A 72,089-nucleotide genomic window follows, 5' to 3' on the forward strand; every position below is an offset into this window, starting at 1 on the left:
TTAGCCACTGGACAACCGGGAGGTCCCTACTATTGATATTTTAAATGAATTCAAAGAACAAAACAATTAGAAAATAAATATATGATAGACATTTTAAACGTTCAATGAAAAAGCTGGAAATCATCAGTGTATTTGTCTTCAATTGCTGCATGACAAATGACCACATCGAGCGTGCCTCACAACACGCACTTCCATCGAACAGCTCTCTGATTAGGAATTCAGGCGTGGTTTAGCAATGTTCTCTGCCTTAGAGTCACTCAAGGCTATGGCGCAGGTTTCAGATGGGACTGTGGTCTCATGTGAAGCCCAACCAGAGAAAGATCCAATTCGAAGCACAGTTGGGTTGTTGGCAGAATTCATTTTCTTGCTGCTATATTTTCCTGTGCCCCATCTTCCCTCCCTTTCTGCCTGGCTACCAGTTGCCTTCAGGTCCCAGAGGCCATCTGCAGATCTTAGATATTACTTGCTCTTTCTGGATCCATGGGCTTTTTCAATATGCCTGCTTGCTTCACCAAGTCAGGAGGATAACCTCTCCCTCCAGTTTACTCAGATTTTGTAGTCATGGGAGTGACTCCACTTTGCCAGATGAAGAAGTGAAAGTGAAAGTTGCTCAGTCATGTCCAACTCTTTGTGACCCCATGGACTATACAGTCCATGGAATTCTTCAGGCCAGGATACTGGAGTGGGTAGCCTTTCCCTTCTCCAGGGATCTTCCCAACCCAGGGATCGAACTCAGGTTTCCCGCATTGCAGGCAGATACTTTACCAGTTAAGCCACTAGGGAAGCCCAAGAATATTGGAGTGGGTAGCGTATCCCTTCTCCAGCAGATCTTTCTGACCCAGGAATAAAACCAGGGTCTCCTGCACTGCAGGCAGACTCTATACCAGCTGCGCTACCAAATATAACCTAACCAAAGGAGCGTGTACCATCAACTCAGAGAAAAGAGACTAAGATAAGAAAACTCAAGGACTGAATCTGGTGGTCTAATATTTGATTGATAGTAACTGATGCTAAAGCTGAAACTCCAATACTTTGGCCACCTCATGCAATGAGTTGACTCACTGGAAAAGACTCTGATGCTGGGAAAGGTTGGGGGCTGGAGGAGAAGGGGACAACAGAGAATGAGATGGCTGGATGGCATCACCAACTCGATGGACATGAGTTTGGGTAAGCTCCGGGAGTTGGTGATGGACAGGGAGGCCTGGCGTGCTGTGATTCATGGGGTCGCAGAGAGTTGGACACGCTGAGTGACTGAACTGAACTGAACTGAACCTCAAAAAAGGGAAGTAAAAAATTTGAGGTAAGAAATTTTTTAAAAAATAAATAAAAAATAAAATTTCCCCAAACTGAATGAAGAAGTTCTAGATTGAAATTACTTACTAAGTACTGAACACATTAATGGGAAAGAGACTTAAAGTACATCATTTTGAAATTTCGGGTGAAGAGAAGATCCTCAAAATGTCTAGAAAGAAAAAAATCATATCACATAAAAATCAAGATCAAGATTCAGATTTGTCAATAGCAGCCCCTAAATACGGGGAACAGTGAGAAGTAGCTTCAACATTCTTAATGTAAGTTATTTCCGTTATTGAATTCAAGTCACTAAGTTATTTTTTTTCCAAAGAGGGTTACAAAAAGTTTTTTTTTTTTTCTTCCTATAAGCAAGTTAAAGACACTAACCTCCTAAGTATACTTCCTTGGGGAGCTTCTGGAAATGTGTCCCACTGAAAGAAGGAAATGATTCAAGAAAAAGATTATTGTGCGATCTGGGAAAGAGGAACACCACCAGAGGACTCTGGGGGTGAAAGGGGCTCCGGGGGTGATGGTGAACACATGTCCTAGCTTGACGGCCGCGCCGCAGGCAGAGATGACAAGTCCAGATTGGAGTGGGAGGGCGGTGCGTTCTGGGACAAGTGTCTCCAAGGGAGAAACTGACAGATTGCTCAATGTTTTTATTATGTTGAAAGGAATTTTACAGCTTTGCCGGAGAATTTTAGAGAAGAATGATACAGAAAAGAATTACATAGATTAAAAAATTACATAGAAAAAGAACCTTCCCAACATCCTCCCCCAATCAAAATTCTGAGGGAAGGATTAATTCTAGGAAAAATAAAAGGCTGTACATACAAGGGAGTGTAATCATTGTATAAAATAAAGCCTCATCAGAACAACTTCCACATATTCATGATAAAATACTAATTGAGTAAAAAATGCTCTCTATTTTAAAAAGATGACAGGGACGAGAGGAAGCATATGTATGTGGGTGTTTGGTGGCTCAGTGGTAAAGAACCCGCCTGCCAGTGTAGGAGACTCAGGTTTGATCCCTTGGTCGGGAAGATCCCCTGGAGGAGGAAATGGCAACCCACTCCAGTATTCTTGCCTGGAAAATTCCATGGTCAGAGGAGCCTGGTGGGCTACAGTCCATGGGGCTGCAAAGAGTCGGACATAACTGAGCAACTGAGCACGCACGCACAAGTGTTCAGCTGTGTACAATTTGCTATTTCAGCCATTTTTGAGTGGACAATTCAGTGGCATTAAGTACATTCACACTATTATGCGAACATCACCGGTATCCATCTCCAGAACTTTTTCATCTTCCCAAACTGAAACTCTGTACATATTAAACAGCTCCCCATTCTGCTCTAATCTCTGCCATGACAAGTACAATTTTACTTTCTGCCCCAGTGAATCTAACTACTCTAGACACTTCACGTAAGTGGAATCACACAAAATTTGCCCTTTTGTGCCTGATTTATTGCACTGGGCATAATGTCAGTGTTTCATCCATGTTGTAGCATGTGTCAGAATTCTCTTCCTTTTTTAGGTCGAATAATATTCCACTGCGTGAACATACTGCATTTTGTTTATCTACTCATCCATTGTATGGATATTTGAGACATTTGGGTTGCTTCCAATTTTTGGTTATTGTGAATAATGTTACTGTGAACACAAACGTGTAAATATCTTTGAGTCCCTACTTTCATTTCCTTTGAATGTATACTCAGAAGTGGAACTACTGGATCACATGGTAATTATATTTTTAATTTTTTGAGGAATTATCACACTACTTTTCATGGTGGCTGTATCATTTCATACTCCCACGGACAGTGCAAAACAAGAGTCCTGATTGCTTCACATCTTTATATATAATTTTTTGTTTTCAATAGTAGCCATTCTAATGGGTATGAAGTAATACACTGTGGTTTTGATTTACATTTCCTGAAGATCATGGCATCTAGTCCCATCATTTCATGCAAACAGATGGGGAAACAATGAAAACAGTGACAGACTTTATTTTCTTGGGCTTCAAAATCACTGCAGATAGTGACTGCAGTCATGAAATTAAAAGACACTTAGTCCTTGGAAGAAAAGCTATGACCAACCTCGACAGCATATTAAAAAGCAGAGATATTACTTTGCCAACAAAGGTCCATCTAGTCAAAGCTATGGTTTTTCCAGTAGTCATGTATGGATATGAGAGAGCTGGACCATAAAGAAGGCTAAGCACCGAAGAATTGATTCTTTTGAACTGTGGCATTGGAGAAGACTTTTGAGAGTCTCTTGGACTGCAAGGAGATCCAATCAGTCCATCCTAAAGGAAATCAATTCTGAATATTCGTTAGAAGGATTGATGCTAAAGCTGAAGCTCCAATACTTTGGCCACCTGATACAAAGAGCCAACTCATTAGAAAAGACCCTGATGCTGGGAAAGATTGAAGGCAGGAGGAGAAGGGGACGACAGAGGATGAGATGGTTGGATGGCATCACTGACTCAATGGACATGAGTTTGAGCATGCTCCGGAGGATGGTGAAGCATTGGGAAGCCTAGCATGCTGAGGTTCATGGGGTCGCCAAGAGTCAGACATGACTGAGGGGCTGAACAACAACAAATGAACATTTTTTCTTACATGTGTTGGCAATTTGCAAATCATCTTTGGAGAAATGTACATTCAAGTCCTTTGCCTATTTTTAATCAGGCTATTTTGTTGCTATTATTGAGATGTAGGAGTTCCTATATATTCTGGATATTAACCCCTTATCAGATACATCACTTACAAATATTTTCTTCTATTTCCACAGGCTGCCTTGTTACTTTGTTGATTGTGTTCTCTGATGCACAGAGCTTTTAATTTTGGTGTAGTTCATTTGATCTATTTTTTCCTTTTGGTGTCATATTGAAAAAAAAGATGGTTGGCAAATCCAGTGTTGTGAAGACTCCCCACTGTGGTTTCTTCTAAGCATTCTCACATTTTAGGTCTTGCATTTAGGTCTTTAGATGCATTTTTTTTGTTTGTTTGTTTGTGCTGCAAGGTAAGAGTCCAGCTTCATTCTCTTGTACGTGGTATTTCACATTTGGGGCTTTCCTGGTGGCTTAGTGATAGAATTTGCCTGTCAGTGCAGGAGACACAGATTTGATCTTTGGGTCAGGAAGATCCCCTGCAGAAGGCAATGGCATTCCAGTGTTCTTGCCTGGGAAATCCCCTGGACAGAGGAGACTGGTGGGCTACAGTCTATGAGGTTGCAAATGAGTTGGACACAACTTATCAACTAAACAACAACAACAACTTCAATTTTTAAGTATGTATATGTTTTGGGAATTCCCTGGCAGTCCAGTGGTTAGGACCCCATACTTCCACTGCAGGGGGCATGGGTTCAATCCCTGGTCAGTGAACTAGGATCCTGCAAGTTGCGTGGCATGGCTTAAAAAAAAATTATCACTTCAGTAGGAATTAAAAAAATCCTAAATTTTAAAAAAATATAGTATATAGAAGTATATCATGATTTGAAACTCTAGGTTATTTATTGTGACACCTTCTTGTTGAATAGTCCTTACACTATTGTGGAACTGGTGGTAGTAAAGTTTTAAGCAACATATTTAATTATCATTTACTTTAAGGATTTTATTTATCATGAAAAAATTGAGAATCCAAAACTTTCCTGTTTTGGAAATGAGGTACTTAGGAAAAAAGGAAACTGTTCCCTAGACCTCACTTTCAAAAATATTTCTAGGTTTTGATTAGGCCCTTGACATTATGATTCACACTGAAAATAACAACAAATAAATAAAAATAGACTTTAAAACTCAAAACTATATGAAAAAGATTTTGTCAATTATTTTTACTGATTAATAGCATTGTTTTCTCCCTGTATAATAACAATTCTCAAATAAGAGGGTGGAATGAGGAATTGCTAAAGAGGAGGAGGAGGAAGAAACTGGAAGGGATTTAGATGCTTCAGGTACAGAAATCACTGTCCTCTATACTTCCAAGAGGAACTGTGTTCTTTTTCCTAAATGATTCCTCAGAAAAAATATACTAAATATTATTCAAAAATTGTTGGCAAGAGGAATTCTAACTTTTCTGAATGCAAATGCAAAAGAAAAAAAAAATCAATGAACTGTATATTTTAGGCCAAAGGAAAAGAAAATTGGTATTGTTTCCACTGTGTTGGTAGCGAACCCTGGCGATTTCAAACAAATTTTATTTTTTTTAAATGCAAAATTTTATCGCCAAGCTTTATGCCTAAAATCTACACAATTACACTCCAGGATTCTGACTAATGAGTACCACATGTTAGACTCAATAACTTCAGCTGCAGGGTGGAGAATGCTGTGTTAAAGCCATTCAGATAATAAATAGCTATCTGGGTCCATTTCACCTGGAGCAAGTCAACTGTATTGAATGTGAGTGAAACATTAATTCTTTATAAGAACATGCCCAATTGGCAGGCACTTTGACATGTAACACACATTAGTTCACCATTCCGCCCCCGTGGAATCATTTTATCCTTTTCTTGAGTCTGCTCTTACATGAACGGCTATCTGCAGCCTCCTGAATCTGTCTTTGGGGTATCACTTACATGTACTTACAAAACATACATTTTCAAACAGACACATGAATGAGAATGGCTCTAGTTTTTCGAAAGTGTTAGTTTGTCGTTATTTCTGTTTGCTCTGCAAACATTACATGGCTTTCTCCTTCCCTCTGGGACCGCCTCCACGTTCCCTTTCCCTCTCCTGAGTACTCGGATAACTCCCTCTTCCTTTCTAAAGCCTTATGAAAACAGAGGAAAGAGAATATTACATGTTAGTGTTGGACACAAAGGACACCTGGAGCTTGCTTCGGCTCCAGAATTAAAAAAAAAAAAAAATAAAGAAATGAAGAGAGAGAGGCAGATCTTTCTCAGAGAGGGCCGCCCTGCCGTGGAGGTTACTCTCCCGGGTCGGTGTCTTGCTTTCGAGAGGCGGCCTTGGGAAGCAGTAACAGGAAATGCAAACAGGAATAAGTCTGTCAGACCCACTCTCCTTTCTGTTTTACAGTAGACTTGTTTCTGTTTTCTCCCCCCTCCCCTCGGATGGAAGACAAATTTCCCCGTGGCTGCTATGAGTCCCTGAACCAGAAACAGGGAGAGGATGGGTGGGGTCAGTGGTGAAGAGCGCCAAGTGTCAAGTTCTGGCTGATACCCTTGCTTTTCTCTAAGTGCAGTGACGAGGGGCATTTCCAGACTTTCATAATGTAGTTACCTCTTTAATCCCATTTCTGTCATACTCCGGGCCATGTTTAGGTAATGTTAGTCGTTCAGTCGAGTCTGACTCTTTGCGACATTGTGATTGCAGCCTGCCAGGCTCCTCTGTCCATGGAATTCTCCAGGCAGGAGTACTGGAGTGGCTTGCTATTCCCTTCTCCAGGGGATCTTTCTGATCCAAGGATTGAACCCAGGTCTCCAGCATTGCAGGCATATTCTTTACCGTCTAAGCCACCAGGAAAGCCTGTACCACGTTTACTGCAAACTTAAAAAGTGAAGAGGAACTAAAAAGCCTCTTGATGCAAGTTAAAGAGGAGAGTGAAAAAGTTGGCTTAAAACTCAACATTCAGAAAACTAAGATCATGGCATCTGGCCCCATCACTTCATGGGAAATAGATGGGGAAACAGTGGAAACAGTGTCAGACTTCAGTTTTGGGGGCTCCAAAATCACTGCAGATGGGGATTGCAGCCATGAAATTAAAAGATGCTTACTCCTTGGAAGGAAAGTTATGACCAACCTAGACAGCATATTAAAAAGCAGAGACGTTACTTTGCCAACAAAGGTCCATCTAATCAAGGCTATGGTTTTTCCAGTGGTCATGTATGGATGTGAGAGTTGGACTATAAAGAAAGCTGAGTGCCAAAGAATTGATGCTTTTGAATTGTGGTGTTGGAGAAGACTCTTGAGAGTCCCTTGGACTGCAAGGAGATCCAACCAGTGCATCCTAAAGGAGATCAGTTCTGGGTGTTCATTGGAAGGACTGATGCTAAAGCTGAAACTCCAATACTTTGGCCACTTGCTGAGAAGAACTGACTCCTTGGAAAAGACCCTGATGCTGGGAAAGATTGAAGGCAGGAGGAGAAGGGGTGACAGAGGGTGAGATGGCTGGATGGTATCACCGACTTGTTGCATATGAGTTTGGGTGAACTCTGGGAGTTGGTGACAGACAGAAAGGCCTGGTGTGCTGAGATTCATGGGATCGCAAAGAGTTGGACACGACTGAGTGACTGAACTGAATTTTATTTTGTTCAAATTTTGAAATATGTATTATAAAAGCTATACATATTTTAAATGTTTATTAATTATTAATTAATGACATCATAATATGTACCAATGTACAATGTTATATAATTTATACATATATTTTAAATTTTGTTCAAATATATGTTCAAATTTTGAAATATGTATTATAAAAGCTATACATACTTTAAATGCTTATCATTAATTAATTATTAATTAATGACACCATAATATGTACCAATGTACAATGTTATATAAATATTTCAAAATTTGAACAAAATTAAATTACATACATAATTATCTTTTTTGAAGTTTTTTTTTTGATATGGATCATTTTTAAAGTCTTTATTGAATTTGTTACAATATTGCTTCTATTTCATATTTTTTTTTTGGCTGCAAGGCATGTGGAATCTTAGCTCCCTGACGAGGGATTGAGCTCACACCCCTTGTATTGGAAGGTGAAGTCTAACCACTGGTCTGCCAGGGAGTCCCAGATAACATACATAATTCCATGAAATGTGTATGAAGAACATTCTTTTCAGTTATAGATTCATTATATACATCAACACTAGTCAAAAACAATTCCAGAAGATGTTTAGATCACCTTTTTAGAACTGAGAAAACTGGATTAAAGAGGGAATGGGACTTGATACAATCTTTAAAAGTGCTTGGGAGGTGGGAATTCTCTGAAGCCCCTTAGGATGCTAGTGCATCCTTTTTCTCTACATCAGTAGTTGCTAAACAGGCCTTCAAGGAACTCGCAGAGCAGCTCTGCTGGAGCAGGTCAAGTGAGGGTTCAGCTCATCTCATCGCAGACCCTACCACCAAGGTTTACCTATTTTATTTGTTTATGCTTCTGTGTGACATTTTGAAGGATAATGCATTCCAAGTCCTCTCTCTTCTCCTGTTTTAAGACCTCTGTTAGACCCCATGCATAGCAATCATTTAGGTAGTTTCAACACGGAACAGATCTTTACCTCTTGAAGAATGAGTCTTTGACGTCTGTCTCATTTGTTAGTGACCCTGTAGTCATTTGAAATTTTGCTGAAGCACAAATTTGAACGTCGGTGCTGAGAGACTGCTTGGGAGATAGTCAATTAGCTAGTGAGAGAGCCTACTTTAAAATACAGATCTGCAACTCATCTTGGCTATGTTGTTTATGATAGCTGGGCAGATGGTACCATCTTAGTTTTAGGTCAGGGGTTAGCAAATTTTTTCTTTAAAGGGCCAGACAGTAAATATTTTAGGTTTGGCAGGCCACACAGGATCAGGGCTGAATCCTAATCCTTTCTCTCTCTCTGTTCTCTTTTTTACAACTCCAAAAACCATAGAAATTATTCCTAGCTGCAAAGAATCCTTAAAAAATAGTCCAAGGGGGCTGGATCTGGCCCATGGTTATGACTTGTTGACCCCCCATTTTTGGTGATACCATCCTTACATTTAAGACGAAGTATTGCAGTTCAGAGAGGGGAGTACTTAATCCAGATCCCACAGCCCACTGTCAGGCACATCTTGGGGTGTTCAGCTTCCAGTTCATTTGTTTTCCACTGTACTTTATGTTACAGTCTATTTCTTAAAAGATTCCTTTCACACTCCTCAGAAAAGTAGAAACACGCGTGTTTGTTTTGTTTTTGGTTTTCATTATCATTTTCCTTGAACGTCCGACTACATGAGAAGACACTGGGGTGCCTCCCTGAAACACCAGCCTCCAGCCCAAGCTTTGGAGTTTTGTGTTCACTCCTCTGGAAGCAGGGACAAGATGTGGAGGGGATCGAACCTGGCAGCTGGTTTGTTCTCTGTACGTGGGAGACTGTACTGCTCAGGGGTGCAAAGGCTGCCCGGTCTCCGCCTGCTTCCTAGGTCTGTACTACTTGAGTGTCACTGGGCAAGTTGCTGAACCTAAATACTCGTGATGTCTCCCCCTGTGGACCTCAGGACCACAGCAGCACATCCCTCACATATGACGCGGATCCGAAGGTTAATGCGTGTGAAGCAGTAGCAGCAAGTGTGTGCAGACGTTGGTGCCTCTCCTCACTTGTTGCTGCCACCTCTTCTTCCCGTCGCGTACGCGAGTAGGCCCTGGGCTGGCCTGCTGGCCTGTCTGCTGACTTCCAGCTACAGCTCTACCCCTTTATCATTGTTGTTGGGTCATTGTTTTTTGGACTTTCCAACCTCCATGTTCTGGGATTTTAAGACCAGACTGACATCCCCTATTCCCAGTCCCACTTCCTGCATTCCCAGAGGGAGTCAATGAGATTGAAGTATGTTAGTATTTAGGTTGTCAACAAAGGTCTGTGCAGTCAAGGCTATGGCTTTTCCCATGGTCATGTATGGATGTGAGAGTTGGACTATAAAGAAAGCTGAGTGCCGAAGAATTGATGCTTTTGAACTGTGGTGTTGGAGAAGACTCTTGAGAGTACCTTGGACTGCAAGGATATCCAACCAGTCCATCCTAAAGGAGATCAGTCCTGGGTGTTCATTGGAAGGACTGATGCTGAAGCTGCAACTCCAATACTTTGGCCACCTGATGTGAAGAGTTGACTCATTGGAAAAGACCCTGAAGCTGGGAAAGATTGAGGGCAGGAGGAGAAGGGGATGACTGAGGATGAGACAGTTGGATGGCATCACCGACTCAATGGACATGGGAGTTGGTGATGGACAGGGAGGCCTGGCGTGCTGTGGTTTGTGGAGTCACAAAGATTCGGACACGGCTGAGCAACTGAACTGAACTGAACTGAGTATTTAGGTTAACTAATTCATGAAGAAACCTAAGAATATGCAGTCAGACTCTGATTAAGATGAACACACACAGAATATGCATATACCACATAGAATAGCATAAGAGATACAGGATGTGGGAAGATTGTTCCAGAAACGAGGTGTGTGATGGGTTGACACTGGATGAAATTGGAAGACTGGCATAAGAGGCCATGTTAGCAATTTGGATCCCAGAGCAGGGTTCCCAGCCTGCCAAATCCTAAGCATCACCTGAGATATATTTTGTTTTCAAAATTTTTAAATTTCTTGACCATGCCCTGCAGCATTTTGGATCTTAGCTCCCTGACCAGGGATTGAACCCATGTTCATTGCACTGGAAGTTTGGAGTCTTAACCACTGGACTGCCAGGGAAGTCCCCTCTGGGTGTTTTGAACGTACAGCTCCCCAGGATGCAGCATAGACTCTGTAGAATTGGAGTCTGGAGGAGGAGAGCCTGGAATCTTTAGTTTGAATGAGTCTCTCTGGTGACTCTTAAGCTGAGAAGTATTGGAAATACTGTGGCAAAGCAAAAGGTAAAGTGTTCAGACAGATACAGGGATGGGAACCACTCCCGTTAACTTTGGGGAGTAACCGCTGCCACCTCAGTGGCCTTCAGGTGGAGCAGGTGCTTGGGGGCCCTCTGGGTGTCTGGAAGGTGCAGGACCCACCAAGAGGCATATTCGTTCTTCCATTCTCTGAGTGAACATACCTTTCTCTGTATATTTGTAGTACCCTGGTTTCAATCTCCACTGTATATTAGAACTATCTGAAAAACGTAAAACTTGCTAATTCCTGGACTCCTTTCCAGATTGATTTCCATTGGGAACCTAGTTTCTTTCAAATATGCCCAGGAGAGAGAAATCACTTTGTGCGTACCTCTCGTATTCTAGGTATTATTTTTATTTCAAAAATATGCTTATTAAGACATTTCTGTGCACTGTGTTGTAGTGCTTTTACAGCTCAGTTATCTTTTAAATCAACCCTGAATACTCATTGGAGGGACTGATGCTGAAGCTGAAACTCTAATACTCTCTAATACTTTGGCCACCTGATGCGAACAGCTGACTCACTGGAAAAGACCCTGATGCTGGGAAAGATTGAAGGCTGAAGAGGGTGGCAGAGGATCAGATGGTTGGATGGCATTATTGATTCAATGGATATGAGCTTCGGCAAACTCAAGAGATGATAAGGGACAGGGAGGCCTGGCGTGCTGCAGTCCATTGACTCGCAAAGAGTCAGACACAATTGAGCAACTGAAAAACAGTATCTTTTAAAGGTTCAAAACATAAACTTTTGGTTCACACCAGCTTGGAGGATGGGAAAGACCATGAGAAGGGCAGGTGTTTGGTTTTCCTTCCCTGTACTGTGATTATACAACAACAGGGCTTAAGGTATTGGCTTGGAACTGTTTTCCAAACAGAAGAGCGCTTTCCTCAGAATAACCAGGAGCCAGACATACAAACCTTGCTCACCTACATCCTCACAGTGGCCACTGAGGCATTGCAAGACAACCTCTGGGCCCTGTGGAGCCTTGAAAAGCACTTTGAAGAACAGCTGGACACAGGAAGCTATCAGTCCAACCAGAATCGTCTTCTGCAGTCACAGACAACAGGGAACAGCATTCCTTATGCATCTTGCCTTCCCTGGGCTCTGGCCATGCTTATGGGAGAGTCCTGCTGCTGCTGAATTACTGTTGGTCTCTGTTTTGTTTTCTACTTTGTGGCTCCAAGAAGTCCTGTGAGGCATTTGGGTTGATGAAGTGATGACTAAAGATGTCATAACAATTAAACTAGGAGGGCTTTTATGAAATCCAAACCTTGAAAAAGTAGCCCCCCCACCCTGCCCCGGAATGGTACTGTTATTTTAAGATGACAGAACCTTCAAAACATCAAAATGACTGGAAACTCTTTTTCCTTCTTTTCCTATTACTTTTTTAACTTGAATCTTATGTACTCAGATTGTCTTATTGATTTTTAAAATACTAGATGCTTTGCAGCAAACAATGTAATTCTTCTCAAAGGGTTAGGAGGCACCCAAAATCATGTCCCTTGGAAGGCTGGAAATATTAACACCAAATCTACTTTAACTGAAGAAACAGGAGCCACTAGTTAGTAAAGTCAGTGTCAAAGAGGTTAATACTGCCTCACCCAGCAGATTCTCACACGGCTGGCAGCTGTCACACTGATGGAAAACAGAAACAACATGTGCGTTTCAACTTGAATGTTTTGATCATAAAACTTACAGCTGAAGCAACTTTCTATTTACTGGCACTGATAGCATAGGTCTCCTTTGTCTTTTCCACCAAAATGGGCTCCACCGTGACGAGCCAATGGTTTTCTGTCAGGACTTCTCTTTTGCAGCTGCGTTTCAGCTGCCAGTGGTGGCCCCTTTAACACCCTGGATGTCTCACTTCGTTCCTTATGTTCTGATGTGATGAAGCAACTGCTTTGTTTATGCTGATCTGGGAGAAGCTAGGACATGTGTTGGTATTGTTACGAAGTTTACAACATTAGCCATCTGATCCAAATCAAAATATGAAAAATAGGAATTAACATGTTTCAGATGCTGAATTGGCCCATCAACTTTTCACAAACCCAAATGGAAAGTATATTCTAATTTCATGCTTAACTCCCCACCTCCCACATTCCATATTTTTAACATTTTTAAAATTCAAAAGCTATTTTGTGTCTTGCCAGTAAGTTTTTCTATTATTTCCAACGTGACAATTTACTTTGTTTTCTGCTGGGCAGGCCTGCTTTTACTTGGCATCCAGCAATAATATTGATAATAATATAATAAAATAATAACATATAAAATATCACATAATAATGAGAGACTGAACTGAACTGAATGTAATATTTATATAATGATAGCATTATCAACATATAATTTTATGTTATATAATATTATATATAATAAAAATATGTGTGTGCCAAGTCCTGTTTCAAACGCTTTACACCTGGAGTTCTTAGCCCTTATCAGAGTGATAATACTTTCAATTTGAAAATAATTTAATTTGTCCCTTAAACCTTATTTCCTTTAACTTCAACTCAGAGAATATACTGCATTAGGAAGCTATTTCCCCAGGGAAGGAAAAAAAGACACGACAGAAAACAAAGAATTAACATCTCAAAGGTCTCGGATGTAAGGCAGTTGAGACAGAGAGATGGGATTTCTATGTTCCAAAGACCTAACTTTTACATTTCAAGAGTGAGGTCCAGTAGGAGAAAGTAGTCCTCAGGTCATGATTAGACACAGCTGCTGAGCAGTGAGGCTTTATAGCCCCCAGAACTGAAAAGGTCGCTGGCAAGCCCCAGGCAGGGCAGAAGAGGAAGAGTGAGCCTGTCCCTCCACCCCTGGAGGCTGGGCAACGATGACCAGGAGAATGTGCCGGGCCTCCCTACCTCCCGACCACAGCCCACTAAATCCCAAAATGTGTGTGTGTGTCCACTGTACTAAGGAGTGGAAAGTGTTAGTCACTCAGTGGGTCCAACTCTTTGCAACCCTATGGACTGTAGCCCCTCAAGCTCCTCTGCCCATGGAATTTCATAGGCAAGAATACTGGAGCAGGTTGCCATTCCCTTCTCCAGAGGATCTTCTGACACAGGGATCAAACCCAGTTTTCCCACATTGCGGGGTGGACGGCATCTAGACGGCCAGTGTGGTCTGTGAGAAAGGCCGGGGACTTTGCCAGGAATGCTGCTGCAGTAGGGCACTGGGGAGGGGGTAGGTTATCTTGAAACTAAAGGCCGCCCAGTGGACCATTTGGCTTGGGGATCAAAGCCCCCGCTCAGAAAGCATGTTTAACTGAGAAAAGGGCTGGGGCTGATGAGCACCGGTCCTGAGGGGATGCAGAGAATTGACTTCTGCACAGTGAATCTGACCTGGTGCGTCAAACACACCCTCACTTCCGAGGCCGGCAAGGACCTAGGGACATCCCAGCATCTCCAGAAGGATGGGATTTTCTTTATGTTATCACAAGATGCCACCTTGGGGAGGGATAGGGAGGGGAGTGAGGGGAAACATTCAGAAAGACTGACTTATCTGAGAAGAACTATCACAAACAGAAAATAGGCTGCATAATGAGAAGTGACTGGGTATTCATTTTAAGCAAGTTTAAAGTTTTGCTTTACCCCTAAGGAGGGTGGGGGTTGGTGGCCTAGATAATAGGAAAATAAAGAAGCTATATTTTCTTTTTATATCTCAGTGTAGTGTGAATAAATTGTGCCCCACGTACAGCTCCATAATATGTCAAATGGGAAGAAGTGAGCTTATAAATTTGTTTCAAGAACAGATAAATATTGGTGTTGCTCAAAGTTGATGACTTAGAAAGTCAGGAAAGATCGGAAGTTCTTAAGACGCTGTGTTTTTGTACCTTCCAATTCACATTTCAGAGATTAGAACAGATATTGAGACATGGAATGTATTATGCAGCCCCTGCCTCTTGCTCCTTCTCATATCTCTCCAAGTGTTCTTCATCTTTGTCCTGTGCTCAGAGAGTGGTATGTCATTAAGCATGGGAAACAGGCTTTCCACTGCAGTGACCACATTGTGGGGCCTCAAAGGAAAAATTCCTTTTGAACACACATAATAAATGACTCTCTAAGGCAGGACATCAGGAAAGATCCCACATATGTAACAGCAGATGATAAATTCTGGTAATTTACATCCATAGGTCACTCTAAGGACATTTCTAATTTATGACTTTGAACTCAGAAAAATCTAACTCAATTCAGAATCTTAGGCAGAAGCACAGAAGTAGCACTCATGCCTGCCATCTGGTGGAAATAAGAAGTAAATACAGTCATACCTTTTGGACTGAGTGTAAGGAACCTTATCAATGTCTCTTAAGACTGTAGATACTGTATTCCTGATACCTCTTATTAAAATAAAATTCTTAAAGTCACAGAAAAACAATTCTTTGGATTCTAAGTTTTGAAGTGTAAGAAATGTCCTTATAGGTTTTATTTTTTTGCCGTTGAGTTTTTTTAAAATTAATTTACATTTAGTACTTGAAAACAGGAGGTGTGGGAGTTTGTAAAATAAGGATGATACCCTTATGTTGATATTTTCTTCTTTATAATTAAATTCTCTTTTTATTTGTAATTTGTGGAAGTCAACTGAAAGAAGCAGACATTTTCTTGAGGTTTAAAATAAGGTTTGTGTTTACAGAGCAATGAAATTCAGGGTCAGAGAGGGTGTCCATCGTTCTGATGTTCCTCTGATTGAGGGGATGCCCAGAATGCAGGACTTTCGTGGCACAGCTGGGGAAGTCTGGGGCGAACTGGGATGGTTGGTCACCCTGGTATGGTTTACCAAAGGTACACTGAAGAAGCTGTTTGGAAGTGATAGTTTCAAACTGAATAAGGTCAAATTGGTGGAGGATATTTGCAAATAGTTTTTACTCTTTCTTTTCACTTAATCTGCATTTATTCTCAGCAGACCTGTGCTTTTGTAAGTGTATAAGAGATCCACTTTCTGATACACTGGGAAGCTGGAGGCAAGCTTTCTATCTACTGACTCTGCATTCCTCTGTTTTCTGGAAGAGTTTGTATAGGAGTGGTATTATTTCTTCCTTAACCTTTTCACACAAATTAATCAGTGAAATAATCTAGGCCACTAAGGTTTGATATACACCAATGGGCTCTGGTAGTCTGTATCATTCGAAAAATCTGTCCATCTTATGTAAATTCTTACGTTCATTGGCATAAGTTGTAAATCAACTATACTTCAGCAGAAGAGAATATAATACAGTATTATTAACAACAATCACCATTAGATCCATAGAATTTATTTATCTTGTATCTAGAAATTTATATCTTTTCATCACCTACACTCATTTCTCCCAGCCCCTGCCTTCCCCTTAGCCCCATTCTTAGCTGTCTCTGGAAGCTACCAATTTGATATCTGTTTCTGTAACTTTGGTTTCTTTAGATTCCACATATAAGCAAGATTACACAGTATTTGTCTTTCTTTGCCTGATTTATTTCACTTAGCATAATACCCTCAAGGTCTGTCCAATGTTGTTGCAAATAGCAGGATTTTCTTCTTCTTCTATTTTGTTATGGCTGAATAACAGTATTCAGCCATAAATCGTGTGTATGGGTGTGTGTACATACCACGTTTTCTTTATCTATTTATCCATCAGCGGACCCTTAGGGATGTTTCCATAGCTTGGCTGTTGTAAATAATGCTGCGACCAACATAGGACTGCATCTATCTTTTCAAGATCTTGTTTCATTTCCTTTGGATATATACTCAGAAGTGGGACTTCTGGATCATATGGTAGTTCTATTTTTAATTTTTTGAGTAAATTTCATACTGATTTCCACAATGACTGTAACAATTTACAATTCCACCAACAGTGTACAAGGGTCTCCTTTTGTCTCTAACCTTGCCAGCAGTTGTTATCTCTTATCTTTTTGATAGTAGCCATTCTAACAGATACAAGGTGATATTTCACCATAGTTTTGATTTGCATTTTTCTGTTGATTAATGATATTGGGTTTCTTCATATACCTGTTGGCCATCTGTATTTCTTCTTTGGAAAAATGTGTTCATGATCTTTTGTCCATTTTAAGTTGGATTATTTTATTTTTGTTATTGAGTTGTATGAATTCCTTATACATATTTGGATATTAACCTCTTAATAGATATGTGGTTTGCAAATATTTTCTCCCATTTTGTAGGTTGCCTTTTCATCTTATTGATTATTTATTTTGCTGTGCAGAAGCCTTTTAGTTTGATATAGCTGTTACTGACTCGGGTTCTTGGCCTCCTTAATCAATAGAGATTGATCAGAGGCCAGACAAGAAATTCAGGCAAGGCTTTCTTGCGGCCCCAGCTGCAGCAGTCGGGAGTAAGAGCAAGTAACAGGTTCCCTTGCTTATTCACTCCCTGAGTGGGGCGAGCCTGATCCTTATGTGGGATGAGGGTAGGGGCTGTATCAAGGGGTGGCTTAAGTGTTTTGCCCACCCCTTAGGTGGTGTGGTGTGTGCAAGGGCCATGTGCAGGACCCTGCTTTTGCTCCTAACCCCTGGCCTTTGCTCCAGGCTCTTCACAACAGGCAATTGGTTTGTTTTTTTGTTTTGTTTGTTTCTTTTGTCCTGAATTTTCCCCAGCTGCACAGGCACATAGCTGTTTTTAGTTCCATGTAGTTTCTTTGTATTCCGTTGCTGGAAAAGAGATGCGTCTAGGTATAAGCACTGCAGCACTGCAGTAAAGGGTCCCAGGTCCCAAATGCCAGCCTGTCTCACAGCCACTTGTTTGTTTTCGCTTCTGTTGCTTCTGCTTTAGACGTCATATACAAACAATCAGTGCTAAGACCAATATCAAGGCGTTTTTCACCAAGTTTTCTAAGAGTTCTGTGGTTTCAGCACTTATATTTAAGTCTTTAATCCATGTGGAATTAATTTTTATGAGAGGTGTGGAGGGATTGTATTTACCCCATTGAGTATTTTTGGCTCTCTTATCAAACATCACTAGACTAGTTTCAGGTCTTATGTTTAAATCTTTAATACATTTTAAGTTAATTTTTGTGAGAGGTGTAAGATCGGGGTCCAATTTCATTCTTTTGCATGTGGTTATCCAGCTTTCCCAGCACCATTTATTGAAGGGACTATACTTTTCCCATTGAGTATTCTTGGCTTTCTTGTCAAATATTAGTTAACTGTATATGTGGATTTTATTTCTGGGCTCTTTATTCTTTTCAATTAGTCTATGCTGCTGCTGCTGCTGCTAAGTCACTTCAGTCGTGTCCGACTCTGTGTGACCCCATAGACGGCAGCCCACCAGGCTCCCCCGTCCCTGGGATTCTCCAGGCAAGAACACTGGAGTGGGCCGCCATTTCCTTCTCCAATGTGTGAAAGTGAAAAGTGAAAGTGAAGTCGCTCAGTTGTGTCTGACCCTTAGCGACCCCACCGACTGCAGCTTACCAGGCTCCTCCATCCATGGGATTTTCTAGGCAAGAGTACTGGAGTGGCTTGCCATATTCTTCTTAAATGCTAATACCATACTGTTTTGACTACTGTAGCTTTGTAGTATAGTTTGAAATCAGGACAGGTGATGCCTTTAGCTTTTTTCACTTCCAGGATTGCTTTGGTTCAGTTCAGTTCAGTTCAGTCGCTCAGTCGTGTTCAGCATCTTTTATGGTTCCATATATATTTTAATAATATTAATTCCTCCAATCCTTGGACATGGGATATCTTTCTATTTGTGTCTTTTTCTGTTTTTTCATCAAATTCTTATAGTTTCCAGTGTGTAGATTTTCACCTCTTTGGTTAAGTTTATTTCTAAATATTTTACTGTTTTTGATGCTATTGTAAATGGAATCATTTCCTTTATTTCCTTTTCATATAGTTCATTGCTAGTGTATAGAAATGCTACTGATTTTCGTATGTTAATTTTGTATCCTGAAACTTTACTGAATTTGTTCATTACATATAACAGCTTCTTTTGTTGGTGGAGTTGGGGCAGGAGGAGAAGGGGATGACAGAGAATGAGATGGCTGGATGGCATCACCGACTCTGTGGACATGAGTCTGAGTGAACTCTGGGAGTTGGTGATGGACAGGGAGGCCTGGCGTGCTGTGATTCATGGGGTCGCAAAGAGTCGGACACAACTGAGCAAATGAACTGAACTGAACTGATGTATAAAATTGTGTCATCTGCAAAGAGAGACAGTTTCACTTCTTCCATTCCAATTCTGTTGTATTTTATTTCTTTTTCTTACCCTAGGACGTGCAGTTCCGTATTGAATTGGAAAGGTGAGAGTAGACACCCCTGTCTTGTTCCTGATCTTAAAGGAAAAGCTTTCAATCTTTCATCATTGAGTGTGATGGTAGCTGTGGGCTTATTATACATAGCCTTTATTATGTTGAGATATGCTTCTACTATAGTCAATTTGTTAAGTTTTTTTTTTTTTTTTTGTCACGAATGGATGTTGTATTTTGTTAAATGCTTTTTCTGCATCTACTGAGATGGTTATATAATACTTATCTTTTATTCTATTAATGTAGTGTATCATATTTATTGATTTGCATATATTGAACCATCCTTGCAGCCCAATAGTAAATATTACTTTCTCACTTAATGTATGGCTGAATTTGACTTGCCAACATTTTGCTGATAATTTTTGCATCTTTTTTATATTTATCAAGGATATTGGTCTGTGATTTCCCTGAAGTCTTCTTTTCCTCATCTGGCTTTGGTGTTACCGTGATACTGGTCTTGTGAAATAAGTTTGTGAGTATTACCTCTTTTTCAATTTCTCAGAAGAGTTTGAGAAGAACTGGCATTAATTCTTTAAATGTTGGGTGGACTTCACCAGTGAAACCGCCTGGTCCTGGGCTTTTTTGTTCTTGTTGATAGATTTCTGATTATTGATTCAATTTCCTTACTTGTTATCATCTCTATATATGTTTTTTTTTTTTCTTATAATTCAGTTGGTAGGCTGTATGTTTCTAGAAATTCACCTGTTGCTTCTAGGCTTTCCAATTTGTTGATGTCTAGATGTTTATCAGTTCAGTCGCTCAGCTGTGTCTGACTGCAACCCCAAGGACTGCAGCACACCAGGCTTCCCAGTTCATCACCAACTCCTGGAGCCGACTCAAACTTATGTCCATTGAGTCTGTGATGCCATATAACCATCTCATCCTCTGTCATCCCCTCCTCCTCCCACCTAGGATCTTTCCCAGCATCAGGGTCTTTTCAAGTGAGTCAGTTCTTCCCATCAGGTGGCCAAAGTATTGGAGTTTCAGCTTCAACATCAGTCCCTCCAATGAACACCCAGGACTGATCTCCTTTAGGATGGACTGGTTGGATCTCCTTGCAGTCCAAGGGACTCTCAAGAGTCTTCTCCAGCACCACAGTTCAAAAGCATCAATTCTTCAGTGTTCAGCTTTCTTTATAGTCCAACTCTCACATCCATACATGATCACTGGAAAAACCATAACCACAGCTTTGACTAGACAGACCTTTGTCAGCAAAGTAATGTCTCTGCTTTTTAACGTGCTGTCTAGGTTGGTCATAGCTTTTATTCCAAGGAGCAAGCATCTTTTAATTTCATGGCTGCAGTCACCATCTGCAGTGATTTTGGAGCCCCCCAAAATAAAGTCTCTCACTGTTTCCCATCTATTTGCCATGAAGTGATGGGACCAGATGCCATGATCTTAGTTTTCTGAATGTTGAGCTTTAAGCCAGCTTTTCACTCTCCTCTGTCACTTTCATCAAGAGGCTCTTTAGTTCTTCTTCACTTTCTGACACAAGGGTGGTGTCTTCTGCATATCTGAGGTTATTGATATTTCTCCCGGCAATCTTGATTCCAGCTTGTGCTTCATCCAGTCCAGCATTTCTCATGATGTACTCTGCATATAAGTTAAATAAGCAGGGTGACAATATACAGACTTTCCTTTCCCGATTGGAATCAGTCTGTTGTTTTATGTCCAGTTCTAACTGTTGCTTCTTGACCTGTACACAGATTTATCAGGAGGCAGGTCAGGTGGTCTCCCACCTCTTGAAGAATCTTCCACAGTTTGTTGTGATCCACACAGTCAAAGGCTTTGGCATAGTCAATAAAGCAGAAGTAGATATTTTTCAGAAACTCTCTTGCTTTTCCGATGATCCAACAGATGTTGGCAATTTGATCTCTGGTTCCTCTGCCTTTTCTAAATCCAGCTTAAACATCTGGAATTTCATGGTTCACACACTGTTGAAGCCTGGCTTGGAGAACTTTGAGCATCACTTTCCTAGAGTGTGAGATGAGTGCAATTGTGTGGTAGTTTGAGCATTCTTTGGCATTGCCTTTTTGGGGACTGGAATGAAAACTGACGTTTTCCAGCCCTGTGGCCACTGCTGAGTTTTCCAAATTTGCTGGCATATTGAGTGTAGCACTTTCACAGCATCACCTTTTAGGATTTGAAATAGCTCAACTGGAACTCCATCACCTCCACAAGCTTTGTTTGTAGTGATGCTTCCTAAGGCCCACTTGACTTCACATTCCAGGATGTCTGACTCTATGTGACTGATCACACCATTGTGATTATCTGGGTCATGAAGATCTTTTTTGTATAGTTTTTCTGTGTATTCTTGCCACCTCTTCTTAATATCTTCTGCTTCTTTTAGGTCCATACCATTTCTGTCATTTAGATGTTTATAGTCATCTCTTATCGGAGAAGGCAATGGCACCCCACTCCAGTACTCTTGCCTGGGAAATCCCATGGACAGAGGAGCCTGGTATGTTGCAGTCCATGGGGTTGCTAAGAGTCAGACACGACTGAAGTGACTTAGCAGCAGCAGCAGCAGTCATCTCTTATAACTATTACGTATAATTGTTGTATTTCTGAGGTATCCATTGCAATGTCCCCTCTTTCACTTCTGATGTTATGTATTTGAGTTTTCTAACTCTTTTCTTAGTCTAGCTAAAATTTTGTCAATTTTGTTATCTTTTTAAGAAAACATCTCTTAGTTGCACTGATTTTTTTCCCTATCTTTTCTGGCCTCTACTTCATTTATTTCTGCTCTAATCTTTATTATTCTGCTAACTCTGGTTTTGATTTGTTCTTCTTTGTCTAGTTCCTTGAGATTTACAGTCTTTAATTAGAATATTTCTTTTTTTTCGCCTGTAGGCATTTACTGTTACAAAATTCCCACTTAGAACTGCTTTTGCAGCATCCTATGAGTTTTGCTGTGTTGTTTCTATCTTTGTTGTTCAAAATTTTTTAAAGTTTCCTTTCTAAAGTTAATTATTATTAGAGTATAGTTGCTTTACAATGCTGTGATAGTTTCTGCTGTACAACAACGTGAATCAGCTATATGTATACATATAGACCCTCTTTTTTGGATTTCTTTCCCATTTAGGTCACCACAGAGCACTGTGCAGAATTCCCTGTGCTAAACAGTATGTTCCCATTAGTTATCTGTTTTATATATAATAGTCAATAGAAGTCAATCCCAAACTCCCACCTCCTTTTCCACCCGCTTTTCCCTCTTGGTATCCATACATTTGTTCTTTATGTCTGTGTCTCTATATCTGCTTTGCAAATAAGTTCATTTGTATCCTTTTTCTAGATTTCACATATAAGCAACATTGTATGGTATTTGTTCTCTTTCTGACTTATCTGACTCTGTGTGAGAGTCTCTAGGTCTATCCACATCTCTGCAAATGGCACAATTTCATTTCTATTTATGGCTGAGTAATATTCCACTGTATATATGATTAATCTCCAAAATATACAAACAGCTCACGCAGTTCAGTATCACAAAAGGAACAACCCAGAGCAGAGGCCAGTGAGAGGTATCAGACTGGTGGTATGCAAGCGTAAGGTTTCAGTGGTAAAAACTGCTGGGCTTGTTTGCAGAGCAAATCACTGGGGGAAACAATGACTTCTTCTGTATGGCTGCTGTTGGTATACCCTACTTTCCTTCCTTCTAACTGTATTCACATCTCAAGATTGCTGGTCTGGGTGGGTTGAAACTGAAGCAGGTGGTGCAGTGCCCTTGAAGTCTGGGGAAGCTCATCAGTCAGTCATCCTGCTTATCTTGCCCACTGACATTAACTCTTTCTGGCAGGGGAACTCCCTCTTGGTGGGTGCAGAGCAATACCAGCTTGGGGAATGGCACAATGCAGGCAACTTGGAGCTGTCTTCTTTCCTTTAGGTGTGGCTATTCTCAGTTTTTGTTTTGTTGTTGTTTTCTGTTTTGTTCTGCTGTGTTGTTGAAGTTTCTTAAGTGGACTGTAGAGGTCTCCCAGAGCTGTTTTTCATTCATGGGTAGTTGTCTAACTGTTGATCTTTGTCGGGGGATGGAGGCTGGGGTCTCTTTGCTCCCATTTTGGTGACATCATCCCCTGCTGGCGCTTTCCCCCAGTTTTCTCAGTGCCATCATTTCCCTGGTGAACTGAAATAGTGCCTTTATTCTATAACGAATTCTTGGTGAGGTAGGACCTCTTTATGGCATTTCTTTTCTGTTCAGTTGCTGTGTCCTCTTGGTTATGGCTTCAATATCTCACTTTTAATTATTATTATATTATTATTTTCTATATAATATTTATGTTTAAGGATCTTTAGGGCTAGTCTTCCCCTTTTCTTCTTTTTCAGAATTATCTTGTCTAATATTTCACATCTGGATTTAGAATCAGCTTGTTTCCAGTTCAGTTCAGTTCAGTCGCTCAGTCGTGTCCGACTCTTTGCGACCCCATGAATCGCAGCATGCCAGGCCTCCCTGTCCATCACCAAATCTTGGAGTTCACTCAAACTCATGTCCATCGAGTCGGTGATGCCATCCAGCCATCTCATTCTATGTCATCCCGTCTCCTCCCACCCCCAATACTTCCCAGCATCAGACTCTTTTCCAGTGAGTCAACTCGTCGCATGAGGTGGCCAAAGTATTGGAGTTTCAGCTTTAGCATCAGTCCTTCCAATGAACACCCAGGACTGATCTCCTTTAGAATGGACTGGTTGGATCTCCTTGCAGTCCAAGGGACTCTCAAGAGTCTTCTCCAACACCACAGTTCAAAAGCATCAATTCTTCAGCGATCAGCTTTCTTCACAGTCCAACTCTCACATCCATACATGACCACGGGAAATACCATAGCCTTGACTAGACGGACCTTGGTTGGCAAAGAAATGTCTCTGCTTTTTAATATGCTATCTAGGTTGGTCATAACTTTCCTTCCAAGGAGTAAGTGTCTTTTAATTTCATGGTTGCAATCAGCATCTGCAGTGATATTGGAGCCCCCAAAAATAAAGTCTGACAAGGTTTCCACTGTTTCCCCGTCTATTTCCCATGAAGTGATGGGACCAGATGCCATAATTTTCTTTTTCTGAATGTTGAGCTTCAAGCCAAACTTTTCACTCTCTTTCACTTTCATCAAGAGGCTTTTGAGTTCCTCTTCACTTTCTGCCATAAGAGTGGTGTCATCTGCATACCTGAGGTTATTGATATTTCTCCCGGCAATCTTGATTCCAGCTTTTGCTTCTTCCAGGCCAGCGTTCCTCATGATACACTCTGCATATAAGTTAAATAAGCAGTGTGACAATATACAACCTTGACACACTCCTTTTCCTATTTGGAACCAGTCCATGTACAGTTCTGACTGTTGTTTCCTGACCTGCATACAGGTTTCTCAAGAGGCAGGTCAGGTGGTCTGGTATTCCCGTCTCTTTCAGAATGTTCCACAGTTTATTGTGATCCACACAGTCAAAGGCTTTGGCATAGTCAATGAAGCAGAAATAGATGTTTTTCTGGAACTCTCTTGCTTTCTCCATGATCCAGCGGATGTTGGCAATTTGATCTCTGGTGCCTCTGCCTTTCCTAAAACCTGCTTGAACATCTGGAAGTTCATGGTTCACATATTGCTGAAGCCTGCCTTGGAGAATTTTGAGCATGACTTTACTAGCGTGTGAGATGAGTGCAATTGTGCGGTAGTTTGAGCATTCTTTGGCATTGCCTTTCTTTGGGATTGGAATGAAAACTGACCTTTTCCAGTCCTGTGGCCACTGCTGAGTTTTCCAAATTTGCTGGCATATTGAGTGCAGCACTTTCACAGCATCATCTTTCAGGATTTGAAATAGCTCAATTGGAATTCCATCACCTCCACTAGCTTTGTTCATAGTGATGCTCTCTAAGGCCCACTTGACTTCACATTCCAAGATGTCTGGCTCCAGGTGAGTTATCACACCATTGTGATTATCTTCGTCGTGAAGATCTTTTTTGTACAGTTCTTCTGTGTATTCTTGCCACCTCTTCTTACTATCTTCTGCTTCTGTTAGGTCCATGCGATTTCTGTCCTTTATCGAGCCCATCTTTGCATGAAATGTTCCCTTGATATCTCTAATTTTCTTGAAGAGATCTCTAGTCTTTGCTATTCTGTTGTTTTCCTCTATTTCTTTGCATTGATTGCTGAGGAAGGCTTTCTTATCTCTCCTTGCTATTCTTTGGAACTCTGCATTCAGATGCTTATATCTTTCCTTTTCTCCTTTGCTTTTGGCTTCTCTTCTTTTCACAGCTATTTGTAAGGCCTCCTCAGACAGCCATTTTGCTTTTTTGCATTTCTTTTCCATGGGCATGGTCTTGGTCCCTGTATCCTGTACAATGTCACGAACCTCCGTCCAGAGTTCACCGGGCACTCTATCTATCAGATCTAGACCCTTAAATCTATTTCTGACTTCCACTGTATAATCATAAGGGATTTGATTTAGGTCATATCTGAATGGTCTAGTGGTTTTCCCTACTTTCTTCAATTTAAGTCTGAATTTGGCCATAAGGAGTTCATGATCTGAGCCACAGTCAGCGCCTGGTCTTGTTTTTGCTAACTGTATAGAGCTTCTCCATCTTTGGCTGCAAAGAATATAATCAATCTGATTTTGGTGTTGACCATCTGGTGATGTCCATGTGTAGAGTCTTCTCTTGTGTTGTTGGAAGAGGGTGTTTGCTATGACCAGTGCTTTCTCTTGACAAAACTCTATTAGCCTTTGCCCTGCTTCATTCCATGCTCCAAGGCCAAATTTTCCTGTTACTCCAGGTGTTTCTTGACTTCCTACTTTTGCATTCCAGTCCCCTATAATGAAAAGGATATCTTTTCTGGGTGTTAGTTCTAAAAGGTCTTGTAGGTCTTCATAGAACCATTCAACTTCGGCTTCTTCAGCATTACTGGTAGGGGCATAGACTTGGATTACTGTAATATTGAATGGTCTGCCTTGGAAACGAACAGAAATCATTCTGTCGTTTTTAAGACTGCATCCAAGTACCGCATTTAGGACTCTTTTGTTGACCGTGATGGCTACTCCATTTCTTCTGAGGGATTCCTGCCCACAGTAGTAGATATAATGGTCATCTGAGTTAAATTCACCCATTCCAGTCCATTTTAGTTCACTGATTCCTAGAATGTCGACGTTCACTCTTGCCATCTCCTGTTTGACCACTTCCAATTTGCCTTGATTCATGGACCTAACATTTCAGGTTCCTATGCAATATTGCTCTTTACAGCATCGGACCTTGCTTCTATCACCAGTCACATCCACAACTGGGTATTTGTTTTGCTTTGGCTCCATCCCTTCATTCTTTCTGGAGTTATTTCTCACTGATCTCCAGTAGCATACTGGGCACCTACCGACCTGGGGAATTCCTCATTCAGTATTCTATCATTTTGCCTTTTGATACTGTTCATGGGGTTCTCAAGGCAAGTATACTGAAGTGGTTTGCCATTCCTTTCTCCAGTGGACCACATTCTGTCAGACCCCTCCACCATGACCCAGCCATCTTGGGTGGCCACACATGGCATGGCTTAGTTTCATTGAGTTAAATAGGGTTGTGGTCCATATGATCAGATCAACTAGTTTTATCAGCTTGTCTAGCTTGTCTAATTAAAATAAATTCATTTGATACTTTTAATGTGATTATGTTAAATTCACAGGTATATCATCACAGTGTTGACTCTTACTCTCATGGAATATGACTTTCCAGCTATTCAAGTCTTCTCTTAGGCTTTCACAGTATTTAAAGCATTTAATCATGTAGATCTTGCACACTGAAAAAACTGTACTTCCATCATAAAATGGCTTCTAGTTGGTTGTTGGTTTGATAAATGAACTCTTAATTTCTGTATATTAATATCACATTTAGTCACTTTGCTGAATTTTCTTGTTCAAAATAGCTTTTGAGTGAATTCTCCTAGGTTCTCCAGATATGTGATCCTACTATATACAAATGATTTAATCTCTTCCTTTCCAATTTATGTATTTCATGTCTTTCCCTTTTCTTTCTTAAAAAATATTATTATTTTTTTAATTGAAGGATACTTGCTTTACAGAATCTTCCCTTTTCTAATTGCTTTGGCTAATATGTGCAGAAAAATGTTGAATAATGGTGGGGATGATAGAGGTCCTTGTTCCGCTTTTGCCTTTAATGTGATGCTTATGTTTCTTCATTAAGCATGGAACTAACTTTGGAACTGGATGAACATATTTTACTATCTTAAGAAAGTGTCTGTACATTTCCATCTTATTAAGAGCTTAATTTTATAAAGAGCAGATGTTTAAGCATACAAACTATCAGATTTTTGGGGGGAATGATGCTTAGATTAAATAATAAGGGACAAAATGGAAAATATTAATATAGTTGATTAGACTAAAATTAAAAACCTCTGTTCTTCGAAGGAAACCATAGTGGAATTAAAAGATAAACCACAAACTGGGAGAAAACATTTGCCATAGTGGAACTGCATGTAGAATATATAAAGTCGTCCTACAAATTAATTTTTCCCATGTGAACTCTATAAATTAATTAAAAAGTCTTATAAACCGATAGAAAAATAGGCAAAAGACATAAACAGATGGATGCTGAATTTTATCAAATGTCTTTGCAGTAAAATTATAAATGATCCCTGATAATTTCTTTTTATCAAATATATATTTATTTAAATTATATTATATATCAGTTCAGTTGCTCAGTTGTGTCTGACTGTGATCCCAATGTACTGAAGCACGCCAGGCCTCCCCGTCCATCACCAGCTCCCAGAGCTTACTCAGACTCTTGTCCATTGAGTTGGTGATGCCATCCAATCATCTCATTCTCTATCATCCCCTTCTCCTCCCTCTTCAATCTTTCCTAGCATCAGGGTCTTTTCAAATAAGTCAGTTCTTTACATTAGGTGGCCAAAGTATTGGAGTTTCTAGTTCAGCATCAGTCCTTCCAATGTGTATTCAGGACTGATTTCCTTTAGGACTGACTGGCTGGATCTCCTTGCAGTCCAAGGGACTCTCAAGAGTCTTCTCCAACACCATGTTCAAAAGCATCAATTCTTCAGCAGTCAGTTTTCTTTATAGTCCAACTGTCACATCCCTACATGACCACTGGAAAAACAATAGCCTTGATTAGATGGACCTTTGTTGGTAAAGTAATGTCTCTGTTTTTTAATATGCTGTCTAGGTTGTCATAGCTTTTCTTCCAAGGAGCAAGCATCTTTTAATTTCATGGCTGCAGTCATCATCTGCAGTGATTTTGGTGTTTCCACTGTTTCCATTTTTCCCCATCTATTTGCCTTGAAGTGATGGGATTGGATGCCATGATCTTAATTTTCTGAATGTTGAGTTTTAAGCCAACTTTTCACTCTCCGCTTTCACATTCTTCAAGAGGCTCTTTAGTTCTTCTTGGCTTTCTGCCATAAGGGTGGTGTCATTTGCATATCTCAGGTTATTGATATTTCTCCTGGCAGTCTTGATTCCAGCTTGTGCTTCATCCAGCCCAGCATTTCTCATGATGTACTCTGCATATAAATTAAATAAGCAGGGTGACAATATACAGCCTTGACATACTCCTTTCCTGATTTGGAACCATTCTGTTGTTCTATGTTCAGTTCTATCTGTTGCTTCTTGACCCGCATACAGATTTCTCAGGAGGCAGGTCAGGTGGTTTGGTATTCCCATCTTTTAAGAATTTTCCACAGTTTGTTGTGATCCACACAGTCAAATGTTTTGGCATAGTCAATAAAGCAGAAGTAGATGTTTTTCAGGAATTCTCTTGCTTTTTCAATGATCCAACGGATATTGGCAATTTGATCTCTGGTTCCTCTGCCTTTTCTAAAGTCTGCTTGAACATCTGCAAGTTCTTGGTTCACATACTGTTGAAGCCTGGCTTGGAGAATTTTGAGCATCACTTTGCTACTGTGTGCTGCTGCTGCTGCTGCTGCTAAGTCACTTCAGTCGTGTCCAACTCTGTGTGACCCCATTGACGGCAGGCCACCAGGCTCCCCCGTCCCTGGGATTCTCCAGGCAAGAACACTGGAGTGGGTTGCCATTTCCTTCTCCAATGTGTGAAAGTGAAAAGTGAGAGTGAAGTCGCTCAGTCATGTCTGACTCGTAGCGACCCCATGGACTGCAGCCTACCAGGCTCCTCCGTGGGATTTTCCAGGCAAGAGTACTGGAGTAGCTTGCCATTGCCTTCTCCGGCTACTGTGTGAGATGAGTGCAATCATGTGGTAGTTTAAGCATTCTTTGGCATTGCCTTTTTGGGGACTGGAATGAAAACTGACGTTTTCCAGCCCTGTGGCCACTGCTGAGTTTTCCAAATTTGCTGGCATATTGAGTGGAGCACTTTCCCAGCATCATCTTTTAGGATTTGAAATAGCTCAACTGGAATTCCATCACCTCCACAAGCTTTGTTTGTAGTGATGCTTCCTAAGGCCCACTTGACTTTGCACTCCAGGATGTCTGGCTCTAGGTGAGTGATCACACCATTGTGGTTTTCTGGGTCATGAAGATCTTTTTTTAAAAGTTCTTCTGTGTATTCTTCCCATCTATTCATAATACCTTCTGCTTCTGTTAGGTCCATACCATTTCTCTCCTTTATTGTGCCCATCTTTGCATGAAATGTTCTTTTGGTACCTCTAATTGTCTTAAAGAGATCTCTAGTCTTTCCCATTCTATTTATTGTTTTCCTCTGTTTCTTTGCATTGATCACTGAGGCAGGCTTTCTTATCTCTCCTTGCTATTCTTTGGAACTCTGCATTTAAATGGGCATATATGGTTATATAATGGGTATTATATATATATATATAGATTACATATATAAGACTAATTATATGTATTTTATTCCTAGAATAAATCTCACTCATTTAATATAATTCAAGATTCCATTTGCTAGTTTAATTAGCAAATATGTGTTTTGACTCTTTTAATGTATCTTCATCAGAATTCGGTATTACTAAAATGTTTTATTTATATTGCTTTTTGTTTATATAGTAGTTTAAGTAGCAATGGAATTATTTGCCTTTAAAAATTTGGTTTCCTCTATGAAACAACCTGAATAAGGTACTTTTATAAATGGTTTGTGTGTGTGTTTGTGTGTGTGTGGCAGGGGATGATGACGGGATGATAGTGAGTAGGTCTTTGATAGTGTTTTGTATTTCTTCTAACTGAATTTTTCTTTAAAAATTTTTTTTTGAGAGAAAGAGGCTGATACTCCTTGGTTTATGCAGAAAGCCAATAAAGTCCCTGCACGGGGCTTGCTCTGTTCACGAAGGCCTCAGGCCTGTTCACCTCGATGGGATCATAGCGCAGAGCACCTTCTCGAGAGGGTCTTAGAAGCCCGGGCAGGAAAGTGAACCCAGAGGACCTCTGCACTCCAAGAATTAGCCTGAAGAGAGAGAGAGAGAGAGAGAAAGACAGCAGGACATGGGGACCAAAGCTCTGATGTGTTTTATTCAACACTGTGTAGGTATTTATACTGTCTTACAAGATAGCTATTTTCAGCAGAGATAAAATCAAAACTTACAAGTTATCAAGGAAACATGAGGTCATCCATATGAAAGACAGAGGGTTGTAAATAATCACTTTTACCATATGGTTCATAAAAAGGAAAAGGGTACTTATCACCGTATAGAAAAACTAACGAAGGAAATGCCTGGATTCCTCAGCCCCTGGGAGAGGCTTGCCTCTCCTCTTAATTCCTGAATATTCAGGAATTAATAAGGAACAGAGAATTCCTGACAGATCCAACACAGCACACAGGAAGCCTCCTGTTAGATGCTTCCTGACAACAAACTATCATCATTTTCTCTATCTATATTAATTTGTCCCATATTTTTCCCATCCAGAAACAACAAAATTTTCTTTTATCTCTCAACAGTAATATTTCCATTCTTGACACCTTCTCCTGCCAACAACACACATCCTACTTGGCTTACACACTGAAATGTGTCCTTTATCATCTATAGTAGCTTTAACTGCATGTTATAATTTTTAACCTTTAAAAGACCTTAACAGAACCAAGAAACAAGTAATTGAACTGTTATATCAATGTGTTCTGATTGGCAAACTTAAGAACATATTCCATAACCACTAAAAACATACATTTTTCTCATAGCACAATTTCTCTTTACTGTGGTGCAATATGTGTGTTTAGAAAACCCAAACATCTTTAGTTTTTTTCTTTTATCATAAGAAGACAAAATCAGGTAAACCTAGACTTACCTGGCAATCAAAGTTCCTGTAAATTATCTTAAAAATGATTTAAACTTTTAAATTAAATTTCATCATTTAACTCAATTTAGCAAAACTCTAAAGTTTCAAATTACCAAAAATCTGTAAAAGCTACTGTAAAGTAGACATCCCTGAAACAGAATTATTTCCAAAATGTTCACCCAAAAGTTTTTATCCCATTTATGACAATATCTCACACATATATATCCAGAGATCTCATACTTTCATCTTAAAATTTAATCATAAATCAAATATTTCAATATAAAACTTACTAGTCTATAAATAGCAATTGGAATTAGTTAAATTTATAGACTTCAGTTTTAAAAACATTTTTCCTCCTTTTTCTTCTGTCTTGAAGTTCTACTCATTAACTCAGGCAAAGTGGATTGTGTTTGTATTTTAAGGACATGATAAAAGTTAACTTCAAGTTTTCTCCTAGGTATATTTTTATACTCTGAAAAAAAGTATTTTAAGCTAGTTGTCTCTTAATTGCATTTGCAAAAAGAACTCGTTTTGGAGTTTCAAAAGAGTTTCATCTTAATCAGTTTTCTCCAGAGTTTAAAGAGTACCGTTGCCATACAGTGTTAAAAAATTATCTTTTTCTTAGTCATAGGTTCAATAGATAAATTTTTTCTAATAAATTGAATTTGAATTTCCCATTTTGCAAAAGGGAACAAGAATACCAGTGTCACAAATGGAATACACAGTCACACACCAGAAGACAGAACTGCCACAAATCCACTGGTAGGATGACTGGAAACAGTGTCCCAAACAAACTCTTCCCCAACACAAATGATCCTCAATGATAAACACACATCAGAACCAATTGGCAAAATGCCCAAATGACTCTCTATGCTCACAAAAGGTCCTCAAGAGCAGACGGACATCAGAACCATTTGGCAAAATGCAAAAATAAAACTTCGTGCTCAAAAGAGAAGTTTGCCCAGCTGCACACCAGTGGACTTACTTGGTCTTGGAGTTCATCCGCTTGTCCAAGTCCATTTTTCCACTCCACTGATGAAAAGCATAAGTTGACAACCAGTGCCGAGCAGGAGGGACACGGGGAGGATCCCTGAAACAAATGGTTTCAGCAACTGCTAGGAATGTTCCCCCCAAATCCTCCTCCCGGGGCCAGCTAGCCAGGAGCAGAGGACTTACCAGAACCATCCCGGCACGTTGTCATGGCTGATGGCTCCGCTTGGGAAAACTCCTGGAAGCTAGATATCGCGAGAGCACAGCCACATTTGGATGCGAAACGCTGCTCGCCCCTCAAAAACCAGCAAGGTTGGAGGAAAGGAAAGTTCGCGTTATTTCAGAGGCCAGAAATCTGGGAGTGGTGAGGGGAAGTTTGCTTCCATTTCTTTGCGGCCGTGCGTGTATGTGTGCTGTCTTTTCAGTGGTGTCTGACTGTTTGCAACCCTATGGACTGTAGCTTTCCAGGATCCTCTGTTCATAGGATTCTCCAGGCAAGAATACTGGAGCGGCTGAAGTTTATATACTGGCAAAAAGCAGGCTGAGGACATGGGGTGCAAGAACCAGAGTCCTGCTCCATTTCAGTACTAAGTGATGTAAGTCAAACTAAGACAAACATTACATGATATTGCTTGTATGTGGAACCTAAAAACATGATACAAATGAACTTATATACAAAACAGAAATAAACTCACGTAGAACACAAGCTTGTGTTTACCAAAAGAGAAAGGAAGCAGGGGATAATTAGGAGGTTGGGATTAGCACATACACACTACTATATAAAATAACCAGCAAGGACCTACTGTATAGCATAGAAAGCAATACTCAGTCTTTTGTAATAACCTATAAGGGAAAAGAATCTGAAAAGATATATATATATATACACACACACACACACACATATGTTAAGAGATATTTGTACATATATATACACATATGTTCATATATATATGTACAGATGTATATATGTATATAAACTGAATCACTTTGCTGTACACCTGCAACAAACACAGTATTGTAAATAAACTATACTTCAATAAAATTTCTATGTTCTCAGTCATGTTCAACTCGTTGCGACCCCATGTACTGTAGCCCATCTGGCTCCTCTGTCCATGGTATTCTCCAGGCTAGAATACTGGAGTGGGTAGCCATTCCCTTCTCCAGGGAATCTTTCCGAGCCAAGGATCAAACCTGGGTCTCTTGCATTGCAGGCATATCAGGGAAGCCTCCTCTAAGTATAATGTGGAGATTAAAAACTAAATACCATATAGCAAGGCAAATAATTTACTTCTCAACAATATTAGGCTCTTCCAGTATTGCTAGGAAGCTACTAGGGTGGATAATTAGAGCTGGCTTCCTATTCCTTTTTCTTGGATTCTCTAGGACCCTCTGCTTGCCTAGGCAGTGATGCCAATTTAGTGGTGATATTTTTATAGTATGTGTTTATCCAAAGAGTAAAAAGAATAAAGAAACATTGTTGGAAACAACATTTAAAATCAGCTTATTTAAAGCTAATGCTTCAGTTACATATATACATGTATCTATTATTTTTCAAGTTATTTCCCCATTTAGGTTATTACAGAATATTGAGCAGAATACCTGTGCCATACAGTAGGTCCTTGTTGGTTATCTGTTTTAAATGTACATAGTTATTCAACTATGCTGAAGTATAAAATAAAAATCAAAACAAAATAAAAAATTTATAAAAGCTAATGTTGATTGGTGCTTTGGTGTAGAAATGAAAAAAAAAAAACCACATGAGCTTCCCAGATTTTCAGTTTATTTCTATCAGACTTAACCACTTATCTTGAAAACAGTATTCACACATTCTTACTCTCATTCTACTTTATTGTTCCCATTACAACCTAAATGAATTACATTTGTGGTTTTTACAATTGATTAAAACCTAGAGTCACTATTCACATGGACACTCGAACTTGGAAAACATAGTTTTCTGAAGTTTATATATATTTTATTTGTCTAGATTAGGAAAAGGCCCATGACACACAATCTGATTCCCAACTGAAAGTATATTTTGGCTTTTCAGTTGTTATCTGTGTGCTATAGGAAACTGTTCCTGTATGAGTCTCATACCAGGTAACAGAAATAGAACATCCACAGTGATTTCCAGCATCTTATGGTGTTTTGTTTTTTTTGTTCCCTTCATAACCATCTCAGTTCTTTTACTGATTCTGCATAAATATATTTTACAGATCTCACAGTACCCTAAAGTCATATTAGAATCCAAATAAAATCATAACAATACGATAGCACTAAGATCTTGAAACAGAGTAAAATATCAGTAGCAGAGCTAAAAATGTTCCTCTAGACTTTGAGTACTAAGATTCTGTCTGCATCACTGTCATAAAGGAAGGAGGGTGAAATAATGGATTTGAACTTTCTTAGAATGATATGGCTTGCATTGTAAATTCTTAGCATTATACTTATAAAGTAGCCTTTCAAGCATTGGGCAAACATCTTGCTTTAGTTATTATTACAGAAGGAGTCTTGGTGAATATAAGAGGAAGAGTCAGAGATGGGCAGCTATGGAGACTAGGGTGGGTGGGATTAGAGTTAATCTAGGGTCTGACATAGGGGGCCAAGGCAAAGAAACAATGAGAGTGGAATTGAAAATGGAACAAGTGTCTCTGGGATGGAACATAGCTCTCAGGGAATCTGCCCCAAGTATAAATCACTAGACCCTGGATTCAGCTCTATACTTGGCTGGTCAGTAGCTTTCATCATGAGAAAGTTACTTCACTTCTGAGTCTTGCTTTCTATGCCTTAAGAGGAGAAAAATGATGCCCCCCTTTTCTGGAGTTATTGTGAATATTAGAAGAGATGACACAGATAACGTGTGCCAAATTATCAATCAAAAAGGTGCTTAGCACATTGAAAGCCCTTGACAAATGCTAATTTTTTTAAAAAAAAGTTTATTTGTTTGGCAGTGCTGGGTCTTAGTTTTAGCATGTGAACTCTTAGTTATAGCATGGGACATGTATGATTCCCTGACCAAGGATTGAACCCAGGCCCTTGCAATGGGAGTACAAAGTCTTAGCTACCAGACCACTAGGGAAGACCCTTGACAAATGCTAACTTTCTTTCCTATCTATAATGTTATTTTCTTATCCTCCCCAATGCCTAGGAGTTGATGAAGGAAGATCTCTCAATGCACAGTTTGGTTGTTTCCCCATTTACCTTTTCAATATGGCCCCATGATGGCTTTCATTCTAGTAGAAACCAAACTGTGTTTATGTGGACCTAAGAAATTATAGGAGTGAATGTTCAGAAGTTTCCTGGTACTGTTCCAGAATATAGTAGGATTTGGTCAGAGGCACCTGTCATTATTTCACAGGTTCTCAGTCTCACTGAATTGTTGAGATGCACTTGAGTTGGCAGGAAGCTGTGACCTCCATATGGGCCACTTTAGGTAAATGAGTATTTCCTCTGGTTCCTACCATCACCCTCAATTTTCTTGCTAGTGCATCTTTACTTCTACTGCCTGCATAAGACCAAACTATTTCTTTTAGCTTTTGACAAATAGAGTTCCCTTGATTTTTAACCTCATTTCCTACCTCTTCATTAGACTAAATTTAACGCATCCTTTAAATCTCACATTACCTGTCAAGTAATCAGGAAAACTTCCCTGATCCCCTTGGACCAGGCTAGGCCTGCTGTTATATGCTGTGTTAGCACTCTGCCCTTATTTTTGCTAGTATTTATTACAATTATAATTAAAGTATTTTTATATGTAGTAAACTCTTTGTCTTGTTCTCTGCTTTATTTTTAGTACCTTGTACAGTTCTTGGATCATAAGAGGAGATCAGTAAATACTCAATGATTGAATGCACATGCTAATAAATGGATCAGCCTCAGAAATAATCAATTAATGCAACAAGTGGACCTTTGTTTAAGTTTAAAATTTAGCTTTAAAAATAAAACTGGGCTTTAGTTAAAACCCCAAAGGTTTTTGGGCACTCTTCCATGTGTGGGGCTGCTTATGGTGACCCTGTCCTCCTGGTGGGTCGTCGTGGTACAACTTATTGCTTATTTTAATGAATGGGAAAACGATTGCGGTGAGAGTTTCCCTTGTATCTCTACCTTACTCAGTTTGAACAATTTTTTTGCACTCACTTAAAACGATATCAAGTTCATTAAAAAGTTCTAATTTATAGCTTATAAAACAGTGAAAGTTTTATGCAACTCAGCTAACTTTATTGAGTAACTGGTCTGAGTCAGTGGTCCTCAGACCTTAGTGCACTGCTGAATCACCTGGAAGGCTTGTTGAAACCGAGATTGCTTATAACTGGGGACATCAACATGTCCCTCTTGACAGCTGATATAATTACTGCTGCTGCTGCTGCTGCTAAGTCGCTTCAGTAGTGTCCGACTCTGTGCAACCCCATAGACAGAAGCCCACCAGGCTCCCCCGTCCCTGGGATTCTCCAGGCAAGAACTGGAGTGGGTTGCCATTTCCTTCTCCAATGCATGAAAGTGGAAAGTGAAAACTGAAAGTGAAGTCGCTCAGTCGTGTCAAACCCTTAGCGACCCCACGGATTGCAGCCCACCAGGCTCCTCCATCCGTGGGGTTTTCTAGGCAAGAGTACTGGAGTGGCTTGCCATTGCCTTCTCCGCAGGAATAGGACCTTATCGAGAATACAGAACTGAATACCACCATTAAACAATAAGAACTAATAGACATTTGTAGAACATTCCATCCAACAAAAGCAGAATATACATTCTTTTCAAGTCCCATGGAGCATTCACCAAGACAGATCCTATCCTGAGTCATAAGACATTAAATTATTTTAAAAGAAACCACATCGAGTGTGCTCTCTGACCACATTACACCGTAGCTAGAAATCACCAACAGAAAGACAACAGTAAAATCTCTGAGCACCTAGAAATGAAAAAACACAGTTCCAAAAATCCCTGGGTCAAAGAGGAAATCTCAAAGGAAATTTAAAAATACATAAAACTGAGTGAAAGTGAAAGCATAGTATATCAAAATTTGTGGGATGCAGCTCAAACCGGATTGAAAGGACTCAAGACTTACATTAGAGAAGAGGAAAGATCTCAGGTCAGTAATCCAAGTTTTACCTCAAGAAATTAGAATGATGACATAAAAATAAATCCCAAACAAGCAGAGGAATGGATAGCACATGTCAAGGTAGCAGAAATCAGTGGAATTCAAAATAGGAAAACATTAGAGAAGATTAATGAAGTTAAAAGCTGGTTCCTTGGGGAAAAAATCAATAAAATTAATAAACTTCTAGTAAGACTAAAATCTTATCTTACTTTTGAGATCTTATTTTTTATCTTACCTTTAGTAAGATAAAAATAGAGAAGAAATCACCAATATCTTTAATGACAAGGAATATAATTTATAGATCCTTCAGCCATTAAAAGGATAATAAGGGACAACTATGAACAATATTACACTCATAATTAGACAGCTTAGACGAATTGAATGACTCCCTCAAAAAGCCACAATCTGCTAAAATACAACTAAGATAAAACAGATAACCTGAATAGACTTTTAATAATGAAAGAAAATGAATTTATTATTTAAAAACACTTAAAAGGTAAATATTCAGGCCCAGATGACTTTATTGGAGAAACTTATCAAATATTCAAGAATTAACAAAAATTTTTCATGATATCTTCTAGAAAATATAAGAAAAAGGAACCTGTCCCAATGACCTAACTGTTTTTATGAGGGTGATATTGCCCTGATATCAAAAACTAGACAAATATCTTCAAAAAGGAAATGACAGACTGATAAGACTCATTAACTTAAGTATAAATATCCTCAAGAAAATTTTAGCAAATCAAGTACAACAATGTATAAAAGGAATAATATATCACATATAAGTGGGATTTATTCCAAGTATACAGGATAGTTCAACATCTGAAACTCAATGTAAAGCACCATATCAACTGGCTAAGGAAGGAAAATCACATGACTATACCAATGTACAAGAAAAACATTAGGCAAAATTCGACTGTCATTCATGATAAAACTTGCAGTATACCAGGAATACAGGAGAATTTCCTTAAATTCATAAAAAGCATCAACAAAAAACTTAGAACTAACATCATGCTTAATGATAAAAGATTAAATGCTTTCCTCTGAGATCAGGAACAAGCTAAGGATGTCTGCTCTTACTATTCTTATTAACATAGTACCTGAAGTCCCAGTCAGTGAAATAAAATAAGGCATGAGAAAGAAAAAATTCATACAGATTAGAAAGGAAGAAATAAAACTGTGTTTATTTGCAGATGATATGATTGTCTATGTAGAAAATCCCACAGGATCTGAGACAGACTAAGAAAAACTGACCCAAAACTCCTAGTACTAATAAGTGAATTTAGTAAGACCACAGAATACATCAGCATGTAAAAATCAATAGCTTTTCTGTACACTGAGAACAAAAAGTGTAAACCAAAATTCAAAAGCAGTACCACGAGTGTGTCTGTGGCTGATTCATGTTCAGTTTAGTTGCTCAGTCATGTCCAACTCTTTGCGACCCCATGGACTGCAGCACGCCAGACCTCCCTGTTCATCATCAACTCCCGGAGCCTACTCAAACTCATGTCCATTGAGTCGGTGATGCCAACAACCATCTCATCCTCTGTTATCCCCTTCTCCTCCCGCCTTCACTCTTTCCCAGCATCAGGGTCTTTTCAAATGAGTCAGCTCTTCGCATCAGGTGGCCAAAGTATCAGAGTTTCAGCTTCAACATCAGTCCTTCCAATGAACACCCAGAACTGATCTCCTTTAGGATGGACTGGTTGGATCTCCTTGCAGCCCAAGGGATTCTCAAGAGTCTTCTCCATCACCACAGTTCAAAAGCATCAATTCTTCAGCGTTCAGCTTTCTTTATGGTCCAATTCTTACATCCATATATGACTACTCGAAAAACCATAGCCTTGACTAGGTGACCTTCGTGGGCAAAGTAATGTCTCTGCTTTTTAATATGCTGTCTAGGTTGGTCATAACTTTTCTTCCAAGGAGCAAGCATCTTTTAATTTCATGGCTGCAGTCACCATCTGCAGTGATTTTGGAGCCCAAAAATATAAAGTCTGTCACTGTTTCCACTGTTTCCCCATCTATTTGCCATGAAATGATGGGATCAGATGCCATGATCTTAGTTTTCATGTTGATGTATGGCAAAAAACCATCACAATATTGTAAGGTAATTATCCTCTAATTAAAATAAATAATTTAAAAAACATAGGGCTGTTTCATTTATACCAAAAAGTTTAAAGATTTAGGTATAAATCTAATACAACATGTACAGGATTGGTGTGAAGGATGTGATAAAATGTTGATGAAAGAAATCAAAGAAGACCTAAATATTTGGAAAAACATACTATATTGATGCACTGGAAGACTCAACAGAGTAAAAATGTCAATGCTTCCTAAATCAAATACTTTGTAACCCAGATCCTATCAATTCAAGCAAGGTTTTTTTTGTAGACATAAACAAGCTTATTCTAAAATTCAAATGGAAAGATAAAGGTTCTAGACTGGCCAAAATAGTTATGAAAAATAAGAATAAAGTGGGAGGAAACATTCTTCTTGATGTTCAGGTTTATAACTACAGTGTGGATAGATGCATATAAGTCAATGAAACAGAATAGTTAACCCAGAAATCAGTTCCGTTCATTTCAGTTGCTCAGTCATGTCTGACTCTTTGTGACCCCATGAATAGATCCACACAAATATAACCGGTTAATTTTTGACAAAGGAACAAGAGCAATTCAATGGAAGAGTGATAGTTTTTTCAATAAGTGGTGCTGGAACAATTGAACATCCATTGGCAAAAAAGAAAATCTCAAAGGCACTGTATCCTCACACTTCATACAGAAATGAATTCGAAATGGATTATGAACTTAAGTGTAAAACATAAAACTATAAAATTTCTAGGAAAAACAGGATAAAGTCTTTGGGACCTAGGATTAGGGAAAGAGCTCTTATACTTGACACCAAAAGCATGACCCGTAATAGGAAAAATTAATCAATTGAACCTCATTAAAATGTTTTCTCTGTTTTAAACAGTGTTCTTGTTGCTGCTGCTGCTGGTGCTGCTAAGTCGCTTCAGTCATGTCCGACTCTGTGCAGTCCCATAGACGGCAGCCCACCAGACTCCCCCATTCCTGGAATTCTCCAGGCAAGAACACTGGAGTGGGTTGCCATTTCCTTCTCCAATGCATGAAAGTGAAAAGTGAAAGGGAAGTCGTTCAGTCACATCTGATTCTTCACAACTCCATGGACTACAGCCTACCAGGCTCCTCCGTCCATGGGATTCTCCAGGTAAGAGTACTGGAATGGGTTGTCATTACCTTCTCCAGTGTTCTTGTTACGTATACATAAAACGGTGGTTGCAAAGAGCTTATTACTTTACTTCAGTAAATGATAGTTATTATTATTATCATTGACCTAGCACAGTTATTCAGCATGAAGCATAATACAGAGATATTTTACCTTAGTTGGTATTGTTGCTGTTTAGTCACTCGGTCATGTCTGTCTCTTTGCAACCCCGTGGACTGCAGCACACCAGGCCTCCCTGTCCTTCACCATTTCCCGGAGCTTGCTAAAACTCATGTCCATTGAGTCAGTGATGCCATCCAACCATCTCATCCTCTGTCGTCTGCTTCTTCTCTTGCCGTGAGTCTTTCCCAGCATCAAGTCTTTTCAAATGAATCAGTTCTTCACATCAGGTGGCCAAAGTATTGGAGCTTCAGCTACAGCATCAGTCCTTCCAGTGAATATTCAGGACTGATCTCCTTTAGGATGGACTGGTTGGATCTCCTTGCAGTCCAAGGGACTCTCAAGCGTCTTCTCCAACACCACAGCTCAAAAGCAACGACTCTTTAGCACTCAGCCTTATTTATGGTCCAGCTCTCACATCCATACGCGACCACTGAAATACCATAGCCTTGACTAGACGGACCTTTGTTGACAAAGTAATCTCTCTGCTTTTTAATATGCTGTCTAGGTTGGTCATAGCTTTTCTTTCAAGGAGCAAGCATCTTTTAATTTCATGGCTGCAGTCACCATCTGCAGTGATTTTGGAGCCACCCAAAATAAAGTCTCTCACTGTTTTCATTGTTTCCCCATCTATTTTCCATGAAGTAATGGGACCAGATGCCATGATCTTAGTTTTTTGAATGTTGAGTTTTAAGCCAACTTTTTCACTCTGCTCTTTCACTTTCATCAAGAGGCTCTTTGGTTCCTCTTTGCTCTCTGCCATAAGGGTATATATCTGAGGTTATTGATATTTCTCCCAGCAATCTTGATTCCAGCCTGTGCTTCATCCAGCCTGGCATTTTGCATGATGTACTCCACATATAAGTTAAATAAGCAGGTGTAATTAGTTGATATAATAATATATAATTAGGTATAATTAATTGGTATAATAATAATATACATATTTCTTGAAACAATTGAGATATAAAGAGTTCATGCTTGAAAATTTCATATATACTTTATTAAACTGGCCGACTGCTAAACAGCAAACTGTATATTTAAATATTTTAACAATAGGAAATGTTTCATTTAATCTAAAACACAAAAATTTCTTGTATTAATAGGTAATAATAATGACCTAAACTTACACAATAATTTCTCCTATTTCTCCAAAGACATTTCTATCAATGTTTGCTTACTAAATTTTGCCAATGTAATATTGTGATAAATGACTTCTAGACAGGTAAGACAACTTTCCAGACTCTCTTTTCCCAATTAGCCTTCTTGGTTCTTTATTGTCCCATATCTGCTTGTAAAGCTGAGGTTTTCAACCTCAGGTAGGGATCACTTTGGGAGCTTTCAGAAATCCTGATGCCCAGGTCATGCCCTGGTTGTCAGAATCTCTGAGGGTGGAAACCAGGCTGCAGGATCTCAGGCGATCCCAATGTAACCAAATCTGTAAAGTGATGAAATAAAATTTAGCAGAATGACTTTCCGAGCAACAGTCAGGTGAGAGCATAAAATGGATGGGTTCAAACTAGCAAAGGAGTAAGAGTAAGCAATTGATCCATCTTCCAGAGACTGGGTATCAATCAGTCATCAAGCCATACATATTTACTGAGAGCCTATTATCTGCAAGCCACTCTCTTGGAAGCAGTATACACAAAAATTAAAAGACAAATGCAAACCATTAAATTAATACAGACTAAGACTCCAGCAAAAAAAAAAAAAAAGAAATGAATAATATGTACTGGGGCAAAATGACAACAAAGTATAAAGTAAGATATCAAAATGTGAAGATTCTAAGGCAGGCTGGTAGAATGAACTAGCTTCTAGGCACTTATTTCTTGGATATGTGTCTTTAAAGGTTATGAGCACTTAGCTCTCTCTCTACTCCTCTGATCCGCTACCAAGACGCTCATGGTCAACAAGCTTTCCCTCTGCATTTGTTATTACATAGGTTACCTGTTCTTGAAGACTTCCATGCAATTCATGCCTGCTTCTGGTTCTCTATGCACTCTCAGCTTCCAAACCTTTTCACAGCTTTTCAGTTTGCCAGACTCAGGTTATCACAGTGCTGACTTTTCTTTTGAAGTGCATTATGGGCTTTAGAGCATCCCAACATTATGAGCCATCTGCTGTTAAAGAGATAAGTTACCCGGAGAATGCGCTTGACCTTCAGCAATGTAAGAGACTAACTGTGTAGAGAAAGAACAATCTTTTCAATAAATGGTGTTGGGAAAACTGGACAGCTACATTCAAGAGTGAAACTGGACCACTTCATACCGTTCACAAAAATTAACTAAACATGGATTCAAGACTTGAATGTAAGACCTGAAAGCACAAAACCGCTAGAAGAAAACATAGGCGATAAGCTTCTTGACATTAGTCCTGGTTTGAAGTTTTGAACCTGACTTCTAAAGCAAAGGCAAAAATAAACAAGTGGGACTACAACAAATTAAAAAGCTTTTTCACAGCAAAAGAACACATCAGCAAAGTGAAAAGACAATGGATGGAATGGGAGAAAATATTTTCAAATCATACATCTAAGAAAGGGCTAATATTCAAAGCATATAAAGAGTTCAAACAACTTATTAGCATAGAAACCAAATGACTCAATTTAAAAATGGGCAAAAGATCTAAACATATTTTCTGAAGAAGACATTCAGACATGAGATGTTTTGCATTAGTAATCATCAAAATGCAAATCAAAACCACAATGAGATATCACCTCACATCCTATTAGGATGACTAAACTTACACAATACTTTTCTCACGTTATTAAAATGTGAGAAATAACACATTTTATTCACATTATTAAAATGAGAAATAACAAGTTTTGGAGAGGATGTGGAGAAAAGGGAACCCTTGTATACTATTGGTGAGAATGTTAATTGGTATAGTTATTATGGAAAACAATATAGAATTTTCTCAGAAAAATTAAAGATAGAACTAACTTATGATCCAGCTATCCCACTTCTGGGTATTTATCTGAAGAAAATGAAACACTAATTGTAAAACATTAAGAACACTAGCTGAAAAAATATATGCATCCTGGTATTCATTGTAGCAGTATTTAAAAGGCCAAGATATGGAAATCACTATATATATATATATATATATATAAAATATCACTCAACTGTGTAAAAGAAGGAAATCTTGCTGTTTCAACAACTCGAGGATCCTGAGGATATTACATAAAGTGAAATGTCAGGCAAAGAGAAACAAATATCTTATAATTTCATTTATATGTGAATATAAAAACAAAACAAATGAGCACACCAAACAGACATAGATGCGGAAAACAGATTGGTGGCTGTCAGAGGGGAAGGGAGTAGGGTGTTGAGTGAATGGGTAAAGGGGATTCATTATTATGGAAGGTGGGAGATGGTGACTAGACTTGTTGTGGTGATCACTTCATAGTGAATACAAAGACTGAACTATTATGTTGTACACGTGGAACCAATATAATAGTCTACAACAACTTTACCTCAAGAAAAAATAATATGTAAAAAGCTCACTGTGTTGGTTACGAGAGCTTATTTCCCTATCAATATGGCACACAACTGTAAGTGAATTAATTTTGTATGAATATCACTAAAGTTATGTGAACAGTACATTACTCTTGAACCCTTGTCTGGTCTTTCTGAGTGGGCCTTTCAGACTTGACTTTTAGTGGCGATAAGACTGATTCCCTGTCACTGTAAGGATTTGTAGTATGAGGGCATATAATAGGGGCATGATAGATGCTGGTTGAATTGAATTGAATTCTCTAGTCTTAGAGAAAGTCTGTCATTGAAAGAGAATACAGTTAATTCTCATAAGACAAGAAGTATTGCTTGCAAGTTCTTTTTTTTTTTACATTAATACATTACTTATTTTATTATTCTTTTATTGTTTTGCATTTAAGTTTTTTTTTTTTTGGAGGCTAATTATTTTACAATATTATATTGGTTGGTTTTGCATATATTGACATGAATCCGCCCTAGGTGTACATGAGTTCCCCTTCCTGAACCCCCCTTCCACCTCCCTCCTCCCCTTATCCTCACTCTGGGTCATCCCTGGGCACCAGCCCCGAGCATCCTGAATCATGTGTCAAACCTGGACTGGTGATTTGTTTCACGTATGATAATATACATGTTTCAATTCCATTCTCCCAAATCATCCCACCCTCACCCTCTCCCACAGAGTCCAAAAGACTGTTCTATACACCTATGTCTCTTCTGCTGTCTCGTATACAGGGTTAAGGTTACCATCTTTCTAAATTCCATATATGTGAGTTAGTATAGTGTGTTGGTATTTTTCTTTCTGGCTTACTTCACTCTGTATAATAGGCTTCAGTTTCATCCACCTCATTAGAACTGATTCAAATGCATTCTTTTTAATGGCTGAGTGATACTCCAAAATGTACCAACTGTACATTTGGTGTAAATGTACCAGAGCTTTCTTATCCATTCATCTGCAGATGGACATCTAGGTTGCTTCCATGTCCTGGTTATTATAAACAGTGCTGTGATGAACATTGGAGTACATGTGTCTCTTTCAATTCTGGTTTCCTCGGTGTGTATGCCCAGGATTGCTATTGCTGGATCATATGGCAGTTCTATTTCCAGTTTTTTGAGGAATCTCCACACTGTTCTCCATAGTGGCTGTACTAGTTTGCATTCCCACCAACAGTGTAAGAGGGTTCCTTTCTCTCCACACCCTCTCCAGCATTTATTGCATGTAGACTTTTGGATAGCAGCCATTCTGACTGGTGTGAAATGGTATCTCATTGTGGTTTTGATTTGCATTTCTCCGATTATGAGGGATGTTGAGCATTTTTTCATGTGTTTGTTAGCCATCTGTATGTCTTCTTTGGAGAAATGTCTGTTTAGTTCTTTGGCCCATTTTTTGATTGGGTCATTTATTTTTCTGGAATTGAGCTGAAGGAGCTGTTTGTATATTTTGGGGATTAATTCTTTGTCTGTTGTTTCATTTGATATTACTTTCTCCCATTCTTAAGGCTGTCTTTTCACCTTGCTTATAGTTTCCTTTGCTGTGCAGAAGCTTTTAATTTTAATTAGGTCCCATTTGTTTAGTTTTGCTTTTATTTCCAATATTCTGGGAGGTGGGTCATGGAGGATCCTGCTGTGATTTATGTCGGAGAGTGTTTTGCCTATGTTCTCTCTAGGAGTTTTATAGTTTCTGGTCTTACATTTAGCTCTCTAATCCATTTTGAGTTTATTTTTGTGTATGGTGTTAGGAAGTGTTCTAGTTTCATTCTTTTACAAGTGGCTGACCAGTTTTCCCAGCACCACTTGTTACAGAAACTGTCTTTTTTCCATTTTATATTCTTGCCTCCTTTGTCAAAGATAAGGTGTCCATAGGTGCATGGATTTATCTCTGGGCTTTCTATTTTGTTCCATTGATCTATATTTCTGTCTTTATGCCAGTACCATACTGGCTTGATGACTGTGGCTTTGTAGTAGAGCCTGAAGTCCGGCAGGTTGATTCCCCCAGTTCCATTCTTTTTCCTCAAGATTGCTTTGGCTATTCGAGGTTTTTGTATTTCCATACAAATTGTGAGATTATTTGTTCTAGCTCTGTGAAAAATATCATTGGTAGCTTGATAGGGATTGCATTGAATGTATAAATTACTTTGGGTAGTATACTCATTTTGACAACATTTATTCTTCCAATCCACGAACATGGTATATTTCTCCATCTATTTGTTTCCTCTTTGATGATTTTCACCAGTGTTTTATAATTATCAATGTACATCACAAGCAAGGAAACAGAAGCTGTAATCAAAAATCTTCCAGCAAACAAAAGCCCAGGTCCACACGGCTTCACAGCTGAATTCTACCAAAAATTTAGAGAAGAGCTAACACCTATTCTACTCAAACTCTTCCAGAAAATTGCTGAGGAAGGGAAACTTCCAAACTCATTCTATGAGGCCACCATCACCCTAATCCCAAAACCTGGTAAAGATCCCACAAAAAAAGAAAACTACAGGCCAATATCAGTGATGAACATAGATGCAAAAATCCTTGACAGAATTCTAGCAATCAGAATCCAACAACACATTAAGAAGATCATACATCATGACCAAGTGGGCTTTACCCCAGGAATGCAAGGATTCTTCAATATCCGCAAATCAATCAATGTAATACACCACATTAACAAACTGAAAAATAAAAATCATATGATTATCTCAATAGATGCAGAGAAAGCCTTCGACAAAATTCAACATCCATTTATGATAAAAACCCTCCAGAAGGTGGGAATAGAAGGAACATACCTCAACATAATAAAAGCTATATATGACAAACCCACAGCAAACATTATCCTCAATGGTGAAAAACTGAAAGCATTTCCCCTAAAGTCAGGAACAAGACAAGGGTGCCCACTCTCACCACTACTATTCAACATAGTTCTGGAAGTTTTGGCCACAGCAATCAGAGCAGAAAAAGACATAAAAGGAATACAAATTGGAAAAGAAGAAGTAAAACTTTCACTGTTCGCTGATGACATGATCCTCTACACAGAAAACCCTAAAGACTCTACCAGAAAACTACTAGAGTTAATCAATGAATACAGTAAAGTTTCAGGACATAAAATCAACACACAGAAATCCCTTGCATTCCTATACACTAATAATGAGAAAATAGAGAAATTAAGGAAACTATTCCATTCACTGTTGCAACAAAAAGAATAAAATACTTAGGAATATATCTACCTAAAGAAACAAAAGACCTGTACATAGAAAACTATAAAACACTGCTTGCAAGTTCTTATTGACATATTTGAGCAGAGTGGATTCAAATACCTACTTGCTGTGATATAGTTAGTGATCTATATTATTTTATTTCATTTTCCCATGCAGGTTACCAGGGCTGATTCTAGGCAGAATTCTGAATTCAGAAAACTCAGAAAACCGTGTCTTCATTCTCCCCTTTGTGGGTTGATATTTGTCACTTAGAGCCCACTGGACTGTCCCCCTTTCTTCAGCTTATAAGTATATATATGTTCAGGTCTCAAGCCCCATTGTCCCTGGGCAATTCTTGCTACTTCCTCAAAATTGACTAGGAAGATAAATAGTAGACAAATCATTTATTTAATAAACCCAAATCTAGGGTAATGTGTTCTCTGGAAAAGATTAAGCCCCCACCCTCTTTCCTTCCTTTTGCATCTCATTAATTGCCTCTAAACTACTCAATTACATCTAATTATTGCCTTCTCCAGATCATACCTTTGCCTGAATTCAAAGGAGCGATTTTTATGAGATGAAGTCAGAAAGAATGAAAGATGGTGTTCTCTTTATAGAAAAGGAAAGAGAGGTAACTGGTATTTTTTGAGTGCTAGACATTTTGTCTCTGTCCTAGACATTTTGCTGCAAGCATTATACATGATTTCAATAAATCCGAACACCATCCCTGTGAAATAGATTATATTATTATCATTTAAAAAATTGATTGCTTTATTTTTGCTGCACTGGGTCTTCACTGCTCTGTGCAGTTTTTTCCTAGTTGCGGCACGTGGGCTTCTCATCGCAGTGGCTTCTCTTGTGGGGAACATGGGGTCTAGAATGGGGGCTTCAGTAGTTGTGGCACATGGGTTTAGTTGCTCAGCGACATGTGGAATCTTCCTGGACCCGGGATCGAACTCGTATCCCCCGCATTGGGCTGGTAGATTCTTATAAACTGGACCAGCACGGAAGTTCTTGATTATGTTATTATCTTGATTTTATATACAATAAAACTCATTTAAGTAACCTCCTCAAGGTAAAAGAGCAAACAGGGAAGCCTGACCAGCACTCTCTGCACCACATCTCAGTGTACCCCAAAGCTGAAATAGTTTCTGGGTTCCAGTGAGGCGCACTGTTGCTGTGAGAGATAGAGACAAGGTTTTGTGCCTCGTCTTCTAATAACTTAGTGTTTCTTGGTGTGTGTGGGGCTCACACCTGAGTCTTTGCCTGCCTTCACATGGGATGGGGCACACAGCTAGCTTCCTCCACACAACACACAGCTGTGTGCTGTGGTGCCATGTGTGTGCAGACGGAGAGGGTGCAGTGGGCGGATCCCACCGAGCATGGCAGCTGTGTGGGCACGGAAGGGACAAGAAAGTTTATTTTAAAAACTCTGGAAGTCAGTTATAAAAAAAGGCATGGACTGGACTTTACTAGGAAGTCACCTTAGTTGAGCAAGAAGTTATTCTCCACCCAGAAGGAGCTGATGCCTTATAGGTGTGTATAATCTCAGGGTTCATGAACTCCTGCGCCAAGGCCACCATGGAAGTTGAAAGGCACATCCTATACCTGCCATTTAGAACAAAAGCCAGTCATTCCTGCCCAACTGATGCATAGGCTCTTGAGGAAGTGGACTTCTGTCCTTCCACTGCCAACACCTCATGCCTTCAGTGGTCATCAGTTGTAGAGGCCCCTGGCAGGGGAGGAATCAGGGAGGAGAAAAGAGGGAGAGAAAACAGATGGCTCTCCTCCTCCAACCCCATCTCCCTCTCCAGGAGCATGGATCTCTGCCCAGGCTCAGAGAAGTACAGAGAACAATGGTACCCCAGTGCCTGGAAGCTATGGAAACAGGCAGAGATCCTGCTTTTTCATAGCTCTATTTTCTTCTTTCTGTTCTCCCTTCTCTGTCTTCCCCAAACGTGTGAGGGAGGTGTCGACCTGGAAAGCAGCGTTCCCAGCACTGTTGAAGATATTGCTAGAGGTAATCATATGAGAAAACGAGAGACTGCCTCTGGAGCTGAACATCGACAAAAGAATATACTGCTGCTGCTGCTAAGTCGCTTCAGTCGTGTCTGACTCTGTACGACCCCATAGACGGCAGCCAACCAGGCTCCGCCGTCCCTGGGATTCTCCAGGCAAGAACACTGGAGTGGGTTGCCATTTCCTTCTCCAATGTGTGAAAGTGAAAAGTGAAAGTGAAGTTGCTCAGTCGTGTCCGACTCTTAGTGACCCCATGGACTTCAGCCTACCAGGCTCCTCCGTCCATGAGAGTTTCCAGGCAAGAGTACTAGCAGACGTCAAAGTGTCGATGTTGTAGGTGGGTTAATCTAGTTTCTTTTTTTAATTTTTAATTGATTTTTTTGGAGCGTAGTTGCTTTACAATGTTGTGTTAGTTTCTGCTGCACAGCAAAGTGAATCAGCTTTCGATTTCCTTTCCATTTAGGCTACCACAGAGCACTGCAGAGAGTCCCCTGTAGCTTCTCATTAGTTATCTATTTTATGCGAAAGTGTTAGTCGCTCAGTCATGTCTGATTCTTTGTGACCCCAGAGACAGTAGCCCACCAGGCTCCTATGTCCATGAATTCTTCAGGCAGAAATGCTGGAGTGGGTAGCCATTCCCTTCTCCAGGGAATCTTTCTGACTCAGAGATCAAACTGTCTTCTGATTGGCAGATGGATTCTTAACCACCTGAGTCACCAGGGAAGCATACTGTAAATAGTGTATGTCAACCCCAATCTCTCTATTCATGCCAGCCCTCGCTCCCCCATGGTATCCATACATCTGTTCTCTACATCTGTGATTTAGTTTCTAGGCATTGTTTTAGGTTTGTGTCTCCTTTTTTTCTCTCGGTGTTGCGGTTCATTCTGCTTCCCACCGGGAGTGGCTGCCCTCCCCGACTTTGCACGTAAACAGATGGCCAGGGATGACAGTCCTGCCTACACTGGCAGGACTCGCGTCTCCTCTCCCTTAGCTGATTCCCCATCCTAAGCTCCCTGTTAACATGGTTCTTCTGAATCAGCCAGGTGCTCCTGTCCCCTGCCGGTCCGCTTATCTCATTATTGTCTTTACTGCAGTTGTTTCAGGGTTGGTTTGGCATGTGGGTGAATCTGCAAACTCTGATGGTGCCCACGTTGGAGTGAAGTTGCAAACCACATTACCCAGTCATTTGGTGCTTCTCAAGCTCCTGGAGTGCTCTTTCTTCATTGTCTGTTTGTCTTTCTGTCCAGGGGCATCACTGGGGCCTATCCTGACTATCACCAGGTGAGAATCAGGCCTGAGCCATCAGCTATTACTGAGGGCAGAGGAATTACACTTGTGAAACTGCCATCAACTGGCCCGTATTTGCAACCTTTTGGAGTGTGCATCGTCTAACCTAGCATGACATAGCCAGTCATAGGCAGGAAAAGAAAGATTCATGTTTATTCTCTCTATACTCAGGGATCAAACCCAGGTCTCCTGCATTGCAGGCAGTTCTTCACCAGCTGAGCCACCACGGAAGCCTATCTATTTTCTCTTTATTGTTCCATCTCCCTGAATCCTCTGCAAGCAGGTAGCCAACCTTTATACAAGCCACAAAAATTGATTAGTTTTCTGAAGGTAACTTTTGTTTTTGTTGATGAGACCAAACTCACTGAATGCACTTTGCTGGGTGTTCTGCGAAGGAGGAGAGACCTTCAAGGGTCCTAAGAGGAAAGATGGGGAGATGCTGTCAGAGAGATTCCTGGGGAATATCTCAAACATCGGTGGGACTTGTGGCTTATTCAAGGTGTTCTGGGAGGGGAAAACATTTCTGAGGCTTAGATTCTTCCAGTCAGAAGCAATAGGGCCTCTGGATATGAGGATAATCCTTAGAGACTGGGCATCTCTGACAACTAGAATGGGCAAGTTCTTGGAGAAAATTTCCAGATACTTTCACATCATGTAAAAATGATAATGATGATGGTGTCAAATATTTACTGCATACTGAAGAAACCTATATTCAGGTCAGGAAGCAACAGTTCGAACTGGACATGGAACAACAGACGGGTTCCAAATAGGAAAAGGAGTACGTCAAGGTTGTATATTGTCACCCTGCTTATTTAACCTATATGCAGAGTACATCATGAGGAACGCTGGGCTGGAAGAAGCAGAAGGTGGAATCAAGATTGTTGGGAGAAATATCAATAACCTCAGATATGCAGATGACACCACCCTTATGGCAGAAAGTGAAGAGGAACTCAAAAGCCTCTTGATGAAAGTGAAAGAGGAGAGTGAAAAGATTGGCTTGAAACTCAACATTCAGAAAACTAAGATCATGGCATCTGGCCCCATCACTTCATGGGAAATAGATGGGGAAACAGTGTCAGACTTTATTTTTTTGGGCTCCAAAATCACTGCAGATGCTGATTGCAACCATGAAATTAAAAGACGCTTACTCCTTGGAAGGAAAGTTATGACCAACCTAGATAGTATATTAAAAAGCAGAGACATCACTTTGCCAACCAAGGTCCGTTTAGTCAAGGCTATGGTTTTTCCAGTGGTCATGTATGGATATGAGAGTTGGACTGTGAAGAAAGCTGATCGCCGAAGAACTGATGCTTTTGAACCGTGGTGCTGGAGAAGACTTGCGAGAGTCCCTTGGACTGCAAGGAGATCCAACCAGTCCATTCTAAAGGAGATCAGTCCTGGGTGTTCATTGGAAGGACTGATGCTAAAGCTGAAACTTCAGTACTTTGGCCACCTCATGTGAAGAGTTGACTCACTGGAAAAGACTCTGATGCTGGGAGGGATTGGGGGTGGGAGGAGAAGGGGACGAAAGAGAATGAGATGGCTGGATGGCATCACCGACTCAATGGACATGAGTTTAAGTGAACTCTGGGAGTTGGTGATGGACAGGGAGGCCTGGCGTGCTGTGATTCATGGGGTTGCAAAGAGTCGGACATGACTGAGCAACTGAACTGAACTGGACTGAACTGAAAGTGCCAGACATCATCCTAAGAAAACTGCATATATTAACGCATCTAACTGTCCAATAACCTTATGAGGTACATCCTATTGTTAGCTCTATTAATGGTCAGAGAGGTTAAGTAAGCTACCCAATGTCACATAGCACTTAGCGGCAGAACCAAGATACAAATCTGGGTAGTGGTATTCCAGAGCCATCCAAGAATGTCATTTCTGACCCCTCCCAATGAGACTGGGAGACCTCTGCATGACCTTGAGTTGGAGGTGGCAGTAAGCAGGAGAAAAAGAAACCCCACAATGACTAAAATTGATTTTCCCACCACCTGGTGGGACAGAAATTGAATTTTACTTCGGTTCATAGGAAGTAAAGAAAGAAATGTGACATTTCTTATATTCCTGGATTGTAGACCACGATTCAGACTATCTCTCATACATAAAATGATTTATTTTCTAAATATTAGCTTTAGCACCCCCTCTTCAAGATAGGAGTAGACCACATGATTAATTCTTTCCTCTCTCGTCAGGTTTAGAGTGCCTTCTGACTCAGCAGTGTGGTTCCCTACAGACATCTCTCCCCACTGAGACCTATATGCAAAACCCAGCAAGGTGGTTTAAGTGAGCTCCAAGCGCCAGGAAGGCGGTGCCATGGTAACCATGTGAACAGGCCAATGATTCTGAGTTAGGTGGGTGGGTCTTTGTGGAGACACATCCAAATACATATGCATTGATTAGACAACTTCCCGGTGGGTTTTTAGTATTTGAAATGTATCATTAAAACAAAACAAAGAACAAATTTTGAAGAAAATTTCCTCCCTATTTATCACCAGATTTGAGATCATGGTTTAGACAGTATTTCTCAAGGGGAAATGAAAGAACAATTTAGATCCTCCAGGCAGCTATGATATCAAGATGCTTGCGAGCTGTGGGATAACCCGTGATCGGGAGGGTAGCTACACAAGAAGCACCAGTTTGCAGCCACATGGATTTTCTTTGAATAGATGGAGTTTATCTCACCTCTGCGTCTTTGCATCTGTTGGGCTCTTCATCTAGATACCTGTTCCTTCATTTTTCTCACAGCTGGTTCCTTCTCATCCTGTATGCTTCAGCTCAGTATCACTACAGGCAGCCTTTCCTGGCCAGTCTTTCTAAAATAGGTCTCCTCTTCCTGTTCTGCCTCTCAACATCCTGCTTGTTCCCTTCATTGCTCTCGTATCATCTTAAATATTTAATTTGCTTACCTTTTAATCAGGTTACTAATTTATTTATTTGATCTACACTCCTCCCCCATAATGTAAGCTCCACGAGGTTAGAGAGCCATGTTTGTTTTGTTCATTCCAGTACTCACTGACATAGTATTTTGCGCAGAGAATGTCATCAATTAATATTTGTTGGATCATGTGTGAAAGAAGACAGGAGACAGTCGGCTTGGATATATAACGGTCATTTCTTTTTCCTCCACTTGGCAGTGCTGCTCTTGAATAAGCACCTCTATGCTTATGTTCACTTTGCCCCTTTAAGAGAGTGCTTTTCATATTGTTATTTTGGTTTGTCTGAGCCTGGGTTTCAGCTCTGTGGATTATTCTGTTTGTCCTTTGTCGACCTGGTTCTCCACCACAGCTTTTGACTTCGGTTCTCAATACTTAACCCCGTGCTCATGCTAAATTGCTTCAGTTGTGTCCAACTCTTTGCGATCCCACGGACTGTAGCCTGCTAGGCTCCTCTGTTCAAGGGATTCTCCAGGCAAGAGTCATACTCCAGGCAAGAGTCATTCTCCCAATTTCTGCGGCTTCCATTCTTAGCAGTGGCTCCTGACATTGTCAGTGATGTGGCTGAGTCTTCCTTCATCTCCTCTGCTTTAAATTCCCATAGCATAGGGCTTCCAGTGAAAATAAAAATAATTTAATTAAATAAAATTAAGCTATACTCCTACCAAAGAAAAATAAGAAGCAAATTATACTCCTACCAAAGAAAAACAAGAAGCAGATCCTAGTGTAACTGTATATCAGTAACTCAATTAAACAGACTTTTACAAATAGATGAATTGGTGTTTTAATTTCATACTCCAGTTTGAGGTTCAAAAAAAATCTACTATGGGCAACTTTTGAAGGCTTTTCTAGAAAAAAACATCTACATCATGTTCTGCCAGGACTTCAGAGTGCCTGCATTTTTTGAGTCACTTTTTGTGATGAGAAACATGCCTAAGTTGTCCTTCTCAAACCTCGTTGCTAGTTGGAAACAATGACACTGAAATTAAGGGAAGAATTCTTTGATATCTCCCTGCTTTCTCAGAAGAGACTGAAGTCATCCTCAATACATGCCATCATTCTAAGGAAGGCTTTGGGATTGTGAACATCAGCTTAAAGGAAAAATCCTCCCCTAAGGCCACACCTTCCTCTACTTTCTGTTTAATGCCAGAGTGTTTCTACTTTTGTGTCTGAACTGAAATCATATTATCTGCTTATACCTGAAGCTCTTTCAACAGCCTCTGCCTCCATAGAGAAGAGAACCGTCTTTGGAAATGATCCTTATCTTCGCTGGTGTCCCTTCTGTGCATCAGATGGAGGGCTTACGTTATGTTTTGGGGGAGCAGGTGGGAGGAGCAGCTGGTGTGAGAAGAAGTGAGCAGCCTGACAACAGTAAAGCAGAGAGTAGTGTGTGTGTGTGTGAGAGAGAGAGAAAAGAGAGCTAGTGCCACAATATGAAGATGGCCCAAGAAATTGTAAACTTTGCGGTCTGTTCTCCAGAGCTAATGATACAGTAAATGTGCCGGGTAAAAAGTCACTGAGACCCTAGAATCATGAAAATCAGAACAGAAGAAACTAGGATTAATACTAACTTTAGTAATTTATCATGAATTTTAGTGACACATTGTAACATGACATTTTCCATCATTTCTTTTAGTTATAATTCCATTTAAATCTTTGATTTCTTCTGTGAATATTTGGTACGCTCCTATTCTGGGTCAGGTCCTGTCACAAGCTCTGGGAAGGCCAGGAACAAGGCAAAGCAGCTGCATTCCTGGACTTCACTGATTTTCTTCAAATAAAAATCACCGAGACTAGTTTTTGGTTTCATACAATGAAATAAACACTATCCCTTTATTTCAAGCTTCGATTATTAGCAAATTAGTTTAATATTTGTTCTGTTACAACATGTGCACTTCAAAGAGCTATCTGATTTTAATTATATATGGCATATATAATTATATATTCTTTACTTTCTCAAACACAAAAGAAATTATGATAAATATGTTTTCCCTCACAGAAAAGGTATCTCTTTTCATTCCATATCAGTGCTTAGAGAGTTCCTTTTAATGGCTGCATAGGATTCCAGCATATAAATGTTGTGTATTTTAAATAACCAGTTCCTGTTGATGAATATTTAGGTCCTTTCCAATCTTCCCAAGAGAGGCAAAGAAGAATATTGTTGGACACGTATTATTTGGCAAACATTCACATGTATCGTAAGATATAGTTCTGGAAGTGGAATTTCTGGGTCAAAGTTATATGTACAGGCACTTTAAATTTTTTGAATTTATTTTTAAAAATTTCTGGTTGCACTGGGTCTTCTTTGCTGCATGAAGGCTTTCTCTAGCTGTGGTGAGTGTGGGTTGCTCTCCAGTGAGGAGTGTGGGCTTCTCACTGCAGTGGCTTCTCTTGTTGCCAAGCAAAGGCTCTAGAGCACGAGGGGACAGTAGTTGTGGTACGTGGGCTGAGTTGCTCCACAGCATGTGGAGTCTTCTTGGCCCAGGGTTGGAACCCTAGTTCCCTGCACTGGCAGGCATATTCTGAACCACTAGACAACCAGGGAAGTCCATGACACTTTTGATGTGTGTGTGTGTGTGTGTGTGTGTTAGTCGCTTGGTCATGTTTGACTCTTTGTGACCCTGTGGGCTGTAGCCCGCCAGGCTCCTCTCTCCATGGGATTTCCCAGGCAAGAATACTGGAGTGGGTTGCCATTCCCTTCTCCAGAAGATCTTCCTAACATAGGGATAGAACCCAGGTTTCCTGCATTGCAGGCACATTCTTCACCATATGAGCCACCAGAGAAGCCCAGCGCTTTTGATATGTGTTGTCAAATTTCTTTTGGTTTAAGTTGTATCAACTTCCACTTAAGTAATATGTAACTACCTGTTTCCTCAAAACCTTGACCAAAGCCTGTGTTATCAAAGTTTAAAATTTTTTGTCAAGCTGCTAAGTAGAAAATGATACTTCTCAGTAGCTTTAATTTGTATGTCTCTTATTAAGTAAGACTGGGCATCTTTTCATATGTTTAGAGTTGTTTGTATTTCCTTGTGTATAAACCAACAGTTCACAATCATTGCCAGCTTCTCTGCTGGGTTACTGATTGGTATTATTGACCAATGTATGCAGTGGAATTTAGTCCTAGTCTAATGCAAAGTAGACTGTCTGCTGTCCCCCATCGTTTAACCAGTATGCTGAGCACATCATGAGAAATGCCAGTCTGGATGAGTTACAAGCTAGAATCAAGATAGCGGGGAGAAACATCAACAACCTCAGATAAATGGATGATACCACTCTAATGGCAGAAAGCAGACAGGAACTAAAGAGCCTCTGGGTGAGGGTGAAGAAGGAGAGTGAAAGAGCCAGCTTAAAACTAAATATTAAAAAAACTAAAATCATGGCATCTGGCCCCACTACTTCATGGCAAATGGAAGGGGAAAAGGTGAAAGTAGTGACATTTCCTCTTCTTGGGCTCTGAAATCACTGCAGATGGTGACTGCAGCCATGAAATCAGAAGATGATTGCTTCTTGTCCGGAAAGCTATGACAAACCTACACAGTCTACTGAAAAGCGGAGACACTCTGCTGACAAAGGTCTGTATAGTCAAGGCTATGCTCTTCCCATGGTCATGTGCAGTTGTGAAAGCTGGACCATAAAGAAGGCAGAACACCAAAGAACTGATGCGTTCGAACTGTGCTGCTGCGAAGACTCCTGAAAGTGCCTTGGACAGCAAGGAGATCAGACCAGTCGACGTTAATAGATCAGCCTTGAACACTGTTTGGAAGGACTGATGCTGAAACTGAAGCTCCAGTACTTTCGCCATATGATGGGAACAGCTGACTCATTGGAAAAGTCCCCGATGCTGGGAAAGATTGAGGGCAGAAGAAGGAGAAGGTGTCAGAGGATGAGATGACTGGATGGCATGACCAATGCAATGGACATGAACTGAGTACACTTCAGGAGATGGTGAGGGACAGAGAGGCCTGGCATGCTGCAGTCCATGGGGTCACAAAGAGTTGGACACAGCTGGGTGACTGAAAACAACAACAGTGCAAAATATGTTACAAATATTTTTTCCTAGTTTGCTGTTTGTCTTTTAACCTTCTTTTGGTACTTTGTTCTGTTTTTGCTGCGTGGAGTTTTTACGTAGTTGAACTGAACAACCTTTCATTTTATATACTCTACGTTTTGTGTTACATTTAGAAAGCACAACTTCAAACTTATTAAAAAAGTTCTATCATATTTTATTTTCATGCTCTCATGGCTTTTGTTTCAGTTCAGTTCAGTCACTCAGTTGTGTCTGACTCTTTGCAACCCTATGGACTGCAGCATATATATGTAATATATGTATATGTAATATTCCACTGTATATGTATACCACAGTTTCTTTATCCATTCATCTGTCGGTGGGCACCTGGGTTGCTTCCATATCTCGGTTATTGTAAATAGTGCTGCTGTTAGTGCAGGTATATTTTCAAATTAGTGCTTTCAGTTTTTTTTTTTTTCCAGATATATACCCAGGAATGGGTTTGCTGGATTATATAATAGTTCTAGTTTTAGTTTTATGAGGAAGCTCCATACTGTTTTCCCAAGTGACTGCACTAAGTTGCCTTCTGTTAACAGTGTAGGGGAGTTCCCTTTCCTCCACACCCTGTCCAACATTTGCTGTTTGTAGACTTTGTGATAACAGTCATTATTGGTGTTGGGTAATATCTCATTGTTTTAATTTGAATTTCTCTGATAATTAGTGATACTGAGCATCTTTTCATGCCCTTGTTTATCTGTTTGTCTTCTTATAGAAATAGAAAAATCTCTATTTAGGTCTTCTGTCAATTTTTCTTTGTTGGGTTATGGATTTTGTTGATATTGAATTGTATCAGGTGTTTATATATTTTGGATATTAATCCCTTGTTTATGATATCATTTGCAAATATTTTCTCTCATTCCATCAGTAGTCTTTTCATTTTGTTGATTATTTTCTCTGCTATTCAAAAGCTTTTAAGCTTATTTACGCATTTTTCTATGTCACCTCAGTTCAGTTCAGTTCAGTTGCTCAGTCGTGTCCGACTCTTTGCAACCCCATGAATCACAGCACGCCAGGCCTCCCTGTCCATCACCAACTCCCGGAGTTCACTCAAACTCATGTTCACAGAGTCGGTGATGCCATCCAGCCATCTCATTCTCTGTTGTCCCCTTCTCCTCCCGCCGCCAACCTTTCCCAGCATCAGAGTCTTTTCCAGTGAGTCAACTCATCGCATGAGGTGGCCAAAGTATTGGAGTTTCAGCTTTAACATCAGTCCTTCCAATGAACACCCAAGATTGATCTCCCTTAGAATGGACTGGTTGGATCTCCTTGCAGTCCAAGGGACTCTCAAGAGTCTTCTCCAACACCACAGTTCAAAAGCATCAGTTCTTCGGTGATCAGCTTTCTTCACAGTCCAACTCTCACATCCATACATGACCACTGGAAAAACCATAGCCTTGACTAGACGGACCTTTGTTGGCAAAGTAATGTCTCTGCTTTTTAATATACTATCTAGGTTGGTCATAACTTTCCTTCCAAGGAGCAAGCGTCTTTTAATTTCATGGTTGCAATCAGCATCTGCAGTGATTTTGGAACCCCAAAAAATAAAATCTGACATTGTTTCCACTGTTTTTCCATCTATTTCCCATGAAGTGATGGGACCAGATGCCATGATCTTTGTTTTCTGAATGTTGAGTTTCAAGCCAATCTTTTCACTCTCCTCTTTCACTTTCATCAAGAGGCTTTTGAGTTCTTCTTCACTTTCTGCCATAGGGGTGGTGTCATCTGCATATCTGAGGTTATTGATATTTTCTCCCAGCAATCTTGATTCCAGCTTGTGCTTCTTCCAGCCCAGCGTTCCTCATGATGTACTCTGCATGTAAGTTAAATAAGCAGGGTGACAATGTACAGCCTTGACGTACTCCTTTTCCTATTTGGAACCAGTCTCTTGTTCCATGTCCAGTTCTGACTGTTGCTTCCTGACCTGCATACAGGTTTCTCAAGAGGCAGGTCAGGTGGTCTGGTATTCCCATCTCTTTCAGAATTTTCCACAGTTTATTGTGATCCAGACAGTCAAAGGCTTTGACATAGTCAATGAAGCAGAAATAGATGTTTTTCTGGAACTCTCTTGCTTTCTCCATGATCCAGCGGATGTTGGCAATTTGATCCCTGGTGCCTCTGCTACTCCACATTCAAGGTCAGGAGGGGCGGCCTTGAGGAGATACCCCTTGTCCAAGGTAAGGTGCAGCAGCTGCGCTTTCTTGGAGAAGCTGTGAAGAGATATCCCACACCCAAGATAATAGAAACCCAAATAAGATGGTAGGTATTGCGAGGGGGCATCAGAGGGCAGACACACTGAAATCATAATCACAGGAAACTAGTCGATCTGATCACATGGACCACAGCCGAATGTGGTCCACTGGAGAAGGGAATGGCAAACCACTTCAGTATACTTGCCTTGAGAACCCCAGGAACAGTAACAAAGGGCAAAATGATAGGATACTGAATGAGGAATTCCCCAGGTCGGTAGGTGCCCAGTATGCTACTGGAGCTCAGTGGAGAAATAACTCTAGAAGGAATGAAGGGATGGAGCAAAAGCAAAACCAGTACCCAGTTGTGGATGTGACTGGTGATAGAAGCAAGGTCCGATGCTGTAAAGAGCAATATTGCATAGGAACCTGGAATGTTAGGTCCATGAATCAAGGCAAATTGGAAGTGGTCAAACAGGAGATGGCAAGAGCCATTCTAGGAATCAGTGAACTAAAATGGACTGGAATGGGTGAATTTAACTCAGATGACCATTATATTTACTACTGTGGGCAGGAATCCCCTAGAAGAAATGGAGTAGCCATCATGGTCAACAAAAGAGTCCAAAATGCAGTACTGGATGCAATCTCAAAAACGACAGAATGATCTCTGTTCATTTCCAAGGCAAACCATTCAATATTACAGTAATCCAGGCCTATGCCCCAACCAGTAATGCTGAAGAAGCCGAAGTTGAATGGTTCTATGAAGACCTACAAGACCTTTTAGAACTAACACCCCAAAAAGATGTCCTTTTCATTATAGGGGACTGGAATGCAAAAGTAGGAAGTCAAGAAACACCTGGAGTAACAGGCAAATTTGGCCTTGGAGCACGGAATGAAGCAGGGCAAAGGCTAATAGAATTTTGTCAAGAGAATGCACTGGTCATAGAAAACACCCTCTTCCAACAACACAAGAGAAGACTCTATACATGGACATCACCAGATGGTCAACACCAAAATCAGATTGATTATATTCTTTGCAGCCAAAATGGAGAAGCTGCATATAGTTAGCAAAAACAAGACCAGGAGCTGACTGTGGCTCAGATCATGAACTCCTTATGGCCAAATTCAGACTTAAATTGAAGAAAGGAGGGAAAAACACTAGACCATTCAGATATGACCTAAATCAAATCCGTTATGATTATACAGTGGAAGTGAGAAATAGATTTAAGGGACTAGATCTGATAGATAGAGTGCCTGATGAACTCTGGACGGAGGTTCATGACATTGTACAGGAGACAGGGACCAAGACAATCTCCATTGAAAAAAAATGCAAAAAAGCAAAATGGCTGTCTGAGGAGGCCTTACAAATAGCTGTGAAGAGAAGAGTAGCGAAAAGCAAAGGAGAAGAGGAAAGATATAAGCATCTGAATGCAGAGTTCCAAAGAATAGCAAGGAGAGATAAGAAAGCCTTCCTCAGTGATCAATGCAAATAAATAGAGGAAAACAACAGAATAGGGAAAACAAGAGACCTCTTCAAGAAAATCAGAGATTTCAAGGGAACATTTCATGCAAAGATGGGCTCAATAAAGGATAGAAATGGTATGGACCTAACAGAAGCAGAAGATGTTAAGAAGAGGTGGCAAGAATACACAGAAGAACTGTACAAAAAAGATCTTCACGACCAAAATAGTCACGATAATGTGATCACTGACCTAGAGCCAGACATCTTGGAATGTGAAGTCAAGTGGGCCTTAGAAAGCATCACTACGAACAAAGCTAGTGGAGGTGATGGAATTCCAATTGAGCTATTTCAAATCTTGAAAGATGATGCTGTGAATGTGCTGCACTCAATATGCCAGCAAATTTGGAAAACTCAGCAGTGGCCATAGGACTGGAAAAGGTCAGTCTTCATTCCAATCCCAAAGAAAGGCAATGCCAAAGAATGCTCAAACTACCGCACAATTGCACTCATCTCACACGCTGTGTCACCTACTCTCCTGTCAATTCCTTCTAGTCTGTTTTCATTTCAGTTATGACATTCTTCAGTTCTGTTTGGTTCTTTATATTTTCTAGTTCCCTATTGAAATTCTCACTGTGTTCATCTAGTCTTTTCCCTTGTTTAATTAACATTCTTATTAGTCAGCATCAAACTCTTTGTCTGGTAAATTATTTCTGTTTCATTAGTTGTTTTATCCGGGTTGTTTTCCCTTGTTCTTCCATTTGAAACAGATTTCTCTGTCTTCTCGTTTTAACTTTCTCTGTCTCTGTTAAACTAGGTGACGCAGTTACTATGCCCGTCTCGACGTGACGTCCTTGTGTGGGAGCATCTCTGTACAGTCCTGTGTGCCCAGTGGCACCATTGGGAGCCTGCATCTAACGTGAGCACAGGTCTCACCCTCACCCAGGGTGTCCAGGTGGTGTGGCTGCAGTTGGGGGGGACGAGAGCCAGAGCCGCCTGTGAGCTGGAGCTGTGTGCTTTGAGGTTTAAAACCTCTCAGAATGCTTTATCTTACATTAGAGATTTGTTTGGTTGGAAATTAAGTCTTTGGGTCACGTGTTTTTCTTGAAGAATTTTCAGGTGTTTCTCAATTGTGTATTTGTGTTGAATGTTGTGAGGAGAATTCTAAGTTGATCCTGAATTTTCCCTTTATAGATGGCCTGTTCCTTCCTGCCCTCAATGCCTAAATGATTCTTTATTTGAAGTCCTCTCGTTTTACTCAGATTATGTTCAGGTGTTAAGCATTATGTGTCAATTTTTTTTAGGTGGTCATATCACTCCATCTTTAGATTTAAACTTTCTTTGATTTATTCTTTGCTTTTTTGACATAAGCTTGTAAAAATTTACTTTATTTCTCTTATTTAGAGACACCAAACACCTATGGTAGAATCTCTTTTATGTCTATGATTAGTCATTTTCTCTCTATTCTTTATTTGCATTTTTCTTTTCTTTTTCTTTTCTCTCATTCCTCTCTTCTGTGTCCCTTACTATTTCCAGCACTGTTTAACTGTCTCAAAATAAGTCTCATTTCTATGGTGACTTATTTTCCTCTTTTACTTCTTTCTAAGATTTGCCAGGTCACTTTCCTCTCTTTCTGGTATCTCTCCAGTTATTCTAAACTCTTGTGTCTTTGCTTTGAGTTCTTATTTTATAAAAGTCTTTATTAGTTATTTAAGATTTCTTTTGTGTCATACAGAGTTTTGGTCACAGTTTCCATTTGTTCTGTGGCTATATTTATCTGGTTTGTCTATATTATTTTGGTTTATCTATATTATTTAGCTTCATGTGTTTTGTGTTTAATCTATATTATTTAGCTTTCTCCCATGCCACTTCCTTCCTTTTAAAAAATGTGGTACCTCAGTACAGATCCTGTGGTGACACATTTTAACTATTGATAAACTTTGAATAAGGAAGATGATTTTTGGATCATCTCTTTCTTAAAAATGAATGAATGAATGAAGTTTTGACCACACTGGGTCCTTGCTGCTGTGTGGGTGGCTTGTCTCTGGTTGCAGTGAGTCAGGCTACTCTGTCGTTGCAATGTGCAGGCTTCTCATTGCTGTGGCTTTTCCTGTTGCCGAACTCCGGCTCTAGGCATGCAGGCCCAATAGTTGTGACACATGGGCTTCGTTGCCCCGCAGCATGTGGGATCTTCCAGGACCAGGGCTTGAACCTGTGTCCCCTGCATTGGCACGCAGATTCTTAACCACTGGACTGCCAGAGATGTCCTTGTATCAGCTCTTCATGGGAGATTTGTATGATGGAGTCGAGGCTATGTTCCAGAGTTACAGGCTTGCAAAGATGACATATCTGTGAGATGACTCATTTGAAACCACCTCCTCTATTTGACCTTCAGAGAATTTGATGATTGAACGAGGCAAAATAGAGCAGTTGTCAGATGTTAGGCTCTGGAGTCAGGTTGCCAGAATTTGATCCCTGACTCCTTCACTGACTAGCTGTGTGAACCTGGGCAAGTCACTTAGCTTTTCTGTACCCATTTTCCTCATCTGTGAAAGAACACATAATAGTAGTGATCTCATGGAGTGAGTATAAAATGCATTAATGCTTTAAGGTCCTTAGTACAAGGCCAGGCAAAAAGGCAAAATCAGACTCTATTGTTGTTTAAAAACAGGAACTAGAGAATAAATGGTTTCCTTTTCTGCTTTAGACTTGCTGCTTCCATGCCTTTCCATCCTTCTTCCTATTCTTCAGTATTGGGAAGCATTTCCATTTTGACCGAGAAGCAGTTTGGACATCGCCCCTCTAACCTGTCTGCACAGACCACTTCCAGCTGTGCTGCTAACCTGACTGTGGATGGTCATGAAATTATCTCTAAAAGACAGAAATTCACTCTCAAGTGATCTTGTGTCTCCTTAGAAGGTCAACTCTTTTTCTTCTCATTTGTCCCCTCTCTGGGGCATTCTCTATACAATAGTGTGTGTGTATGTGTGTGTGTGTGTGTGTGTGCGCGCGCGTGCACGTGCGTGCTCAGTCGGACTTCCCTGGTGGCTCAGTGGTAAAGAATCTGCCTGCAATGCAGGCTACCTGGGTATGATCCCTAGGTTGGGAAGATCCCCTGGAGGAGGGCATGGCAACCTACTCCAGCACTCCTAGAGACTTCCATGGACAGAGAAGCCTGATGGAAATAGGAGTCCATAGGGTCACCCAGACTTGGACATGACTGAAATGCCTAAACAGCAGCAGTAGCAGTGTGCTCAGCTGCGTCCAGTTCTCTGCAACACCATGCACTGAAGCACCAAGCTCCTCTGTCCAGGCAAGAATACTGGAGTGGGTTACCATTGCCTACTCCAAGGGATTGTTCTAACCCAGGGATTGAACCCAAGCGGCGAGTTGACTCACTGGAAAAGACTCTGATGCTGGGAAAGGTTGGGGGCGGGAGGAGAAGGGGACGATGGAGAATGAGATGGCTGGATGGCATCACCGACTCTGTGGACATGTGTCTGAGTGTACTCCGGGAGTTGGTGATGGACAGGGAGGCCTGGCGTGCTGTGATTCATGGGGTCGCGGAGAGTCGGACACGACTGAGCGACTGAACTGACTGAACTGAACTGATTCTTGCATCTCCTGCACTGGCAGAGGATTCTTTAACATTAGCACCACCTGGGAAGTACTAGAGAGTACTTTCTCATTAACAGAGACTTAACATAAAATATGGTTAACAGATTTCATTTAATAGAGAAAAAACACATTTTAAAAATCTGAGTGTTCAAAAAGCAAATTATGAGAAAAAATATCTCACTTGAAACATGGTTATACACTGAAAGGTCAAGGATAGTAATCCCTTGGTGGTAGGAAGGTGTTTTAATTTTAATTTTGCTTCTTTGTAATTTCTAGTGTTCCCCAGTGCATATATATAGCACTTGAAAAAAGTTTTTACAATAAAAGAAAACTGCAGATCAGATTAAAACCATAGTAGTTGTCACATGGTTGTTCTAGTCAAATTAAAAAATTTTATATAATTGAACTTGATCTTAAGAGACAGAAACAAAACTTCTTTAGGCTAGAGGCAGAATACAACAAAATCGAATTATAATAGAGTCTTATTTTTTCCTCTTAAATTAATTAAATATAGTTGGTTGGAATGAAGATGACAATAATTTTTGTCATTTTGTAACATCACCAAAAAAATTGTCCCTCTATATTGATATCAGTAATTCCACCGATTGGATACTAGAGCTTTGTCTTTATTGGGCAGTGCCTCGTAAATGAGAAATTCCTGATAGTTTTATTTAAGGAGGAAGAAGGCTCAAAATGGGGTTTGTAAAGACAGACTCCACAGTGGAGGTGGAAGATACTATGACAGGACCTTAAATGCCAGAATTCATATTTTGGATGGAAATCTTTCTTAAAGGCAATGGTCATTCAATCAAGTCAATTCAGTCGCTCAGTTGTGTCCAACTCTTTGTGTCCCCATGGACTGCAGCACGCCAGGCCTCCCTATCCATCACCAATTCCTGGAGTTTACTCAAACTCATGTCCATTGAGTTGGTGATGCCATCCAACCATCTCATCTTCTGTCATCCCCTCTCCTCCCGCCTTCAATCTTTCCCAGCATCAGGGTCTTTTCCAAGGAGTCAGCTCTTCATATCAGGTGGCCAAAGTATTGGAGTTTCAGCTTCAGCATCAGTCCTTCCAATGAATATTCAGAACTGATTTCCTTTAGGATGGACTGGTTGGATCTCCTTAAAGGCAATGGTAACTTGTTGGAAATTATTAATTAAGGGAGATTATATAATCAAAGGCCACTCCAGTCTTCTTGCCTGAGAAATCCCATGGACGAAGGAGCCTGGTGGGCTACAATCCCTAGGGCTGCAAAAGAGTCGGACATGAATGAGTGACTGAGCCCATATAATCAAAGGAAATTATGAATACTTTTCTTCTAAAATTATTTATTTTGATGTCCCCAAGGTTAACTACCTTTGTAACATGAGTGTACATTCAGAAATGAAATGCATGAGAGCATTTGTTGGACCTAAATGAATGTAATCCTGAGAAAGTAATATTGTTTGAGGACTGCGATATTGGAGTCAAACTTGCCACTTTTTCAGACAGTGGTAATTGCAGTTATAATCATGATCCACTGCAGCTATACTCTCAAGTATTAGGTTTCTGGGGAAAGATAATAAATTTTGGAGACAGATTACTATTTAATACCAACCTTTTCACTTTCCTAATTTTATTATAGGGGCAAGTGACTTAAATCTCTGTTTCAGTTTCTTCACCTTTAAAAAGTGGAAGTAATGTCCATCTCACAGGGCTGTTAAGAATTGAGATGATTTCTATAATGCACTTAACACAATATCTGCTAGATGTAAGAAGTGTTAAATGAATTAAAATTAATTTCAAACCAAAATTCCCCACATCAGGGAAGAGGGGGGAAAGGATAGTTAGGGAGTTTGGGATGAACATGTACACACTGCTATATTTATTTATTCATTTTTTAATTTTTGTAAATTTTATTAGAAAACTGAAATTTACAATGTGCCCATATCACTCACTGAGTTCAGTTCAGTTCAGTTCAGTCGCTCAGTCGTGTCCGACTCTTTGTGACCCCATGAATCACAGCATGCCAGGCCTCCCTGTCCATCACCAACTCCCGGGGTTGACCCAAACTCATGTCCATCCAGTCAGTGATGCCATCCAGCCATCTCATTCTCTGTCGTCCCCTTCTCCTCCTGCACCCAATCCCTCCCAGCATCAGAGTCCTTTCCAATGAGTCAACTCTTCGCATGTGGTGGCCAAAGTATTGGAGTTTCAGCTTTAGCATCAGTCCTTCCAGTGAACACCCAGGACTGATCTCCTTTAGAATGGACTGGTTGGATCTCCTTGCAGTCCAAGGGACTCTCAAGAGTCTTCTCCAACACCACAGTTCAAAAGCATCAATTCTTTGGCAATCAGCTTTCTTCACAGTCCAACTTTCACATCCATACATGACCACTGGAGAAACCATAGCCTTGACTAGACGGACCTTGGTTGGCAAAGTCCAGTACATGGCATTTAAAAACAATATCATTACAGAAAGATAACAAAAATACCAAGTCACACTGCTATATTTAAAATGGATAACCAGCAAGCATCTACTGTACAGCACGGGGAACTCTGTACAATGTTATGTGGCAGCCTGGGTGGGAAAGGAGTTTGGGGGAGAATGTCTATGTATGGCTGAGCCTCTGTGCTGTCCACCTGAAGCTATGACAACATTGTTAATCAGCTATACTCCACTATAAAATAAAAAGTTCAAAAATGCAGAAAAAGTTAAAAAAAACCCTCCTAAGTCAAAGAACCTAAGGAACAAGTTTTAGAAATAGGAGAAAGTTAATTGGAGGTATTTAACACAGTGTCCTTCTTTATCATACATATACAGAGACATTTACATTTAGCAGATTGCACAGAAATAATTTCTGTGCCCTTCTCCCCACTTCAGACTGTGAGATTTTCAGGAGCAGGGAGACTGTCTTGATTTTTTATGCTCGTGACTAGGACCATTGCCAGCACATAACATGTAATCAATATTTGTTGCCCTGAACTGAGCTTAACCACCATTGACTATTTCTCTCAGTGAGCGACTCTATTGTGAAAAAATGACTGACAACTATTTCTCAACTTTGGAGTAGGTTTGTGCTTTTCTGACTGAAAATAGGGGATGTGTGATGTACACAACATTCACTTACAAGGAAGACTCGGCATTCAGTTGCCGGGGAATACCTCAAAGAGAGAGCTGTTGTCTGAAACGGAGGGTCGGTTGGAGGGCAGTGGGGCTGCTTTAAGGACAGACATGCTATCTGTTAAGATGCTCTGACCTGAGAAAGCAAAAGTGGTGTGTAGCATGACTCTTAAATGGAAAAATCCCAAGGACGGGCATTCTGCTTCAGTGATGTGTAATCAGGCGATTTCTCATACGGGGAACCCTGCAGGGTGAGGAAGAGCAAGGATTTCCTCCCTCCCTCCTGGGTGAACTAGGAATCAAAGGTGAGCAGCCTCTGTCCCTGTGAGCTCGTTGAGTGTGAAATTTTCTCTTGCAGTATTCTACCTAATGGTTGTCAAGATAACCCTTAAAGGTTTGCTTTCTTTAATAATACATTTCACCCCTTTTCTTGTCCTGAGCATCACTGTATACCTGGCTTAGCCCATTTTCCCTTTTCCCAACAGTCCAGTTGTCACAGTCCTGGGGTGTGTGTGTGTGTGTGTGTGTGTGTGTGTACTCTCAGTTGCTGCAGTTGTGTCTGACTCTTTGAGACTGCATAGACTGTAAGCTGTCAGCCTCCTCTGACCACGGGATTCACTAGGCAAGAATACTAGAGTGGGTTGTCTTGCCCTCCTCCAGGGGATCTTCCCAACCCAGGGATCAAATCTGAATTTTGATAGCTTACGGTGAAAGATGTCAGATTCATGATCTCCAAAGAAGAATATCTAGCTTCAGGAAGATCAGGGACTAGGCTCGATATCTCAGAGCTTTTGTGTGGCAGAAGTTTTATTACATTAAAAAAGGAGAGAGAGAACTTCTGACATAGACATCGGAAAGGGGACAGAGAGTGCCCCACTCGCTAGTCTTATCAAGGCCTTATATTCTTTATCAGTTGGTTACTAATGATAAAAAGGTCTTACCAGACCCACTCCCACAACATAAATCTTAAGATAACAAGATTAGTCAAAAGGCTCTTGTTAAGAAGGAGAAACATGTTCTTGGGCAAGATACACTGATATATAATCATTAAGTTCATTTAATTCAGTTGTTCAATCGTGTGGGACTCTTTGCACCCCATGAACCACAGCACACCAGGCCTCCCTGTCCATCACCAACTCCCGGGGTTGACGCAAACTCATGTCCATCCAGTCAGTGATGCCATCCAGCCATCTCATTCTCTGTCGTCCCCTTCTCCTCCTGCCCCCAATCCCTCCCAGCATCAGAGTCCCTTCCAATGAGTCAACTCATCGCATGAGGTGGCCAAAGAATTGGAGTTGCAGCTTCAGCATCAGTCCTTTCAACGAACACCCAGGACTGATCTCCTTTAGGATGGACTGGTTGGATCTCCTTGCAGTCCAAGGGACTCTCAAGAGTCTTCTCCAACACCACAGTTCAAAAGCATCAATTCTTTGATGATCAGTTTTCTTCACAGACCAACTTTCACATCCATACGTGATCACTGGAAAAACTATAGCCTTGATTAGATGGACTTTGTTGGCAAAGTAATGTCTCTACTTTTTAATAGGCTGTCTAGGTTGGTCATAACTTTCCTTCCAAGGAGTAAGCGTCTTTTAATTTCATAGCTGCAATCACCATCTGCAGTGATTTTGGAGCCCAAAAAAATAAAGTCTGACACGGTTTCCACTGTTTCTCCGTCAATTTCCCATGAAGTGATGGGACCAGATGCCATGATCTTAGTTTTCTGAATGTTCAGCCTCAAGCCAACTTTTTCACTCTCCTCTTTCACCTTCATCAAGTAGCTCTTTAGTTCCTCTTCACTTTCTGCCATAAGGGTGGTGTCATCTGCATCCATTCCGTTCCATCGCTCAGTCGTGTCCGACTCTTTGCGACCCCGTGGACTGTAGCCTACCAGGCTTCTCCGTCCATGGGATTCTCCAGGCAAAAATACTGGAGTGGGTTACCGTTTCCTTCTCCAGGGGATCTTCCCGACCCAGGGATTGAACCTGGGTCTCCCGCATTGGAGGCAGACGCTTTAACCTCTGAGCCACCAAGGAAGCCCTAGCTGAGGTTATTAATATTTCTCCCGGCAATCTTGATTCCAGCTTGTGCCTCCTCCAGCCCAGCGTTTCTCATGATGTACTCTGCATTAAATTCAATAAGCAGGGTGACAATATACAACCTTGACGTACTCCTTTTCCTATGTGGAACCAGTCTGTTGTTCCATGTCCAGTTCTAACTGTTGCTTCCTGACCTGCATACAGATTTCTCATGAGGCAGGTCAGGTGGTCTGGTATTCCAATCTCTTTAAGAATTTTCCACAGTTTGTGGTGATCCACACAGTCAAAGGCTTTGGCGTAGTCAATAAAGCAGAAATAGATGTTTTTCTGGAACTCTCTTGCTTTTTTGATGATCCAGCGGATGTTGGCAATTTGATCTCTGGTCCTCTGCCTTTTCTAAATCCAGCCTGAATATCTGGAAGTTCACGGTTCACATATCGTTGAAGCCTGTCTTGGAGAATTTTGAGCGTTACTTTACTAGCATGTGAGATGAGTGCAATTTTGCTGTAGTTTGAGCATTCTTTGTCATTGCCTTTCTTTGGGATTGGAATGAAAACTGACCTTTTCCAGTTCTGTGGCCACTGCTGAGTTTTCCAAATTTGCTGGCATATTTTTGAGTGCAACACTTTCACAGAGTCATCTTTCAGGATTTGAAATAGCTCAACTGGAATTCCATCACCTCCACTAGCTTTGTTCATTGTGTTGCTTCCTAAGGCCCACTTGGCTTCACATCCCATGATGTCTGGCTCTAGGTGAGTGATCATACCATCGTGATTATCTGGGCCATGAAAATCTTTTTTGTCCAGTGTAATCATTAGCCCTAGGCTTAAAGATTGTTAGTCTTAAATATTGTTGTCTTAACAACTCATTGAGTTTAAGAAAAAGCATCTTATGTGATTAAGACAAAGGAATGTAGAAAAAAAGTTTGTCCTTTTCTCCTCCTAGAGAGCCCTGGACCCCTTTCTCCTCCTTGAGGGCCTTGGAACCCTTTCTCCTTCTTGAGGGCCCTGGACTCCTTATCAACCAACCTACGAATTAGGTCTCTCAATGTGTAATGTCTCCTTCATTGGCAGGTGGTCAGTTAACCTCTAATGCCAACTGAGAAGTCCGTCATAGTCCTGGTGCAATATCTGCGTTGTAAACTTTACCATCAATTGTTACAATGCCCATTCCAGAGGACTGTTTGTGGATTTAATTTTTTTCTTTGTGCTTTTCTGTCATCTCCAAGTTCTATGTAACAAATAGGTATTACTTTTGCAATTAAAGATTTTTTTAAAAAGAGATTATCAGCTCACACTGAAAAGTTCTGATTGCCTTCCTTTAAACACTGAAACTCATATACTCACATTAACATCTTAACACAGAAAACCTAAGCCCACCCCACTCCACTCCTCCTGGGACATTAATGTGTTACAACCGACAGCTTTTTTGGGAAGTGATATCTTTCCAGAGAGTACAAGATGGGGGAGTTACTGAAGGCCTGGCATGATTTATGCTCCATGAGATCACTCCTCCATTTGAGGGCTATTCACAGTCCAGAATGTTGAGAGATGCAGGACTTACTCCAAATGCTACTGAATCTGTGAACTGTGACCCAGTAATCACATTTCCTGAGAGGGCCTGCTAGATATTCTTTGAGAAGCCAGTTGGTATTAATTAGTATTACTATTTTCTTGTCAGATGCTTTTGACACTTTATAAAATTATTCATTAGCTCGCTAGCTCTTTCCCCAATTCTCTTAACTGTCTTTGCATTAATTTAATTTGGAATTGTTAAAACCATTACCACATTTCTCAGTGTGGCTAAATCTTAATCAGTAAATCCAGGGACCTGTAAAGTTCAAGACAGCAGAATGTTAGAATTACTTTATACTATGTTTAATTACCATGCTATGTGAAGCAGATGCTAACTGATTATTTCCAAATCCATCTTTCTCTTTTTCACCCAGCTT

This window comes from Moschus berezovskii, chromosome 19, assembly GCF_049115385.1.
Source record: "Moschus berezovskii isolate FMDL1 chromosome 19, NW_MosBer_1.0, whole genome shotgun sequence".
Lineage (NCBI taxonomy): Eukaryota > Metazoa > Chordata > Mammalia > Artiodactyla > Moschidae > Moschus > Moschus berezovskii.